The sequence below is a fragment of the Trematomus bernacchii genome, unplaced genomic scaffold, assembly GCF_902827165.1.
Source record: "Trematomus bernacchii unplaced genomic scaffold, fTreBer1.1, whole genome shotgun sequence".
NCBI classification, from domain to species: domain Eukaryota; kingdom Metazoa; phylum Chordata; class Actinopteri; order Perciformes; family Nototheniidae; genus Trematomus; species Trematomus bernacchii.
In genome coordinates, this window is record NW_022987419.1 from 751,424 (window position 1) to 822,165 (window position 70,742).

General features: G+C 39.4%; 5 protein-coding genes, 4 long non-coding RNA genes, 1 pseudogene and 1 gene segment (V, D, J or C); 5 read left to right on the plus strand and 6 right to left on the minus strand.

The window, feature by feature from the left end:
• Positions 1 to 430: 430 nt before the first annotated feature.
• LOC117490270 lies at positions 431 to 2,026 on the minus strand. Its single transcript, XM_034139933.1, has 2 exons — positions 1,186 to 2,026; positions 431 to 960 (listed from the first exon to the last, which is right to left on the minus strand). The coding sequence occupies exons 1-2, from the start codon at positions 1,759 to 1,761 to the stop codon at positions 616 to 618; spliced, it is 921 nt and encodes a 306-aa protein (XP_033995824.1). The 5' UTR covers positions 1,762 to 2,026; the 3' UTR covers positions 431 to 615.
• A 2,372-nt stretch (positions 2,027 to 4,398) lies between these two features.
• Positions 4,399 to 4,853, minus strand: LOC117490237. The gene is made up of 3 exons (XR_004556662.1): positions 4,825 to 4,853; positions 4,632 to 4,720; positions 4,399 to 4,408 (listed from the first exon to the last, which is right to left on the minus strand). It is a non-coding gene; the product is annotated as an uncharacterized LOC117490237 (long non-coding RNA).
• Positions 4,854 to 14,654: 9,801 nt separating this feature from the next.
• On the plus strand, positions 14,655 to 15,108 carry LOC117490245. Its single transcript, XR_004556663.1, has 3 exons — positions 14,655 to 14,682; positions 14,787 to 14,875; positions 15,099 to 15,108. It is a non-coding gene; the product is annotated as an uncharacterized LOC117490245 (long non-coding RNA).
• Positions 15,109 to 16,760: 1,652 nt separating this feature from the next.
• LOC117490293 lies at positions 16,761 to 17,847 on the plus strand. The gene is made up of 3 exons (XR_004556670.1): positions 16,761 to 16,779; positions 16,873 to 16,935; positions 17,402 to 17,847. It is a non-coding gene; the product is annotated as an uncharacterized LOC117490293 (long non-coding RNA).
• A 9,255-nt stretch (positions 17,848 to 27,102) lies between these two features.
• On the plus strand, positions 27,103 to 31,083 carry LOC117490141. 3 transcript variants are annotated; one of them, XM_034139740.1, is made up of 6 exons: positions 27,103 to 27,182; positions 27,340 to 27,684; positions 28,185 to 28,523; positions 29,023 to 29,139; positions 29,451 to 29,509; positions 30,788 to 31,083. In XM_034139740.1, exons 1-6 carry the CDS (start codon positions 27,140 to 27,142, stop codon positions 30,905 to 30,907), a joined length of 1,023 nt encoding a protein of 340 aa, XP_033995631.1. In that variant the 5' UTR covers positions 27,103 to 27,139; the 3' UTR covers positions 30,908 to 31,083. The 3 variants fall into 3 exon arrangements, with proteins under 3 accessions (XP_033995631.1, XP_033995647.1, XP_033995638.1); XM_034139756.1 differs by having other exon boundaries at positions 29,023 to 29,116; XM_034139747.1 differs by having other exon boundaries at positions 29,023 to 29,081.
• Positions 31,084 to 33,960: 2,877 nt separating this feature from the next.
• Positions 33,961 to 37,537, minus strand: LOC117490350. Its single transcript, XM_034140066.1, has 6 exons — positions 37,495 to 37,537; positions 37,026 to 37,355; positions 36,302 to 36,658; positions 36,101 to 36,211; positions 34,614 to 34,675; positions 33,961 to 34,338 (listed from the first exon to the last, which is right to left on the minus strand). The coding sequence occupies exons 1-6, from the start codon at positions 37,535 to 37,537 to the stop codon at positions 34,225 to 34,227; spliced, it is 1,017 nt and encodes a 338-aa protein (XP_033995957.1). The 3' UTR covers positions 33,961 to 34,224.
• A 3,515-nt stretch (positions 37,538 to 41,052) lies between these two features.
• Positions 41,053 to 43,837, minus strand: LOC117490341. The gene is made up of 6 exons (XM_034140055.1): positions 43,795 to 43,837; positions 43,354 to 43,683; positions 42,529 to 42,879; positions 42,308 to 42,433; positions 41,890 to 41,951; positions 41,053 to 41,583 (listed from the first exon to the last, which is right to left on the minus strand). Exons 1-6 carry the CDS (start codon positions 43,835 to 43,837, stop codon positions 41,461 to 41,463), a joined length of 1,035 nt encoding a protein of 344 aa, XP_033995946.1. The 3' UTR covers positions 41,053 to 41,460.
• Positions 43,838 to 47,886: 4,049 nt separating this feature from the next.
• Positions 47,887 to 49,399, minus strand: LOC117490184 (the record flags this gene model as incomplete). The annotated part of the gene is made up of 4 exons (XM_034139801.1): positions 49,342 to 49,399; positions 48,927 to 49,232; positions 48,134 to 48,439; positions 47,887 to 47,972 (listed from the first exon to the last, which is right to left on the minus strand). Coding segments are annotated over exons 1-4 (741 nt in total), but the record flags the coding sequence as incomplete, so codon positions are not given.
• An 8,480-nt stretch (positions 49,400 to 57,879) lies between these two features.
• Positions 57,880 to 60,275, minus strand: LOC117490331 (annotated as a pseudogene).
• A 4,268-nt stretch (positions 60,276 to 64,543) lies between these two features.
• Positions 64,544 to 65,412, plus strand: LOC117490193. The segment is given in 4 exon segments: positions 64,544 to 64,547; positions 64,647 to 64,699; positions 64,827 to 64,992; positions 65,072 to 65,412. Coding segments are annotated over 4 exon segments (564 nt in total).
• A 1,076-nt stretch (positions 65,413 to 66,488) lies between these two features.
• Positions 66,489 to 67,164, plus strand: LOC117490359. Its single transcript, XR_004556672.1, has 2 exons — positions 66,489 to 66,580; positions 66,875 to 67,164. It is a non-coding gene; the product is annotated as an uncharacterized LOC117490359 (long non-coding RNA).
• The last annotated feature ends 3,578 nt before the right edge of the window (positions 67,165 to 70,742 follow it).

The window sequence follows — 70,742 nt, forward strand, 5'->3', positions numbered from 1 at the left end:
TTGTGAAATGCATAATACTGATCATATTGATTCCAGAGATGAAATAGAAGGGAATGAGGCTATAATGGGTAATTTTTTTGGTATTTTGAGCAAAACACTTCATAGATATGTTTTTTATATATCTGAGACTATAATATATGCCTAACAATAGTTTGGGCTTTACCATTAAGGCCCAATGTGACATATCACAGTTCAGATATTTGACACTAGGGGGGGGTTACTTTTCATAAATGTGGTGTATTTAGTCAAAATTAGGTTTACAAGGTGAAAAGGACTTACAGCCTCCCACACACTGATATAGATATCTCACTGACTGTAATGAGGGAGAAGGAAAGAGAGTGAGGAGAGTGCTTGCGGAGTACATTGACCCTTACATGAAAGACAAGACTGTTCTTTTATTTTAATAAGGTTTTTTATTAATAACATTATTTATAAATGTGTACACAGTAAAAGGGAAAAAAATACCTTTGCTAGCTAAAAAAAAAAGGCTTAAAAAAAAAGTGATTCTCCATTTGTACAAAGTCTGGTGGAGTTAAAAATAAAAATGTTTACAGACTTCCTTTGACCAAAAAGTGCTGTGAAAAAAAAAGAAGCTCACTGCTTTACTGCTCCTCCTCATCCAGTGACCGCCTGAATGAATATGGAGGAGATTGTTGCTGTGGGGTGTGTGGTACAGAGGGGTTTCATTAGGGGTGGGTATGAGGGCACCTGGAAGTGTCCATATCCACTGTTGTTAGTATGAACTTGCATGAACTGGCTCATCAGGGAAAGGCCATTCTGTACAGTCACATTAATGTTGTCCATGGTGTTGTTCATACGATCCATGCTGGCTGCGCTGCGGCTGGTTGCTTCCTCCATTAAGTCCAACATCCGGCTTTTTAATCGCAGCTCTTCCTGCACCGCATGTTCAGCTGGAAGCTTCCTCTTCATGCGGTCACTTCTGTGGCCGTCCAGCCGTGCCTATAATAAACCAGAGAAAGTTTGAATTAATACACAATAGGACCATAGCCACCAGATAAAAGAACACAAAAGGCATGTTGTGAAATAGCTCTCAATACATTTTACAAATAAAACAGCTCTAAATACTTTCTAATTTTACCAAGCTTAAACCGGTTCAGTTTTTCAGTGGAAGGTACTGCATCATAGTATATAGCAAGCCCTTTAAGATTGAAATCATGAACATACCTGGAGCAGATCCCTGCGATGACTCACAACGGCAGCAGTTGGCAGAGTTCCGTTGGATCTACTCGACTCTGGCAAATCCGTGGAATGCTCCAAACTCGGGGATGAACTTGGTCCGGGCGACGACTCTTCCATGTCGAACAAGTCCCCCGTCTCGACGCCAGCGCTATTGGGGTGCGTAGCAGCCGATCCACCCCAGATCTGCTCACACAGCTCGAAGAACATGTAAACAACACGTCCTTGGCCACTTCGACGGCCGAGGTCCACCGCCTGCCTGTACTTAATGCGTACCTGTTTTAGTTTCGCTGTAAGCTGGCCCTGTGAAATTGTGTTCTGCTCGTGAGGGAAATCTTTTTCAGTCGGGGTCCTCGGATATTGCGCCTGAAATAAGTCGGCTATCTCCGTATATTTAGGCTTGCAGGACTCCCAGTCTACATTATCCTGTATTTTTGTCGTCTTATACTCAAGTGTTACACTTAAAAGAAGTTCCACCTCGTCGTCGGACCACGGAAATAGCTCCTTTCTTGCGCGAATAACAGCCATCTTCGTTTGTTTGTTTTGTTTGTGCCTCACACACATCCGGGGGGGATCTTATACTCGCTGCTTTTGGTGTATTTTGTGGCGGAAGTTACAGCGCCACTTACAGTCCCGCCATATGTACTACAGCTTTCGAGCGGTCTCGTGTAGAAGTACAGCGCCACTTACAGTCCCAGCATATGTACTACAGAGTTTCCAGCGGCCTCGTTTGAACAGACACGTTAAATGAAACAAATGCATGTGAACGGAAGACTTTTTGGAATACGAATACTGTGCATAAAACGCAAACGGCCTCGTGTGAGCGGGGCCTTAGACGGGGCAGTGATTTCATAAACCTGTTAATGTACGCATTCAAACACTTTTTCTTTTACCAGCTGTATTCACCTTGCAGGTGCAGCTATGTGGCTTTTTTCCTGGATAAAGTGTTTAAGTCATGGATGTTTAAAGTTTAACTTCTTCATATTTGACTAATATTAAAGTTCACTTTTCATTCAGGAAGTATGACGCTGCGCTGTCAATACGCTTGTCCGTGTTTGAGATTGGTCGAATGCTCCAAATACCACCCCTTTCATGTGAACGCGCACCTAACTAGATAGGACACGGCTGGCTTGAGCGATCCACTTGATAACCAGCGTCGTAGTACAGCTTAGCGAGAGCGCGTATGTTTTGGATTGGGCCAACCGGCTAACTCAAACATATCCAGGTTAGGTTGAACCAGCTTCGTAGTACAGGCCTCTGCAGAGAAATCGGGTAAGATCACATCCAACACAGTCATGAGGAACAAAACAAAAATCACTGTTAAACTCTTACCGACTGCTGCATTATAAAAGGGAGAGTAATAAGAAAATACAAACCTTTTAAGTTTGATGTGGAATGGTAACTGTTTTTTCCACCTTCCTTTTGTATAGTCCTTGCAGCTGAAAAGGTAGAAATAAATAAAAACAAGTTTTTGGTCATCAAGTTTGTCTTAAACATATTGTATACTAATGTTTCATAAAAGGCATATTTACTTGAATCACAAACACAGTGAAAGTGAAGTCTGTGCAAACTGCTGAATCATTTATAGGAGTTGTTTTGGACTTTGATTTCTTGGCCCAACTTCGCATTGGGGAGAAAACTCCCAAATCATCACGTTGGCCAAAGGTAAACAAAGTATTTACTGTTTGACAACATTATGCAATATAGCATTAGTCACCACACGTCCTCTGAAGTTTGACTAACTCTTTCAAACCTGCACACATGCTTCTGAAATATGAATTATTTTTGACATTTCAAGTCTTTTAAGCAAACGATTCACAAACAGTAGTGCCTCGAACAATGTCATCAATAACAATGACACAATATGAAAAGTGAAGTATTGTGTTTTTCCATTTAGTATGTTTCGCTTTACAAACAAAATAGAGAATATTGTTTACACAGTTAAAAGTGCTTTTACATTCAAATTAAACATAAGGGTTTGATAACATCTGACAGGTGTATGGGACAGAGGTCTTTCTTCCCTTTGAGGTCGATGCTTAAGAGCATTCATATGCATCATGCTGTACCTGCAAGTTAGAGATGCTGATAGTCATAAACCACATGACTCACAATAGCATGATTCACCTCCAACGTCCTGTGGAATACCACAGGTCTGTTGAGTCTGAGTGATGACGTGTAGATGTTTGGTCAGAGGGTGAGAGTATTAAAGTCACAGCTTTTATTTGTTAGTATATCAGCTGCATGTGGTTTTGCTTGTTTCCCAGACCACTGCACACATCACTTCTCAACAGTGATGCGTACACGAAAAATCTACAAAAACGTAACATTTGGAAAATTTGAATGACAATATTGGGACTCAACTACTTTTGTATGAATTAAAACATTTGCTGTATTTGACGTATTGAGCTAGTACCATTATTCATAATAGTTATTTCTAATGATATCCATAACTACTTTTGATTATTTCATGAAACTGAATTATAAAAACAGACACAAATGTAAGTGGTTAAACGGTTTATTAAGCAAGCACAGGAAAGCTTGACACACATGTATTACTTTGAAGTTCTTCACCATAGACATAACATGTGGCATTTGCTTTTGTTTCCAGAGAAACTAAGAATCACATTTTTCAGCATTGTTTTAACTTTTTTTGAAACATTCATCATAACAGGCACTATGTTTTTACAAAAGGTACGTTGTCCTTTTCAAACATGTGTCAAAAACATTGTCATGCATGCAAGAGAAGTACACATCAGCTCCATCAGTCACAGTGACCAATGTCTTTATGATAGTGCACAGGCAAGCCTTTTTCACATTTGATTATTATTTTCTTGTTCTCGAGTTGTCTACCATTGTAAGAACAGTTGGTAGGAGGGGTTGTTATTTGATCCCATTCACAGACAACAATGTCAAAACCTTTAAGACTTTTAGTCAGGCTATCAGGAAAAGGCTCTCCCTGATCCAAACAGATGGCTTCCACAGCTTCAGCATCGGATAGGATGAAGGTATTGGTCGTCTTACAGCTTTTTTGTTTGATACAATTGATTTTTCTAACTTGCATTACTTTATTACACCCACAAGGAGACATTTCTTTATCGATATGCTGTTTTTTGAATTTCTTATAACGGTTTGGGTTTTTTTTATCCAGAGAGAGCACGGCAGCCGAGAGCAGCACCAGCAGCAAACAGACAACCTGGATCCTCATTGTTGCCTGAAGAAGAAAAGCCAGGAGAAATACAACATTTAGGGAAATGGTGGTAACTGGTTGCTTGGCTTTATGCATTGCATCACTACTTTTGGTCCAGATTAAAACTGAAATAAGTAAACCTGTGTTCACAAATAATACTGAGTCTTAAGTTAACCAAAGTAAAAGTTGCACCAACAAAACAATAAACAACCACAACAGAAGACACAAGCTCTGTGTGAATACTTACTGAGACTTCGATACTGAAGAGTGTGTGAAAATAGAGGAATACTTTTCACAAGTAGGAAAGTGATGACTTCCTTTTCTTCTTTACTAGATCTTTCCGCAACAAAAGAGAATCATAAATGTTATGTATTTGTATTGCAACTTACTTAACTTAATAAATAAAACCATAAAAAAAGGATAACAAAAAGTGTATTTACCTGTATCGCAGACACTGCTCAAAGACAAGGAAATATCTTGAAACGATTGACTCTTTTATAGGTAGTGTGTTTCCTTAGTGTGTGAATACCCCTCCCCGACTAACCACGTTAACCTATGTCACAGACCAGACCCAGCCTGTCTGCATACACTCATGCTGAGCATCCTTACACCCACATCACTACCTGTTAATGCAAGTTTGAACTCCCCTCCCCTGCTGCTTCATCTAAATATAGATGAATTATGATAATGACATTTGTTTTATCTTAGGTTCAGCAAGTGGTGAAATTGTTTCTTAAAAGTGAACAAGTAAATCCACATTTGATAATGTTTTTGTTGAGCTCCATTATAAGAACATTTGGAAGGAATAGTTTAGTTTTTTCCCGTTTACAGACAACAATGTAAAGCGTTGGCGGCATTTGATCAGGTTACCAGAAGTTAAGCTTAAATCCTCAAAAAAGATCTCAATCATAAACAGGTCCATACTAAATACAAGCAAAGCGAAAGCTATTATAATCAGGTAAACTAGTGTTGTAGCACTTTGTTGCATCTCAATGTCTTACATAATTGAGACATTTAGCCCTAAATGACCTTTAGCTTTCAGATGTCTGCTAAGCTGCTGCATTTTGCTTTGGTGGTTATTTCGCTGGAAAATAAAGATAGAATGATGCAAACTTGAGTGGGGGTGGCGGGGGCACCATAGCAGGGCCCAGCAGGTGAACTGCAACCTTTCCAAGTACCAGTCCACACTAGTCTGTTCGGGGACTTGAACCGGCAATCCTACGGCTCACAGTCCAAGCCCCTACTGACTGAGCCACTGGTGGTTAGTTCCAAGGCAAATAAAGATAGAATGATGCAAACTTTCAGATGTATTGTGTTTTTCCATTTAGTATGTTTCCCTCTACAAAACAAAATAGATAATATTGCTTACACAGTTAAATGTGCTTTTTACATTCAAATTAAACATGAGGGTTTGCTAACATCTGACAGGTGTATAGGACAGAGGTCTTTCTTCCCTTTGAAGTCGATGCTTAAGAGCATTCATATACATCATGCTGGACCTGCAAGTTAGAGATGCTGATAGTTATAAACCACATGACGCACAATAGCATGATGAGAACTTAGTTACATTTTGCACGACTCACCTCTAACGTCCTGTGGAATACCACAGGTCTGTTCTGAGTGATGACGTGTAGGTGTTTGGTCAGAGGGTGAGAGTATTAAATTCACAGCTTTTATTTGTTATTATAGCAGCTGCATGTGGTTTTGCTTGTTTCCCAGCCCACTCACACATCACTTCTCAACAGTGATGCGTACATGAGGAATTGACACAATATTAAATTATAAAACATATTATGATGCATAAAAATATGGGACATAAGTACTTTTGTGTGAATTAAGATATTTGCTGTATTTGATATAAACTTAACACAAAAAGTAAGGAAATCTGTGTTTGGTAGATGATTTATTTGCAGTAACAATGCTTCTTGTCAATAAATGTTTACCGTTGGAAAACCTGTTTATTTACCTTTCAAATGGTGCCACATTTGTGAGGAACATGCATCTGTGGGATGAGCAGCAGAGCTGAGTATGTGGGTTGCGCCCAGGAAAAATGTGACAAATCTCTGCTGCCAATGCAATAATTAAAAACGTTGCACGTTCAGTTGATTAAAGCATCACAACACTTGTGCTACCTTCTGCTACAAAGGATAGAAAATAGACTCATGTCTCTTGACACAGCTTCCATCTTTTGGTATCACCTAGTTGGTTTAGTAGATTGACAAATAAATGAGGAAGTCCCCAGTGGAAACTATAACCAAATATCTGTTCTAAGATCGTCTTAAACAACCCTACGCAGCCATATCTGGAATCTATTCTTATTCTATTATAAAAAAATATTAGTAACATCTTTATCTGTAACTGTGCAGAAGTACTGGGTTTTAACTTGTTAGAAGTAAAGGCCTCTGGTCATGCAACAAAACCCAAATAGGTTTTTCAAACTTCTTGAAGAGCTTTTGAAGAAATACCGTTTTTGTTTAAAGCTTAACATGTTAGGTCAATGTATGTTCACCTTTTACTTGACATTAAAACACAAAGGTTATTTAAAACACAAGCTAAAGTTAAACAGACATCAAACAAATGTTGTTCAGTTAACCTGTTACAACAACACACTCTCACTGTCACGGTTTTGGATCGTTTTCATTTTCCACCTTTTATTTTGAAATGTTTTCCTTCTTGTGTCTTGTCTGATCCTTCTTCCTGTGTTTGCCTTCCTGTCGTTAGTTTCCCTGGTGTGTCTGATTGTCTGATTGTGTTCACCTGTTGCCCTTGTGTTTCTGCCTCCCTTACCCCAGCTGTGTCTTGTCTTGTGATTACCCCTCTCTGTATTTAGTCTTGTCTTCCCCTGTGTGCCTTGTCGGTTCATTGTCTCTCCTGTCTCCCTCCATGTTGGTCACGGTCAGTTTTTGTGCTACCTATGTGTTTCATGCCATGTTTTTGTTCAGCTTTTAAAATAAAGCTCGCTTTTGTTTCTAGACCTTTTTACCTTTTTTTGTAGTCTGCATTTGGGTCCTACCCTTTCCACACATCCTAACAGAATGAACCGACCATCTTTGGACTCAGCAGACTCTGATCGTTTTGCTCTACAGGCAGAATGTCTTGGGTACTCTCTGGAGTACATTTTTTATACTTGGAATGGCGCCTCTTCTAGACGTGGTAGAGCGGCTGCGTTGAAGGAGGCACGTCAGGAGGTTGCTCGCCAGCCCTGGCTTAGGAGCATGTTGCCTGAGTGGCTACAACTTTTCACAAGTAGTCCTGAGGACTTGTCCGAAGCCTCTAACCCTTTCCTGGGGTATGACCAGGCCTTGGGAGGCCCACAGATCCTCCAAAGAATCTCTAGGAGACGCAAGACCAAGATTCCAGCCCGTGCTCCAGTGGTTCCAGCTCCAGATCTGGCCCCAGCAGCCATTGTTCCAGCTCCAGATCTGGCCCCAGCAGCCATGGTTCCGGCCCCAGCAGCCATGGTTCCGGCTTCAGTTTCGGCTCCAGTACTGGCTCCCCGGCCGACGCCAGCCCCCCGTGTTTTGTCAGTGGTTCGGCCCACTCCAGCCCCTCGTGTCCTGTCGGTGGTCCGGCCGACTCCAGCACCTCGTCTCCTGTTGGCTCTCCGGCCGACGCCAGCCCCCCGTATCCTGTTGACTCTACGGCCGACGCCTACCCCATGTCCTGTACCGTTGGAGCCAGCCCCCCGTGTTTTGTTAGTGGTTCGGCCCACTCCAGCCCCTCGTGTCCTGTCGGTGGTCCGGCCGACTCCAGCACCTCGTCTCCTGTTGGCTCTCCGGCCGACGCCAGCCCCCCGTATCCTGTTGGCTCTACGGCCGACGCCTACCCCATGTCCTGTACCGTTGGAGGTCCCGCCGACTACTCTTCTGCCGGGGGTCCTGCCAACCCTATGTCCTGTGCCGTTGAAGGTCCCGCCGACTACTCTTCTGCCGGGGGTCCTGCCAACCCTATGTCTTGTGCCGTTGGAGGTCCCGCCGACTACTCTTCTGCCGGGGGTCTTGCCAACCCTATGTCCTGTCCTGTTGGGGGTCCCGCCGACTGCTCTTCTGCCGGGGGTCCTGCCAGCCCTGTGTCCTGTGCCGTTGGAGGTCCCGCCGACTACTCTCCTGCCGGCGGTCTTGCCAACTCCATGTCCTGTCCCATTGGGGGTCCCGCCGACTACTCTTCTGCCGGGGGTCCTGCCAACCCTATGTCCTGTGCCGTTGGAGGTCCCGCCGACTACTCTTCTGCCGGGGGTCCTGCCAACCCTATGTCTTGTGCCGTTGGAGGTCCCGCCGACTACTCTTCTGCCGGGGGTCTTGCCAACCCTATGTCCTGTCCTGTTGGGGGTCCCGCCGACTGCTCTTCTGCCGGGGGTCCTGCCAGCCCTGTGTCCTGTGCCGTTGAAGGTCCCGCCGACTACTCTTCTGCCGGGGGTCCTGCCAACCCTATGTCTTGTGCCGTTGGAGGTCCCGCCGACTACTCTTCTGCCGGGGGTCTTGCCAACCCTATGTCCTGTCCTGTTGGGGGTCCCGCCGACTGCTCTTCTGCCGGGGGTCCTGCCAGCCCTGTGTCCTGTGCCGTTGGAGGTCCCGCCGACTACTCTCCTGCCGGCGGTCTTGCCAACTCCATGTCCTGTCCCATTGGGGGTCCCGCCGACTACTCTTCTGCCGGGGGTCCTGCCAACCCTATGTCCTGTGCCGTTGGAGGTCCCGCCGACTGCTCTTCTGCCGGGGGTCTTGCCAATCCTATGTCCTGTGCCGTTGGGGGTTCCACTGAGGGTCCTGCCAACTCCACGTCCAGTATCGTTGGGGGTCCTGCCGACCCCATGTCCTGTCCCGTTGGGGGTCCCGCCGACTGCTGCTCCGCCGGGTTTCCTGCCAACACCAGATCCTGTCCTGTTGGGGGTCCCGCCGACACCTGCTCCGCCGGATTTCCTGCCAACACCAGATACTGTCCTGTTGGGGGTCCTGCCGACACCTGCTCCGCCGGGTTTCCTGCCTACACCCTACCCTGTCCTGTTGGGGGTCCCGCGGACACCTGTCCCGCCGGGGGTCCCGCCGACACCTGTCCCGCCGGGGGTCCTGCCAACTCTGTGTCCTGTCCTGTTGGAGGTCCCGCCGACACCTGTTCCACCGGGGGTCCTGCCAACTCTGTGTCCTGTTCCGTTGGGGGTCCAGTCGACACCAGCCCTTGCTCCATCCGGGATCCCATTGACACCAGCCCATGTCATGTTCAGGATCCCATCTACGCCTGTCCCGTCGGCTCCGGTTCCTGTCCGGCCGATACTGGGTCCTGCCCGGCCTCCGGAGCTGTCCCGTCGGCGCCTTCCTGCCCGGCCTCCGGAGCTGTCCCGTTGGCGCCTTCCTGCCCGGCCTCCGGAGCTGTCCCGTTGGCGCCTTCCTGCCCGGCCTCCGGAGCTGTCCTGTCGGCGCCTTCCTGCTCGTTCTTCGGGGTTGTCCCGTCGCCGCCTTCTTGTTCGCCCTCGAGCCCGGCCCCCTGAGTGCCGCGGTCTTCACCCTCGAGCCCGGCCCCCTGAGTTCCCCAGCCACGGTCTTCGCCCTCGGCCCCCTGACTCTTCCAGCCGCTGCCTTCGCCCTCCAGCCCGGCCCCCTGAGTGCCGCGGCCTTCGCCCTCGAGCCCGGCCTCCTGACTCTTTCAGCCGCTGCCTTTGCTCTCATGCCCGGCCCCCTGAGTTCGCCCGCTGTGGTCTTCGCCCCTTTTTTAACTCTGCCTTTCCCCCGGGCCGTCCGCCCGAGACGCCCTCCTTGATCTCTGCCTTTCCCCTGGGCCGTCCGCCCGAGACCCCTTCCGGGTCCTCCGCTGTGCCTCTGGGCTGTCGATCCAGACCCGTCCTCCGGACCCCCCTCCACCCACCCTTTTGGAAATGTTGGACTCTGTTTTGAGGGTGGGGGGGGGTGTTGTTCTGTCACGGTTTTGGATTGTTTTCATTTTCCACCTTTTATTTTGCAATGTTTTCCTCCTTGTGTCTTGTCTGATCCTTCTTCCTGTGTTTGCCTTCCTGTCGTTAGTTTCCCTGGTGTGCCTGATTGTGTTCACCTGTTGCCCTTGTGTTTCTGCCTCCCTTACCCCAGCTGTGTCTTGTCTTGTGATTACCCCTCTCTGTATTTAGTCTTGTCTTCCTCTGTGTGCCTTGTCGGTTCATTGTCTCTCCTGTCTCCCTCCATGTTGGTCACGGTCAGTTTTTGTGCTACCTATGTGTTTCATGCCATGTTTTTGTTCAGCTTTTAAAATAAAGCTCGCTTTTGTTTCTAGACCTTTTTACCTTTTTTTTTTTTGTAGTCTGCATTTGGGTCCTACCCTTTCCACGCATCCTAACACTCACTCCCTAAGCGTCCAGGAGCGACGCTTGGTCAGGGTCCCTTGGCGTCCAGTTGTGACGCGCCGAGGCTCCTTCAGCTTCATAAACGGACGCAAAGAGCTTTCAACTGATTGCAATGTATTCCCATCGGCGGCGGTATTTGACGCTCAGGGAAGCACGGCATTCGTTTGTGTCGGAGGCTGTTAAAGGCAATGTGAGCGTCCATTCCCATTGGATAACGGAGAATTGTACACCCGGAAGTAAGTATTCCCCTTACTGTCGATTGATTTGACAGTGATATCTCCACTACTCAACTCAAAAACGCCAGATTACTGTATCCTTGTTAATTAAACGACGGTTTTAGTGTGTGTACAATGCTTTTGTCACGTTTTCCCCTTCAATTCTGAGAAACAAGTCGTTTTCTGAGTTTTGGATGGCCGAAGACATGACATTACCCACAATCCTCTGTCGCAACCATAGACTGTATAAAACAATTAAATAATACATTATTCCGAGTGTGCTTGTTTTTCTCTGCTGTAATCACAGTATGATCAGACAACAAACTAATGATGTAATTGGCTGATTCACAGTCCAAAGTATGGGCTACAGGAAAAAGGGCAAAAATATAGGACATATGCACTTACACAGAGGATCAAGTAGCCTATACTGTACAATGTCCATTTTTACACAATTAATACTCATTAAATGTCTTTGGTAAAGAGTCTAGCCTTTTCAGTCAGCATTACAGTTATTTAGGGCTGCATATTAATCTAATAGGCATCACAGTTGCAATAGGAGCCTGTGCGATTATATAACCAAAAGGCTATGATTTAGTTGAAAATGAAAAGTGTGTGTGTGAATGTGACAGCGTATTCACTGTTTGTGCAATCTGATCAATATGTACCCACATGATGCATAGCCGACTCATCAGTCTGTGTTTGTCATGCTGCGTTTGGTCACCTTACTGTGCAGAGAAGAGCGGGAGACTTTGTTTTTCAAAGTGTGGTCTTATTGTAGCCAAGCTTAAATTCAAAGTATCATTATACAACAGAGGTCGTGTTTTATTTGGCCAACAGTTCAGTGTCCTTCTGATTAGCGTTAGCATCCATTTCCACAAGTCTCCCGCTCTTCTCTGCACAGTAAGGTGACCAAACGCAGCATGACAAACAGACTGATGAGTCGGCTATGCATCATGTGGGTACATATTGATCAGATTGCACAAACAGTGAATACGCTGTCACATTCACACACACACTATTCCTTGATCCTCTGTGTAAGTGCATATGTCCTATATTTTTGCCCTTTTTCCTGTAGCCCATACTTTGGACTGTGAATCAGCCAATATTATTTAATTGTTTTATACAGTCTATGGTTGCTACAGAGGATTGTGGGTAATTGTGGGTCTTCGGCCATCCAAAACTCATAGAAAACGACTTGTTTCTCAGAATTGAAGGGGAAAACGTGACAAAAGCATTGTACACTCACTAAAACCGTCGTTTAATTAACAAGGATACAGTAATCTGGCGTTTTTGAGTTGAGTAGTGGAGATATCACTGTCAAATCAATCGACAGTAAGGGGAATACTTACTTCCGGGTGTACAATTCTCCGTTATCCAATGGGAATGGACGCTCACATTGCCTTTAACAGCCTCCGACACAAACGAATGCCGTGCTTCCATGAGCGTCAAATACCGCCGCCGATGGGAATACATTGCAATCAGTTGAAAGCTCTTTGCGTCCGTTTATGAAGCTGAAGGAGCCTAGGAGCGTCCCAACTGCACGCCTCGGGACCCTGACCAAGCGTCGCTCCTGGACGCTTAGGGAGTGAGAGTGTGTTGTAACAGGTTAACTGAACAACATTTGTTTGATGTCTGTTTAACTTTAGCTTGTGTTTTAAATAACCTTTGTGTTTTAATGTCAAGTAAAAGGTGAACATACATTGACCTAACATGTTAAGCTTTAAAAAAAAACTGTATTTCTTCAAAAGCTCTTCAAGAAGTTTGAAAAACCTATTTGGGTTTTGTTGCATGACCAGAGGCCTTTACTTCTAACAAGTTAAAACCCAATACTTCTGCACAGTAACAGATAAAGATGCTACTAACATTTTTTTATAATAGAATAAGAATAGATTCCAGATATGGCTGCGTAGGGTTGTTTAAGACGATCTTAGAACATATATTTGGTTATAGTTTCCACTGGGGACTTCCTCATTTATTTGTCAATCTACTAAACCAACTAGGTGCTACCAAAAGATGTTAGCTGTGTCAAGAGACATGAGTCTATTTTCTATCCTTTGTAGCAGAAGGTAGCACAAGTGTTGTGATGCTTTAATTAACTGAACGTGCAACGTTTTTAATTATTGCATTGGCAGCAGAGATTTGTCACATTTTTCATGGGCGCAACCCACATACTCAGCTCTGCTGCTCATCCCACAGATGCATGTTCCTCACAAATGTGGCACCATTTGAAAGGTAAATAAACAGGTTTTCCAATACATGTATTGACAAGAAGCATTGTTACTGCAAATAAATCATCTACCAAACACAGATTTCCTTACTTTTTGTGTTAAGTTTATATCAAATACAGCAAATATCTTAATTCACACAAAAGTACTTATGTCCCATATTTTTATGCATCATAATATGTTTTATAATTTAATATTGTGTCAATTCCTCATGTACGCATCACTGTTGAGAAGTGATGTGTGAGTGGGCTGGGAAACAAGCAAAACCACATGCAGCTGCTCTAATAACAAATAAAAGCTGTGAATTTAATACTCTCACCCTCTGACCAAACACCTACACGTCATCACTCAGAACAGACCTGTGGTATTCCACAGGACGTTAGAGGTGAGTCGTGCAAAATGTAACTAAGTTCTCATCATGCTATTGTGCGTCATGTGGTTTATAACTATCAGCATCTCTAACTTGCAGGTCCAGCATGATGCATATGAATGCTCTTAAGCATCAACTTCAAAGGGAAGAAAGACCTCTGTCCTATAATGTACACCTGTCAGATGTTAGCAAACCCTCATGTTTAATTTGAATGTGAAAAGCACATTTAACTGTGTAAGCAATATTATCTATTTTGTTTTGTAGAGGGAAACATACTAAATGGAAAAACACAATACATCTGAAAGTTTGCATCATTCTATCTTTATTTGCCTTGGAACTAACCACCAGTGGCTCAGTCAGTAGGGGCTTGGACTGAGAGCTGTAGGGTTGCCAGTTCAAGTCCCCGAACAGACTAGTGTGGACTGGTACTTGGAAAGGTTGCAGTTCACCTCCTGGGCCCTGCTATGGTGCCCCCGCCACCCCCACTCAAGTTTGCATCATTCTATCTTTATTTTCCAGCGAAATAACCACCAAAGCAAAATGCAGCAGCTTAGCAGACATCTGAAAGCTAAAGGTCATTTAGGGCTAAATGTCTCAATTATGTAAGACATTGAGATGCAACAAAGTGCTACAACACTAGTTTACCTGATTATAATAGCTTTCGCTTTGCTTGTATTTAGTATGGACCTGTTTATGATTGAGATCTTTTTTGAGGATTTAAGCTTAACTTCTGGTAACCTGATCAAATGCCGCCAACGCTTTACATTGTTGTCTGTAAACGGGAAAAAACTAAACTATTCCTTCCAAATGTTCTTATAATGGAGCTCAACAAAAACATTATCAAATGTGGATTTACTTGTTCACTTTTAAGAAACAATTTCACCACTTGCTGAACCTAAGATAAAACAAATGTCATTATCATAATTCATCTATATTTAGATGAAGCAGCAGGGGAGGGGAGTTCAAACTTGCATTAACAGGTAGTGATGTGGGTGTAAGGATGCTCAGCATGAGTGTATGCAGACAGGCTGGGTCTGGTCTGTGACATAGGTTAACGTGGTTAGTCGGGGAGGGGTATTCACACACTAAGGAAACACACTACCTATAAAAGAGTCAATCGTTTCAAGATATTTCTTTGTCTTTGAGCAGTGTCTGCGATACAGGTAAATACACTTTTTGTTATCCTTTTTTTATGGTTTTATTTATTAAGTTAAGTAAGTTGCAATACAAATACATAACATTTATGATTCTCTTTTGTTGCGGAAAGATCTAGTAAAGAAGAAAAGGAAGTCATCACTTTCCTACCTGTGAAAAGTATTCCTCTATTTTCACACCCTCTTCAGTATCGAAGTCTCAGTAAGTATTCACACAGAGCTTGTGTCTTCTGTTGTGGTTGTTTATTGTTTTGTTGGTGCAACTTTTACTTTGGTTAACTTAAGACTCAGTATTATTTGTGAACACAGGTTTACTTATTTCAGTTTTAATCTGGATCAAAAGTAGTGATGCAATGCATAAAGCCAAGCAACCAGTTACCACCATTTCCCTAAATGTTGTATTTCTCCTGGCTTTTCTTCTTCAGGCAACAATGAGGATCCAGGTTGTCTGTTTGCTGCTGGTGCTGCTCTCGGCTGCCGTGCTCTCTCTGGATAAAAAAAACCCAAACCGTTATAAGAAATTCAAAAAACAGCATATCGATAAAGAAATGTCTCCTTGTGGGTGTAATAAAGTAATGCAAGTTAGAAAAATCAATTGTATCAAACAAAAAAGCTGTAAGACGACCAATACCTTCATCCTATCCGATGCTGAAGCTGTGGAAGCCATCTGTTTGGATCAGGGAGAGCCTTTTCCTGATAGCCTGACTAAAAGTCTTAAAGGTTTTGACATTGTTGTCTGTGAATGGGATCAAATAACAACCCCTCCTACCAACTGTTCTTACAATGGTAGACAACTCGAGAACAAGAAAATAATAATTAAATGTGAAAAAGGCTTGCCTGTGCACTATGATAAAGACATTGGTCACTGTGACTGATGGAGCTGATGTGTACTTCTCTTGCATGCATGACAATGTTTTTGACACATGTTTGAAAAGGGCAACGTACCTTTTGTAAAAACATAGTGCCTGTTATGATGAATGTTTCAAAAAAAGTTAAAACAATGCTGAAAAATGTGATTCTTAGTTTCTCTGGAAACAAAAGCAAATGCCACATGTTATGTCTATGGTGAAGAACTTCAAAGTAATACATGTGTGTCAAGCTTTCCTGTGCTTGCTTAATAAACCGTTTAACCACTTACATTTGTGTCTGTTTTTATAATTCAGTTTCATGAAATAATCAAAAGTAGTTATGGATATCATTAGAAATAACTATTATGAATAATGGTACTAGCTCAATACGTCAAATACAGCAAATGTTTTAATTCATACAAAAGTAGTTGAGTCCCAATATTGTCATTCAAATTTTCCAAATGTTACGTTTTTGTAGATTTTTCGTGTGCGCATCACTGTTGAGAAGTGATGTGTGCAGTGGTCTGGGAAACAAGCAAAACCACATGCAGCTGATATACTAACAAATAAAAGCTTTGACTTTAATACTCTCACCCTCTGACCAAACATCTACACGTCATCACTCAGACTCAACAGACCTGTGGTATTCCACAGGACGTTGGAGGTGAATCATGCTATTGTGAGTCATGTGGTTTATGACTATCAGCATCTCTAACTTGCAGGTACAGCATGATGCATATGAATTATCTTAAGCATCGACCTCAAAGGGAAGAAAGACATATGTCCTATACACCTGTCAGATCTGTTATCAAACCCTTTTGTTTAATTTGAATGTAAAAGCACTTTTAACTGTGTAAACAATATTCTCTATTTTGTTTGTAAAGCGAAACATACTTAATGGAAAAACACAATACTTCACTTTTCATATTGTGTCATTGTTATTGATGACATTGTTCGAGGCACTACTGTTTGTGAATCATTTGCTTAAAAGACTTGAAATGTCAAAAATGATTCATATTTCAGAAGCATGTGTGCAGGTTTGAAAGAGTTAGTCAAACTTCAGAGGACGTGTGGTGACTAATGCTATATTGCATAATGTTGTCAAACAGTAAATACTTTGTTTACCTTTGGCCAACGTGATGATTTGGGAGTTTTCTCCCCAATGCGAAGTTGGGCCAAGAAATCAAAGTCCAAAACAACTCTTATAAATGATTCAGCAGTTTGCAGAGACTTCACTTTCACTGTGTTTGTGATTCAGGTAAATATGCCTTTTATGAAACATTAGTATACAATATGTTTATGACAAACTTGATGACCAAAAACTTGTTTTCATTTATTTCTACCTTTTCAGCTGCAAGGACTATACAAAAGGAAGGTGGAAAAAACAGTTACCATTCCACATTAAACTTAAAAGGTTTGTATTTTCTTATTACTCTCCCTTTTATAATGCAGCAGTCGGTAAGAGTTTAACAGTGATTTTTGTTTTGTTCCTCATGACTGTGTTGGATGTGATCTTACCTGATTTCTCTGCAGGTCTGTAACACTTAAAAGATAAATACAGAAAAAGTATTTTTAGCAACACTCTTACTTAAGATAAGACACCTTTAATCTCAACAAACAATATGTCCAACAAATATTTTAAATATAGGACAATATAAAAAGAAAAACAACCATAAAATGCATTTGAATATAATTAAATGAGTCCATTGATTTCATCGTGTTGAGTACTTGAAACAAGTATAATTTGATAACAGTGGTGATGCTACAACACCACGTCTCATAAAATGTTATTGCTCATGGGAAATATTAATTATAATAAGTACTCATGTATGCTGGCATTCATTCTCTAACAAAAGTTTTTCCCTCTTTTTCTTCACCAGGGAATCATGAGGATCTCATTTGCTTGTTTGCTGTTGCTTTCTGCTACAGTGAGCTCTCAGAATGAGCCTTTCATAAAGTTTAAAAATCAGCACATCATCGGGAGCATGGATGTAAACAGTTGTGACCAGGTGATAGAGGAGAGAGGGATCGCCAAAGCTGACAGTAACAGGTGTAAAGATGACCATATCTTCGTACTAGCAAACACCGACCGAGTCAATAATGTATGTCGGCTTGCAGGAGAGCCATATGGTGTTTATACCGAAAGCCTCCAACCCTTCGACATTGTCATCTGCAGTCTGAAGAACCAAGGGGCCCGTAGACCCCACTGTCAGTACCAAGGTCAAAGCCTCACCAGGAAAATTGCATTCAGATGTGAAGAAGGCTTCCCAGTTTACTACGGCAGAGACAATGTTGCGTACTTTCCCAACTAACTACTCACTTCACCTTATTCGCAATATAATAAAATACATTTAAAAGCTTACGATTGTCTTTTTCATTTTTAATGCATCAAGGTGTAAAATAATTACAAAAACAGAAAGGCTGCACGTAAAAGTTATATTGGGATTATTGTGGACAACATTGCGATTTGGGACTGCAATATTATAATAAAAATGCTTTCATGGGTATACTTGCTTAGCTATCGAAAGGAAAATGCTAAAACATTTTAAAAGGTATATTTCTCGTAACATAAGTTAAAAAACTAGAAAATGTGTAAAGCAGTGTTTTCAAAATAACAATTAAATAATATTTAAGAAAATGTAATGGTTAACAACAAATATATCCTCTTTCAAACTAATGGCATTTAAACTACTTTGGGCAGATTTCTCAACAGTAGAACAATGAATATCACCACTGTTTCTTTTCAATTTAAAAATGGAAAGGTAATTTAAATGACCAAAAAACTGGATCATCTAGTGATTTAACTTTACCGCTTTAACAATGTTAGTGTTGTTGTGTGTTGTGATTGCGACAGACGCTCCTCACACAGGTCCCATGAGCCAATCTTTTCCCTATACCTCTGTAAAAACCTGTCATGTAGTGCAGCGCCTGCCATTACGACAGTTATATTTCTCTATCTTTATAAATCTGAACTTTAGTTGTAACGCATTCTTCTTACTTTTCACTGTTTAAGGGGCTGGTACACATGTGTTGTGTTGCGGTGTACTGTAGGCAGAGGCGGTTTTAGACCAATTTGACTTGGGGGGGCAGGCTGGGGCACAATAAATGCAGGACGAAAAAGACAAAGACAGTATGAAGTAATTGCGCATAAGAAAACAATGCAATACAGTAATTGGTATTTGTTTCAGTACACATATTTATTTCAGATACTTTTAGTTACAGTTTTTACGCTCTAATGGGTCCGACTAAAATGACAAATAACGTTAGTTCCGCCTATTCCGTCAGCCAATAAATCGTTTAATCAAAAACCTCCTCCCCTAGAACCGCCCCTGATCTGTAGCAACATTTGTTTTTCAAAGTTTGGTCTTATTGTAGTCGAGCTTAAAGCCAAAGTATCATTATACAACAGAGGACATGTTTTATTTGGCCAACAGTTCAGTGTCATTCTGATTAGCGTTAGCATCCATTTCCACAAGTCTCCCGCTCTTCTCTGCACAGTAAGGTGACCAAACGCAGCATGACAAACACAGACTGATGAGTCGGCTATGCATCATGTGGGTACATATTGATCAGAATGCACAAACAGTGAATACGCTGTCACATTCACACACACACTTTTCATTTTCAACAAAATCATAGCCTTTTGGTTATATAATCGCACAGGCTCCTATTGCAACTGTGATGCCTATTAGATTAATATGCAGGCCTAAATAACTGTAATGCTAACTGAAAAGGCTAGACTCTTTACCAAAGACATTTAATGAGTATTAATTGTGTAAAAATGGACATTGTACAGTATAGGCTACTTGATCCTCTGTGTAAGTGCATATGTCCTATATTTTTGCCCTTTTTCCTGTAGCCCATACTTTGAACTGTGAAACAGCCAATTGCATCATTAGTTTGTTGTCTGATCATACTGTGATTACACCAATGTTCATTTCACTGGGTTCAAGGCTTTACCGGAATAAACTTGAACTGTGATCAGCAAACATTTAAATAAACGTTCTGCCTTTGCTCCAAACGTAACAGGTTTGATAACGATATAGCCCGTACAAGTCTGAATAGGTCGGCCTCCTCAGTGAAACCATACAGTATGCAACTTGCTAAAAATGTTGGAGCAAAGCAGTCTTATGCACCTGTACCAGAAGATGGCAGCAGAGTGAAGAGAGACAGAGATATACTGATATCCAAGTTGAGTCAGCATTGGAAATACAAGTGGTACATACAGAGCTATATTGGGAACGTTAGAAACACAAAATTATAAAATGAAGCAAAAGAAGTTGCTTTAATCAGAAGTAAGTCTTTAACATGAAGATCATCACATCGGACCCTGTAGGAATTAAACTGCAGATTTGTAGGTTTGCCATGAGTGTTTATTATTATACATTTAGTCCTCTTTGCTTTTGGCCTCACACAGTTACTACTTTATGTGGGGACCAGTTCTTACTCCAAACAACACATTCAAATTGACAATGTTTCAAACACTATCTATACAATTTCAGGTTGGACTTTGACTTTGTTTGACCTTCAGCTCACAACACAAAAATATAACTATTTGTCATGATGCATAAAAAAAGAATTATACCTCATACCTCATTATCTGGGTTTCACAATGTGTTCCCAGCAGCACGTTCTACCTGGATGAGCAACAGAGTTTCAGTTTTCTTGCTTTTTAACTGAAACTCATAAATAACCTCTACAGCCTGATAACGGCAGATAAGGTGAGTTTTTATATATACACATGTTTTCTCTTATCTGCCCTTTTTTCCCTGATGGGTCAGTATTTATTTTTGCTGTTTTTGTTGATAAAACTCTTTGCTGTGTTGTTGTTGTTGTTGTTGATGCTACAGGAGTTCAGAGTGCACTTGCTGTTTGTGTGGTTATTTATGAATAAGTGGGTTTAGGCCTGCCGCTGCATGTTTGAGATGATGTATTCCTTCCTGTTTTGGCGCTCTGCAGTCTGCTCTAGTGCTTTTTTTTTCTTATGCATATTGATAAAAAAAAGGTGCACTGATAATGTTTGATGTGACCGAATAGCTATGAAAATGTGTGATGTCATATTTATGAGATTTGCATTGTTTCTTTTTTATGTGAACATAAGTATATCTAAAAGTTCATTACTTTATTAAAAGAGTGAAAAATGTCTGTCCCAGTCTTTCAAAAGCCAAAGGGGATGACTTTAAATGTCTTATCAGTCCAACACCCAAGGATATTCAGTTAAATATGGTATAAAAACTGAAAAGAACATTCCCACGTGGGGGAAGAAATTCTCCCATTTTGGCATGAACAATTAATTATCAAAACATAATAATTATTTAATTAGAATATCAGACATACAACATGTTTGTCATAAAAATAGAAAAGAATGTTGTGCAAAGTTATCTGTTTTGAGGGTATCAACCATGTGCCCTTCAACAGCTAAAAATCTACAAGCATCCATTTACCTCAACTGTATTGTTCCTATGCTGCATTTACATGATAAACACTACCTCCTGCACACTGGTAGGAGACAGGCCTTTGGACACTACATAATGCTAATACACTGTACTGGCTAGAACACAGTTTATCATACAGTGTGGTGTCCCGGGCCGTTCAAGATCCCAGAGACACAGTCTGCAGACCGGTCTGCAAAGGCGTTCGGTTAAGTAGTTAAACTTCCCGCTGCCCCAGAACTGAAGGAGAAGGAGCAATTCTTCCAGCAGCTGGCCAAAGCCCCGTCTTTTGAGAGGTGTGTGGGTGACGGGTGTCATATATTTGTCAAGATGCCATTTGGACCCAGGACTACATCAACAGTAAGCTCGTCCCATTCATCTGTGCCCAATTGTGTAGGGTTTTGTATAATTTGTCCCACTCACTTAGCTATTTGTTATTTAATATACAGCATTAGTACTTGTATTATGTATTTTCATTTGTCTGATTCTGATTGAAAGGTACAAACGCATCTTCGGTATATAAGTTTCACTATTCAGTTGGCAGTTACACCTGGAGTAAAGCTTATGAAGACCAGCCAAATTACTAGTTGTATTCTTTTTGTCTTCCCTAAATAAGAAAGTGCACCATGAAAGGCACAAAGGTTATTTAAAACACAAGCTAAAGTTAAACAGACATCAAACAAATGTTGTTCAGTTAACCTGTTACAACTAAAGGACCAAAAAGCATGTTCTACCTTCAGGGCGTCAACAACAGGCACCTCCATTGTACTTCCATCATGCCAAAGGCCGCTTTATTTAGCAGGGGCTTCAGCAGAGTGCTGTTGGCTGTCGGCTCTGCACCTTCCCATGCAGTGGCTCCTGATGGAAGGTCAAGATGGCTGTTCAATGCAAGGATAGCCACCGTCCCACATGAAATGAGAAAAGAGAAGGTAACAAAAAAAAAGAGAGTACAGAGCCATACTATTCCAATACAAATACAATTGGAATGTTTATTAAAAGTATTATTTCTATCCATCAAAAGTTACTTATTCTTAGATTTACAATTCTTACAACTTATATTTTAATAGAAAACAATGAATGAACCCAAACCTTACAACAAAGTAAATGACTCCAATCTAAAATTGCTATTTCTTTAACTTTTCTAACTACAAATATCATGCATTTTGTTTGAAATACAGTTCATGTTTTTTGTATGTTTGTTTTAGCTTAAATGAGCACTTTTCACAAGCCCATTCAAAGCTAATCTTTTGACAAAAAAAATATTCCAATAAAATCAGATTTCTGGCACCCTTTGGACTGACATGCCTGTTTTCATTCAGGCGCTGCTACCTTGCAAATGCCTCTAGAAGCACTGGGGGGAGGCAGAGGAACATAATTATATTCATCAGGTGATCTATCTCATGCATGACTTTCAGGATATAGTGATCGTTTCAGCAAATGTGATACCAAGTTAATTTTAGATAGATGTACTAGCTGCAGCTTCCACAGAAGTTATCACTCCAGTCATATATTAATTGTATTATTCACAAAAATTGCTTTGTATGAATGTAGGCCCCCTCCCCCTCAAACAGCCTCTATGACTAATTTGTCGTTAACGTTTAAACAACATTAGCTCCTGTTGATAAGTAAATTGCTAAGGACACTTATACTTAAACAAAATATTAATATTGTTTAGTTAAAAAATAAACAACTTTAAAGAAATGAATGGGCGTAGAAACGTGACACAAGCTTGGCTGATACTTAAAGCATCACATCCACACTCTTGGACTTCCTGTCTCTCTGTAATGGATGTTAAAGAGAAAGAAAGGAATTTAACATATATTACAAAATCATATATCTATTGTTTACTGATCTGTACAGTTTTTGTCACGGTTAAAATACATTTACAAGAGAGTCTTTGGTTGATGCTTACACACATACAAAAAAAAGAAAAGATGATAGATGGAAACTTCAGAAATGTTTGGTCAGAATGGGTTTGAAACCACAGAGGCTATCTTTGTCTTTAGTTTCAGAGGAGTCAACACACGCACACACGCACACACGTGCACACAATGTGGTTTCAAATCTTCGTGCTAACTACTGATCTTAGTTTTCACACCTGTAGCTTGAAGTCTTCCAGAGAAATATACTTATTTCTTGCAGAGTTCAACGTAAAGACTGATATCAGCCTCAGGTGCGTGCTGCTAATATGAAGCTACAGTCAGCAGCTTAGCTTAGCACAATGAGTGGAAACAGGGGGAAACAGCTATCTCCACTCAGGGAAGTACTGGACTCTAAATCTAGTCATGAAAGGGGGGATATCTTACGTTTCTTATGATGACCTGGATTAAAGGTTGGGCTACACAACTCACACACGTTTACTTGTGACAATCGTCATAGTCTTACATTGGTCAGTCAAACCTAATGTCTGGTTTGTTTGGTTTGTAGATGAGTTTTTTAGGGCCCTTCATCCACCACTAGCGGTGAGCAAACCTGATGCCGAGTACGATAGTGAATATCATCGTTTGAACGGTAACAGAAATCGAATTGATTTATTTTGAATAGTAACCACAACATAACTTTATCATTTATAACAAAGGATGTAATTAAAACTCAACAATTGTGCTTGCATGGGATTGAGTTGTGTTGTTTACTAGACATTGATTGAACTAAATGAGTGCACATCCAAGAAGGCAAAACCAAAATCTATCACATTAACTGCTTTTGCTAAATTTAGCCTGCGGAGGCTTCTTGTACGCTAGTGACATATCCTGTTGATGCCCAAAGTCATGAGCATTCTGAGTAAACATGCTTTGCGGTCTGTCAAAGCAGAGAAATGGCCAGCCACAGCCTACATCTCACAGATCCGCTCCTGCATGTGGCTTTGCTTGTTGTTTCTCATACATGCAAACACCTCAGTGCAGTGAAATTAAAAGAACCAAACTATGTTTTTAGAAATAACACATAAAATATCTATTGTTAGCATTTCAGAAACTATTTCGGAAGCTCTATTTTCCTGTCCAAAAATAGATTCTCTCTGCAGTACTTATACGCACCTATAGGAAGCCACTTATCTATCTTGAGCAATAACAATGAATAAGTCACATTTTAGACACAATTACAAACAAGGAAGAACAGGATGAAATGAGCTAAGTTTTACATTTGTACTATTACATTACTATTATTATTATTATTTTTTTTTTTTTGTAAATGTAAATATCTTTCAAATGTACTGTTTTGCTATTTGGTTTGACTTGTGGAAGGTTTCTAATATATCTCTCTAGCAGAAATGCTTTGGTACAACTGGATGACATTAATCTAGGCCTAGGTAAGCATTTCATGGATTAGTAAAAAATCCCTCCATTATTATTGATCCAGCTAGTCTCATTATTACAGGGTTGTTGAAAATATCAGATAAAACGTTAAATTGTGTTGTATTTGTATCTTAAGAGCAAAGTCAGATTCAACTCGGTTTCTTCAGCCTGGCTGTAGTTATGTCACATGCAGGCAGTGTCTTTCATCTAGTTCCTGAGATGAGAAGATGATCTGCTCTGAAGTGGTAAAGCCCATCAACAGACACATAAACAGTGAGCGCTATCATCAAAGCACAATGTTCCCTACCTGATGTGCTTTTAGGTGTGAGGAGAAACTTGTGTCCTTGTTCCTTTCAAAAGGAAGCTTTATCAGAAACATGATTTACTGACTGGGGGAATGTGATTGAGACTTTTAAGGTTATATATATATATATATAGATTTGATTTAACCCAGTGCAGCAGCATTTGAGGTCATATTAGTAACATACTACCTAACACAGAAGATATTCTACCAACAGGCATCAAGATAATGGCATACTGTAAGCTAAAAAACCTATTGAGGTTGCTCAGACCGTGAGAGAAAAAAGCAATTTCCCACTAAAACAGTGACTGATTTCTGCTGGTAGTGCATGACATTAAGACATTTTTGTGGGTGGGAAGACAGTGAGGGGTTATGTTTTTGTCATTGCAGCTTTAAAGTTGGTAAAAGCAGGCCTGCATGGAGGTCCAAATGATATCCTTTTAGAGATGTGACGGATTATGTAGTTAATAGAAAGACAAAGAATGTGTTACAGTGGTGGTTTGAGCTAAAGGCTATTATACTCACAGTGGCCATGATGACATGCTGATGTTTGGGAAGTATCATTTTACCCATTTTGGTTTGGAATTCAAGCATTTGAAAACAAACCTGTTATCAAAAACACAAAATGACATGTAAGCAATCGGGATTCTCATTATTTCAACCTAATGGTGGCACTAATGTGAATTCATCAAATCCCCCAAATGATTACAAGCTGAGAAGGACTTGAATGTCTGCATCAGTTTTCAATGATATTTCATTCAGAGCAAAACAGTTTAACCACATGGTTGGTGCTAGAGAAAGACAGGAGGTATCCCAAATAATTAGGATTCGGAACTCTGGGAACCTTGAATGTCCATACAAAGTTCACTCGACAATGTATCCAGTAAATGTTGAGATATTTCCTTTAGGTGAAAACTTGGACATGCAGGTGGTGCGAGAGGAAAAATCCCAAAATTACCAAATTTGGAAGGGTTCATCCTGCTGGGACCATCAATGTCTGTCCAAAATGTCATAACAATCTGTCAAAAAGTTAATAATAATAATGCCATCCCCAGAGTCTATCCAAGCTAGAAAAGACCTGCCTGTTACCCTTCTGAATAAAAACTTTTATTTCAGATAATTTTGACAAATGTTACAAAAATGAATCCTGCCACTGCCACAGTTGTTAACTGTACATTGAGATATTGAGGACACTTTTTACATGATCTGTAGACTATGAAAAATGACAGCTGTATTTGAGGCAATGAAGGAGTTGACATGAATTGCACACTTTTCAATGTCCGTGGCAGTATGAATCAGCCATGCTCGACACTGCTACGGTAAGTTGCACAATGCTCATGTCTGCAGCTGAAAGCCTCTTTTAAGAAAATCTCTGCATTTGTTGCCTATTTTTTCTCCCCTTCTACTGACATTTCTCACCTTTCAAAAAGTTGCTTGTGGCTTCTGATTGATGAAAGGTACAGTAAATAAAGTAAATAATCTTAAACAGAACTAGGACTGTTGCACAGACTTTTTGTAAATCTAACTAATAAGGTGTTTTTAAATCGTGTTGGCTTTAGAGATCAGTGTTTCAGATTTCTGCGAAGTTCAAAGAAGGGTGGCGGAAGTTCAAGGTTGCTCAATTTTCCTTGAACAAAGGCTTGAATGTCGTTTGACTTATGTGAGCGCCGTCACCTTTACTGGTAGATGGTGGGTGAGAAAACAACAAAAAGACTCCTTCTTCTTCTACATATAAGCAGTGTGAGAGATTTAGTATTACATCATTGGCGAATTCACAGTAGTTTGCTTTTAGAAGTAGTGAAAGATGCATTATCATTAAATGTTAAAGCACTACAAATAAAATAAATACTCCGTTACAAGTAAAAGGTTGTGTTATACCTATTGGAACAATATTATAGATAATTAACATGAAAACCTATCATGGGTCACTGAGAAGGATTTCATTTGAACTGCTTCATAACATTATTGATAGTTAAATATAAATCAGTTCACCAGCATTTTTTTGTCATGTAGTCGGATAAATGTATTGGAGTAAAGGTACAACATAATTTAATGATCTCAAAAATAAGTACAGTACTTGAATACATGCACTACTATAGCCTTTAGTACTTCCATGATCCTGCATTTCCCAATGATTTAGTGCCATTTGGAGGAAGAGCATAGTGTTTCTCTTATTATCAAACATGCACTCAAAAACACTCAAAGCTAAACTTTAACATTTGAAGAATGTGCAGATGTTCCCAAATTATTATTTAGTATAACAATCACTATAAATAACCTTTCGTCGACTTTAAATGTACTGTACATTTAAAGTCGACGAAAGGTTATTTATAGTGATTGTTTTTCACTGTATCAAAGCAAAGGCAGCTAAGGTGTACATTATGTACTGCCTTTGCTTTGATACAGTGAAAAAAGCATTCGTTACTATATTTACCAAAAATGGGTCATCGGTTTGCAAAATGTTACAGGAAGTACATTATGTCTCAGCCAATCGGTTTGATTTCCACCTTGTAAGCCTTGAAAACCATGACACAAAATCTTCCATTTGAGTTTGAAGACATCAGTGGTGCACGAGCAGGGCTCTGTGTCACAATGATTGGAGGACTGGCTGCTTTGATTTTTCTAAGTGCATTGTGTGAGTGCAACTTCCCTTTTCTACTTTAAGATGAATACAACTGTAATATATAGTTTTGTATAAATATAACACAAAACATGTCAGGAATTATTGTATCTAACTGTCTTCTGTTGAGCTTGTAACAGTTTTTGAGACTGTATTTATCTCTTTTCTTCAGCCCTGATTCAAACTGCAGAGGATTCTCACCAGATCTCTTTGACTGTGGTGGAACTTGGCGATGATTTGGGTTTGACATGTTCAACTGTTAAAAATGAAGCCGGGTTATTTTACTGGTATAAGCTGAAGTTTGGATATATGGTCGAAACAGTTGCAGCAGGAACTTTGGCGAACATAACACTTCAAGGAGAATTTAAAAACTCAAGACTAACTGTTAAAAAACGGAATGCTCAGTTTGTTCTGAACATCAGAAATGTAACTAAAGAAGATGAAGCAACGTACTTCTGTCAAGCAGGAACAGCATACACCATGGAATTGGTTAATAGCACACTTTTGGTTGTTAATGGTAAAGTATGTTCATTTATTGTTTGCTGCTTTGTCAATTACTCTCTCCGCTCCCTCCCCTCCCTCCCCTGCCCCGAATGGACTATAACTCCCCACACACACTCAGACACTCAAAGAGAACAAGACATTTACGCTGCTATGGACAATCTGCAATAAATGCACATTCTATGGACAATCTTGCACCAAAGATATTGATATTGAAGTGACTGTTATTTTGTATGTATTATTTAGTATATATTGATTGTTGTGTTTTTTATCTTAATGTGTGCATATGTGTAAATGTGTCTGTTGATTGTGTATATAGGATATACATATTTTATACATATCTTTATACATATCTGTATATTTTATAATTGTATATTCAGGATTGTTGGAAACGTCATTTCGATCTCTCTGTCTGTAAACACAAACTGAGTAAGATTCACATTAAAGTTGACTTTTGACTTCTCTAACTAACTTACTATCCATTAGTTAAATCCTGCCTTTTTGTCCATCACACAGATCATAAAAACCTGAAGAAATCTATCTACGTGAAACAAAGTCCGAAGACCAAGTCAGTCCAACCCGGCGACTCAGTGACTCTCCAGTGTTCACTCCTCTCCAAACACAAAGAAGACGCGGATCAGTGTCCAGGCGAACACAATGTGTACTGGTTCAGGTCTGGATCAGGAGAATCCCATCCAAGCATCATTTACACTCACAGTGAGGAACAAAAGGAAAGCAGTTGTGTCTTCAGTCTGTCCAAAACTATACACAACTCCTCTGATACCGGGACGTATTACTGTGCTGTGGCTACATGTGGACAGATCCTGTTTGGAGAAGGAACTACAGTAGAGACAAGTACGTTATGTCTTATTTAATTCACAATGCATCTATGTTGATTATTCGCTTTCTTCCTTAATACAGTAGGCTTTCGTGCTAGCTGCCTCCGCTACACTTTCCCTATCTGTTTTTTCAGTGTGTGTGTTTCCTACATTTCCTGCGGTACTCTTTTGTACATCAAGGCTTCTTTTGCTGTTCATGTACTTGTGCAGCTTATAATATATGGCTCTAAAATTGCACATTAGAGCAATACTACAAAAAGCGTTTTTAAAGTACAAGTCACTGCTGCTGTGAAACAATTAATTTGTTTTCCTTTCAGTTGTTACTGTTATGGAAGGCCAACAAGCCCTCCTATCTGACACACGAAATATGTACAGTAGTGGATCATCACTCAAAATTCAGAGCTTTTAGTGATTATACAACTATAATTAATTATAATTATTTACTAATGTAAAAGCAATTAAATTACATTTGAGCTAATAGTTAATTTTCTCTGTAATTGTTTTTCTCATTACAGGACAACAACTGGACCGATTTGTCCCTGTGCTCGGGACGCTGCTGGCCTGCTGTTTGATTGTGATTGCTGTTCTTATAATCTTCAGAAATCAAAAGTCAGTTTGTGAACATTGCAAAGGTAGATTCATGGAGTTTGTGTAAAGTCTTTGATACATTAACCAAGTTAGGATTCAGCAGTTCAGCATATCTTTACCTAGGTTTTGCAGTAATTGTAATGGTTTGATAATGGTTATCATAACGTCTGTATTGGTACATTAATAGCTTCAGCTTTCAGCTCTTCTACGTGCACTAATGTAAATGAAATGCCAGTAAAGATTCAAATGTGGGGTTGTGCCAGCAGTAAAGTAATTATTCCTGGATCACAAACTTTGATGTGAAATGACAACAATAGCTTCATTGTTTGCCTTTCATTTTTCTTTTTTTTTACAGGAGAATCTTCCAACCATGCTCTTGATGAAAGATTGGCTGAGGATGAATCAATTCATGTGGTAAAGATCATTTAAATATCATCTTATGCATGACTGCAGTAACTGCAGTTACAAGTGGGTTAGAAAAAGACCCAGAAATCTTTGGGTCCTTAACTGCACATTTGACATATAATTTTGATGTTTAATTTGAAATTCACTTGGTTGTGGTTTAAATGCTCTAAAAGGTCACCTATTATGCAAAATCCACTTCTTCACGTCTTTTCTACATAAACATGTGTCCCCTCTGTGTAAAGAGATTCTGAAAGTTTCAGGAAAAAAGATTCGCTCACTTTTTGTCCTGATCCATATATATAAAAACCTGTCTGAAAATGAGCTGATCAGATTTTTGCCACTTTATTATGTCATAACGATGTTTTGGCTTGTGTAACCATTAGCCAATAACTAACCAAGGTAACCCCCCCCCCCCCCACCTTATCACCTGAATCTCCTCCTAGAGCACCATTGTGTTCATTTTAACCAAATATCTCTCAGAGGGGCGTTGGGAGTGGCTCCTTATTTTCCATCTAAAGCAGGGGTGTCAAACTCAAGGCCCGGGGGCCAAATCCGGCCCGTGACTTCATTTTCTGTGGCCCCACAAGACCTTGCAAAGAATATAATATGTTTATTATACGGTTACATGATGATTTACAGAAGCACGTTGCCCATAAACTACATGTCCCACAATGCATCTCAAATTAGACTTTTTTCTCAGAATTTGACTTTTTTTCTTCTAAATATGTCTTTTTTCTTAGAATGTGCCCTTTTCTCAGAATTTGACTCTTTTTTTTAAATGTCACTTCCTTTTTTTTAAATGTCACTTCCGATTTTGACTTTTTTTCCAGCTTTTCTTTTTAAATCATTTTGGGACATTCTCACTGAAGAGACTTGCAATTATTTGCCCCAGACTTCTGCTTTCAGACATAGTTAATTATGAAGTTATTACCCTATCAGATACATTAATCCAATGCAGAGGCAATAATGTAATATGATACATTATTTTATATATATATTTATATATAAGTTACAACTGGCCCTTTGAGTGCAGCCATAATGCTGATGTGGCCCGCGATTCAATTGAGTTTGACACCCCTGATCTAAAGTAACAGACAGAGAATCAGCACTTTTGAAACAGGGCTGAAACAGAGGGGATTATGGGATGCTACAATGATCTGTTTGGTATTTGGAGCCAAACACTTCAGAGACATGTTTTGTATATAACTGGGAACTATAATATATTGATGAAAAACAGTATAATAGGGGACCTTTACAGCTCACAATCCTATTTATTTTCTTTTGCAGGGCGGTGGAACAGCACTGAACTATGTAGCGCTGGATTTCCCCTCAAGAAAAGCCAAAAGATGGAAAAACAGTGAGTTACCGCAGGACTGTCTATACTCTGGCATGACAGATCATCAGTGAACTACACGACAAAATAAGGTCTATTGTGTTTCATGTTAGATTGATCTTGAATAAACACTGAATAATTGACTGATTCATTACTGAAGACTTCTGCCAGAAAATCCATCTTTGTTATTTTTATTCAGAAAATGTTGTGACATGTTTTGTTTGATAAAGTCACCTGTTGTACAATTCTATTTAATTGTTGTTGTTTTAATTAATGTTTGGCTTGAACTTTGAAACACATTTGAGTTTTTATCTAAACACAAGACTGTTTAGGCTTTATGTTGGGTTAATATGCAAAGACAGTATATTCAGAACAGGCTACAATACAGGAATAGTGAGTGCACAATGAGTCCAGTTTTTACGTGTGATAGGTAATATTAAACACAAAGTAAAGTATCTTATAAAAAGACAAAACTAAATTGGTACCAGCATGGCAAAATAATTACACTTCCTGGAAAATGATATGTATATTCGTATGAGTGATAGAGATCTATTAGTAATGTAACATTTACTATGTTTCTGCCACTGTTCATCACTTCTTAAACCCAAAAATGATCATTTTTGTTTTTGAAACAATGTTTTCCTCTCACACTCACTTTCACATTGTTTCTGTACTCAAAGCGCCAGATGAAGACAACTTTTACAACAACCCCAAAAGGACCAAGCAGATAATTATCATATCACATAATAATTATATTTCCACCCCCATTGAAATAAATACAGAAGGTGAAAAAGGACTTTTCAATTATGATGGGTCATTATGATTGATCAGATACTGGTGACCACTGCATTAATACATGATTTATAAGAATCTAATTATTTATTATATTAGCGTAACATTATTTGTTGGTGTTAGCTCTTTTACTTAAGTACAGATGTGATATTTCCTTTTACAAAAAAGTTGTAAAGTTATATGTTTTATGGCCCTAAATACATCTTAAAGCTCCCATGTCATGCTTTTCCGGTTATTACCCGTCCCCTTGTGTGTTATGAAGGTTTTTATGCATGTAAACAGTGTGCAGAGTCAAAACCCTCAAAGTACACCATGTAGCGGGTAAAACTCTAACACAGAAAATACCTCCCCAAAACGCCTCGTTGGAGATACGTCACTGCCCATTTGATTCTTCCGGGTACCGCCTGATGTCATGCGGTACCCGGAACGAAATGGACCAATCCCGAAGAGCTATGGCCACACCAGCAGCGGCGTGTTCCTCCTCCAGAGGTTCGAAGAACCGGCATTTCACAGACGAAAGCTTCCAAAACATTGCCCAGTTTGAGGCCGGATATGCACAGCTTGTTTGGACTGTTTGGAGCAGGGGAAGATCTGGGTATACAACCTGTAAGTTTGCATTGTTATTTGTGTATTTATCAAACAAGACTGTTTAAATGTGTAAACTGTGTTGGACTGCTAAGCCATTGACACAGTGCTAACTGTGCTAACTAAGTTGCTAGAGTTTCCATATATCAACTCTAATATCAGCAGATGGCCTTGCATACATGTATCTCATAGCAGGAGAATGTCTGCATTCACACACAAAATACCTATTGACAGTATACTCCGGGTGATTTGCCGGTCAGTCGCGAAACGTAATTACATTATAGCTGGCGTAGCGATCTAACACACGGAGCTAGAGCTAGTTTTGGTCGGAAAAACATTTTTGTGATGCTACGTTGCTAGCGTTTAAATATATCAACTACAATGTCAGCAGATGGCCTTACATGTTTGTCATGGCAGGAGAATGTCTGCAGTCACACACACGGAATACTCATACAGTATACTGTACTGTGATTTACCGTACATTGTGACCGTACATATACTGCATGTAGCTAACGAGGCTAGCTGTATGCTAGCGCAAAACAATGTATTCATGCAAGTTACATTGTATGGTAGCAGAATACCCGTATACGATTGCAATTATAAACACGTTATTGCTAGCCTAATATGAACCACTAGCTTTTGTTCATAGTAGTTTTATTACACTGCATTATAGTTGCCTTTCCTCCAAGCTAACGTTCATATCGTGTTAGCTACCAAGGTAAACAAAGCTAGGTTAGCATATTAGCAGGCAAGCTGTTCATTACACAACTACTACTAACGAATCTAAAACAACTAAGTTTCTCTAATATTTTGTGATTTGCATTTGATTTCGTCCAGCCAGATCCTGGCGGACAATCCATGACGGGGAAGGGACTTCGACTACTACTGAGGCGTCGTGCTAAAAGGCACCGCACCGACTGTGCGCAGGCAAGATGCGAGGAGGAGGAATGAATGATATACCGTGTGTATATATGTATATTTATGTTCATTTTGTACATTTCTAAAAATAAAGTTTAATGGAAATACTTAGTAGGCCTATCCTTTCTTCCCTGAATTCATATATAGCAAACCATGATTTGATTTCTCATCAAACAGTAGTAGTTTATAACGGGTAAAAATAACTTACTCTTTGTTATGAGAGTGGCTCGTAGGCCACAACGGAAAAACAAGGAGACATACACGAGTTTACAAAACCACGGCACATTTATTGTGGTAAATGCAGAGATAGGTGGTTGAGAGGATCGCAGAGTTAGTCTTCCTGCAGCCGCTTTGGAGAGAGACTGGGTCCGGAGGTGTCCGTGATCGTGCTGATTAGCCTCTTCAGCTCCACCCCATCGTAAGACAAAGGCCCTGGGGCCGTCACACTCTTTTATAACAACAGTTAAAAATATATATGTATATAAAATATACCGCTGTACCGACGCCATGATAAGACTGATGTTACGCTGAGAGCAGCCGGGAAAAGCACTGACATGGGCGCAGCCTCTCTGGTGGTGGACTAATCAGAACGAGTGGCCGAGCTGACCAATCGGAGCACACTAGGCTCACAGGGAGGGGGGGGGCAAGAGCTCCAACGAGTCGTTTAGTGGAGAAAGTGAATACTGCTGAATACACATGCTTGACAGAGATGCTGTATGCGAAACCAATGTGAGTTTGGAAAATTGCACAGTATAAATCTATTTTAGTATACCTCAACAATGTAATTATGATCAGTGGAAATGGCCATGACATGGGCCCTTTAAGAAAAACCTTTTTTTCAATTATTTGTTTTAATGTGTTTAATATAACCAATTAGGGTTAGTATTTCTAAGATAAAATGACAACACATTCAAACACAGAATGAGCAGATCAAATAATGGACAAACAAGGAATATAACAAGCATCTGTATGATATGATTTCAGATTTTAGCATGGAAATATTTTCTCCAAACAAAATGGAAGCAAACATGTACATTATAAGTCATTGTCAGAGGTCAGTATGATCAACCAACCGACACACATTCACAATTAGCTTTTAACATGAGTACACACTTTCTTCAGTCGTCAAATCACTCCTATTTCTTCCTCTTGTAGCCTTCCTTCCAGAGAAATTAAGGGCAGCATAGTTCAGATCATTTCCCCCTTCAATCTGTACAGCAAATAAAAAGCTCATTATACATTTACTTTTTGGTTGATGTATTTGGTAAGTAGTCATGTAATTAGAAGGACATCGTACAGCTAGTCGGTCATTCTGGACAAAATGAATCCACCAGAGGATTTAAGATTCCTGCTCACCCTGTCAGGGCTCACATCGCACTAATGACCAGCCTGATGTACATCCTCCCTTACATGTTTACTGTTAGTGGTGCTGTTTGATTTCATGTTATTAAAAAAGATGACAACAAATATTGTGTCATTACTTACCATATCATGCACTGGTTGGCTTGAGTTGTCATATCTTGCTTGCCCAGTGTGGTTTTCTATTCCTAAAAATGAAATCGAAAAACCCAAATGTTATTGGTTTACCTGTGAAGCCCCAAGCCTGTTTTTCAGGTCTCGAAAATGACATTTCCAGAACAAATGACCATAACTACACTTCTAAAAGGGGAAAACTAATAATCTTTTTTCTCAAAGTAATGATAAACCTTTGAGTTGGATGTAGAAAAGTCAGAATCAATATAGATGTTTTTTATTTTAAAGAAAATTCAGATTGATCATAGTAAAAAACTGTAAATTATAGTGTCCGTCCAAAAATTATTTTTTACTTATAGTGAAAACTACCCTTGGATGATGGGTTAGTAGACTAAAAGCTTTAGGAATCCAAAGTACAACATATAATAAGTACCCTGTATCAAGATTGATGCAAAACAAGTGACATTTGACCTTTTTAGAGAGGTTTAGCAAAAAAATCTCCACCTCTGGGGTCATTTGGGTGGAAATGGGCGTTTTTGCCATTTCTCTGGAACCCATGGGTCGATTTTGAACCGTTAGAGCCAATAGAATCGAAGGGGGATTTCCACATACACACCAACGTTACCATTGTGAAGTGGGGGCTATGCGCACGCAGTTTGCCAAAAGCGAAACCGATCTTACGCTCTGAAATCTGAAAACTTAAAACTAGGTTTATTGCTGATGGATTATCAGAAATCATTTCAAAGTGACACAGACACATTGGATTAACCTATGGATTAACCTTCAGCAGCGTTTTTATCGTTTTAATGCCATTGAAGACAACTTTTGATCAGACAACAACAAAGGTAAGACATATTGCGGTTTTGGCTACCTAGCGCCACGTGTTGTGATGTCTGTTTTTGTTTCTAATGTCGCAAGTTCAGATCATGGAGTGATGATATAGATACCTATCGATTCTGTGTATTCTCACGATGCTAATCGATATGTTGGATGTGCAGTTACGATCAGTAATAAGGGTGTTATACCGTGAGTTCTGTGCTAACGGCGTTAGCATTTTTTCGCTCAGGGCTAATTCAGAGGCTCAGCGTTAGCCTTGTGTTTTTTTTTGCTAAAAAAAAAAAATCATCAGTTAGCTGAGTTTCTTCCCGTTACATGGATATTAAACATTCATAGTTTATTAAATCTTAAGAAGCCCTCAGACACTGTTGCTTGCAGATGTTATGGTTTCGGCCTCATTTTATATAAGGATCGTAACCTCAATTCATTACTTTTTTTCTTAGTAGCTTAATAAGACAGACATTTGACCTAACAGAAAATTGGACACATTGCTGCCAGTGTTTGCTCATACATTTATTTTATGTAATATCTTAAATAAAATATTTCTGTTAAGACCCAACTCCTGCTGTTATTTATTATTTTATCTTAAAGCATGAGGTTGAGGTTCATCCTGTCCTTTATGATGTTACATGTCTTGCACAATATGTAATAAAATCACTTACCTTTACATTTTGAAGTTCGGTAACAGAAGAAAACAATGTTTCCAATCACAGAAATGACCAAGCAGACGATCGCTATCACCAGCGCAACAACTTCAGGACTTGCAGTTTTCTCTGGACAGCAAAGAAAAAACACAAAGCAATCATAATGTTACGAAAATGTTTCGAATATCACCTCTAATATTCAACATTATAAAACCATACCTAATTGCGGATGTGTAACGTCTCCAAATAATATCTCTCCACATGTGGCCACAGCACAGTAGTAAGTCCCGGCATCAGATGAGCTGAAGTTCTTTGAGAAGCGATAAACACAGCTTTTCTGAGTGTCCGGTAACTTCTCACATTCCTCTTGTCTTCTTCCATCAGTGTACATTATGTTTGGACGAAATGTATCTGATCCAGCTCCAAACCAGAACACACTGATGTCTCCTTGACATGTTTTATTCTCCGATTTAGAGAGGACCGAACATTGAAGGGTCATCGAGTTTTCTTGAGGAGCCGGATCAGATAATGTCGGGCACTGAACAACAGAATAGTTTGAAGTCCTCTGAGTGTTTCCTAGAAAATAAAAAAGTGTTAAAAACCACATTCGACAGCCTAAAATGTGTTTACATCTATCTTAAATGTGGTACATTTTTTATCAAAGAAAAAATACATTGTTAAACATTGATTAGTGCTTCATCAAAAAACCCAAGACCGGATAATGTAGTTAATTTGTGGTTTTAACTTAATTTTAAGATTCAGGGCATGGTGAAATTAGATTTTTTTTTAACAAGAACCCAAATCATCACAAATATTTGGAAATAAATTCTTCAAACCATTTTGTAGATGTTCAAATCAGGGTTCGGATACTTAAAGCTATTTTGAAGCTTTAGATCAGATCTAAAACATGTGAAAATCTTAATAAAAAGTAGATCACGTTTACCTTTTAGTAACAAATATGTCCCACTCCATCCCGGATTCCTAAGCCAATCCTCGATTAAGCAGTGATACATTCCTTCATCTTCTGGGATCGTCCTCCGAATGGTCAGGGTGCTTAAATTGTTTCCAGTATTTACCTCCAATCTTGAGTGAGAAAACCCTGATGCAAACTTAGGTTTGGAGGATTCGGGCAGTGTCACAATTAATGTCAGAGTCTCTCCAGCACTTTGCTTGTACCAGTGGAGGTCTTTGCGTTTTAACCCAGTATCAGGCAGAGCACAGGTGAAAGTCGCAGATTCACCAAGTTGAACTGTAGTCACTGGAGCCAGCGTATCTGAAATAAATGACAGAATACAATACGTGAAACAGTAAAAAAATATTAGTGTACAAAATGAGTATTCATCATGCAAAAACAAGGTATCGGAACCTTCATATATCTAAATGTAAATATTTAACTTAATACTTGCACCTACATCCTTGATGAAGAAGAAGCAGTGTTACCGATAGCAGTAACATCTTGACAATGTCTCTTGTTTTTTGTATTCAATGTGTACAAAAGGTCTCATGGCCGCCCATATGCGTGTCACTCTGCATCTGATTGGTTTTCACAGAATAAAGATTTAAAAAAGTGCACTTCCTGTGTCAGTGGTCCCATTCTGATCTTTTTGAAGCATATCACTTCATTCTTCTCAAGTTATTTAAGCAAATCTTCAAATAAAGGTCCCTTTTTTTTTACTTAATAAAAAAAGTGAAACTGTTAAGACAGCTTTGGACGACAAAATCAATGACAGTGAGTATGAATGAGTATATTACGAGGCTTAGTTACCAGTCTTAGTTATAAGGAAACTGGATTCACAAAAGCCTAGACTGTAAAATTAGCTACACTGTGTTTCCAGTGAAGTTACCAGACACAAGTATCACCAGTAAAATATGTTATAAGAGTCATTAAATACTAATCTCATAATGACGCACTCAAGTAAGAAAAGTTTACTGATAATTTTGTTTACTTGAAATGTTGTTTATCCACAAGACATCTAGTTGCAATAATGGCTAGCTTAGTCCAGATGGGAATCTGGAGCATCCTGGGGCGGAGCAGCCTTTTTTTTTTCTCCCAGAGAGAACCATACGTGGCTATAGCAGCTCTTTTCATCTGTCATTCCTCATCATAAATGTAAAAGGTTTGTGGAGTAATAAATAAATGCAAATGTAAAGAGAAGCTAGGGCGGCAAAGGGCGATATATTGCAAACGTTTAAGTGGTATCGATCCTTACGAATTAGAAGGGCTTCTAGCTAACATTATGCTAACTAAATGCTAACAAATCATTGGCTCACCATGCAAAACTACTCGTTATTGAAAAATGAACACTAAGTATGAACCTTTTTTGTGTCTCAATGTTAACTCGAGATAGGCTTACATTTTAAACGGTGTATTCACTATTCACAGTTTTTTTCTGATAATTCAGCAATTATTTTTAACACTTACAGTAAACAGCCAGCGGATGTCACTCTTACACGTATTCCCATTACCTGTAAAGGTGTACTTGGATGATAATGCTTGAACTGAGGTATTTGGAGAGTAGGCTACAAAATAGAATAGAATAGAACCGGAGGGATGAAACCCTCTTTAATGGTCACACATGCAGAGCACACAGCACACACAGTGAAATGTGTTCTCTGCTTTTAACCCATCCTAGTACCAGGAGTCTAGTACTAGGAGCAGTGGGCAGCTATTGTACAGGGCCCGGGGAGCAATGGGAGTGAGGGGGGAAGGGGGATGCCCGGTGCCTTGCTCAAGTGCACCATGGCAGGGCCCAGGAGGTGGACTGGGACCTCTCCAAGTAACAGTCCACACTCCATATTTAGGTCTGGTCGGGGACTTGAACCGGCGACCCTACGGCTCCCAGTCCGACTGACTGAGCCACTGCCGGACGTAGCAAAAAAGTTGCCTGTTAATAGAGTGATCCATGGATGATGTGTCTTTGACGGTCAAACCTTGAAGTTAGCATTGTAGTAGTTACATGGGATTTTGGATTGTAGCAGAAAAAACATCTTTGTGGCAAACAGCAGAAGTAAGACGCTAACATGAGGCCATACATAGGGTGGCTCAGGATTGTCCACCAATCAGATGATGGTGGTTATAAGCCCAGTGGTAAACATGTCAACGTGTCAACATGTCTTTAGTCGAGACACTTAGGCGTTGTGCACACAGGAACGTTTGCGTTTATGCACAGTATGCGCTTTCAAATAAGTCTTCCGTTCACATGCATTCGTTTCATTTAACGTGTCTGTTCAAACGAGACCGCTGGAAACGCTGTAGTACATATGCCAGGACTGTAAGTGGCGCTGTAACTTCCGCCAAAATACACCAAAAGCAGCGAAGAAGACCCCGGAGCAGCCCCGCAGCAATGTTGCCATGGCTACCCTTCTGTTTATGCCCCGCGGTGGATTTAGCAACATGTAGTAGTTAATGTAATTCTCCATGTCCACTTGTTGCTGATGGTTGTGGTAGAGGAGCTGTAGATTTTGCACTAACATCTGTAGCATGGTCAGTAGCAGTAGCACTAGCAGTAGCTACTGACAGTAGCTACTGGCCATGCTACAGCAGTGAGCAGGAGAGGTGGGGCTATCGTTATTTTGTGTGTGGCGATTGCTGGTATTCAGCGGGATATAGTAATTTCCTCAGCATGTAAATATATGGATAAATGCAACGGGGAAGTTAACTGAAAGAAACCGAATCTGTGGATATTGCATCGACCGACCAAGAAGCACGTCTCCGTGGAGAGGACGCGCTCAGAAAGAGAGATATTCTCTACAAACACCGGGTGAGATCACTCCTCTGGGACACGCCGGTCCTGTGTTTCCTTTTTTTGTGTGGATTATAGCCTGAATAGGCCTACAAACATTTCTCTTTTTGCCGCCGACGGGCGCAGGAGCAATGAACAATAATGGCCTGGATTAGGCAGTAAAGACAATTTTGGTGTATCGCAGAGCGGACTGTTTAATTTTGTTTGTGTTGTTTGGCTGGAAAATTGTCAATATAATGGATCAATGCATGAAATCTGACTCTGTTTATTTTGTTTAAGGAGTATATTGGGCGTCAACAATTCTGGTTTGCCTTTTATAATATTATTTCATTCAAGAACCCCTTGTGCGTTTAATGAACACAGCTATTTTTGATAGTTGCTACAGCAGTGAGCAGCAGAGGTGGGGAGAGGTGGGGCTATCATTATTTTTTCAGGAAATATTCGTATAGAGGCGATTACACGGACTCTATACGACCCCCCAGAGAGTTTCGTTTGCAAATCTATCCACCTTGGGACCCGTTATCGTTTGTGGGGTCCGTTTCTATCGGCCTCGTGTAAATAATAGGGCTATACGCACGCGAAACTATGCAGATACAAGCCGTTTTGTCCTCGTGTAAACGGCGCCTTAGCTAGCTAGCAACATTTTCCTTTGTTGTTGCAAATCATTCGACTGCTCAAATAACCCAATAATTATTAACCCCCCTCTAGTATTTGTGTCTCCCCCCTTACTTTGGTGTTCCTGATTACATTTTATCGGTCTGTTTTAACTCTACTTACATTAACACTAAAATAAACAACCATCACCAAATGTTATTAAACACCCTTTTAAGCTGTAAACAATATATCAGACTGCTGGATTACATGAATAAGTGCAGTGAATATGTAAAGAATATAGAAACTGAAAATGTTTTCCAAAATTAACATGGTTGTCGATTTGTGTGTACTATCTGATGGATGAACATAATCTAGGTCAGGGGTGTCAAACTCAATTTCATCTTGGGCCACATCAGCATTATGGTTGCACTCAAAGGACCGGTTGTAACTTTAAGACTATATAAATATACATATATAAATATATAAGTTATATATTCCATAATGTATTATATTACATTATTGGCTCTGCATTGGATTATTGTCAGGTTAAATATGCCAAAAGAAAGACAAAGACTGATTAGGTTTCTTCAGCTTAGTATTATAAAAAAATCATTTAAAAGAGGAAGCAATACATTAACACAACTCCCAATTGCGGTTAGATGTTTTTACAGAGCATTGACCGAGACAGTAAGTAGATGACGGTCATGGAAGAAGTAAACAGATTTGAACATTCATAATGTATACAAAAGGGCAGAGGAGAAAGTCTTGAAACAGTTATGTCTGATGGCCCTAAATAAATCCTAACAAAATCATTCCCCCCATGATTTGTTACATTTTCTTTAATGAAAAACACACTTTGGTTAGTATTTTAAGATGAAAGACGACACATACAGACACATGTAATCAAATATTGGTGAAACATCGAATAAAAGAGAATATCTGTTTGCTGCTATTTTGGATTTTAGCTTTAATCCTAATTTAGTGTAAATCTTTGTCAGAGGTCAGTATTATCAACCAATTTACATAGACTCACATTCACATTCAGCATTTAACTTGAGAGTACACACTTTCTTCAGTCTCCATCTCTCTCTTCTTCCCTCCTCTTGTTGCCTTCCTTCCAGAGAAATGCACCGCAGCATAGTTCAGATCATGTCCACCTTCAGTCTGGGCAGCAAATACAATCTCCATTATTAAGAGATAGCTTTGTTGATAATGATTGTTTGATTACAGAATTATAATGGTCTATTATTTATTTGTAGCGGACTGCTGCTAAGAGTAACAATCTGTTGCCATAGACACAGACCTGATATCCAAACACAGCAAGCTGACTAGCTTTTTAAAATGATGTTAAACCAATATTAATTGTCAAAGGATTGACCTCTTTAGTAAGAAGCTATGTAATTAACTGGATGATGAGAATTATGTTAATCAAAATAGCCAAACAAGAAAGAATTTCGTATGATTACTTACAATATCATGCACAGGTTGGCTTGAGTTGTCATGTCTCGAATGCAAAGCGACGTTTTCATTTCCTAAATATGAAAAGAAAACATTAATATTATGAATTTAAACTGAGTTTTCAATACAGATCCCCATCAAATGGCATAACTTCATATTATCTACATTGCATTATGGGGGTTAAGCATATTTAACATAAATGGAACAACCAATATGGAGAATCGTGCTGCAGATGTTTGCTGATAAATTCATATAATAATATTCAGAATAACAGATTTCCATGTATAAAAAAGCAGATTTGTTAAGTATAATAGTATCCAAGAACATGAGATTAAGGTTAATCGTGTCTCTCATGATGTCATGCTTATAAAACTATTTAAAGTAAAATAATCGGCGTATTAAACTTTTTGACTAAATCAACAAAACGTACCTTTACATCGTGAACAACCTGCTCTTGAAGTCCGGCGGCAGAATAAAGTAATGTTTCCAATGATAGAAACGGCCAAGCAGAGTATTGCTATCGCCAGCGCTATAACTTCAGAGCTTGCATTTCGCTCTAGACAGCAAAGACATTAAACACATTAATGATGTGGTTCATTGGTTCGTAGACATTAACCTCCATATTAAACAAAATACATCGGTATAACATACCAATTTTCAGTTTTGTTACATCTCCAAATAATATCTCTCCACATGAGGCCACAGCACAGTACATCCCGGCATCAGAGGAGCTGAAGTTCTTTGAGAAGTGATAAACACAACTCTTCTGAGTGTCTGGTAACTTCTCACATTCCTCGTGTCTTCTTGCATCAGTGTAGATGATGCTAGGACGAGATTTATCTGAACCAGCTCTGAACCAGAACACACTGAGGTCTCCTGGACATGTTTTATTCTCAGATTTAGAGAGGACCGCACACTGAAGAGTCATCGAGTTTCCTGGAGGACCTGGATCAGATAATGTCGGCCACTGAACAGAATAGTTGGAAGTCCTCCGAGTGTTTCCTACAAAATACAAAACTGTTTTAAAAATGTATCCCATTTTATCTGACTTTTGTAAAAGTATTAACATGAATCTGCTGATATTTAGCAAATGTAGAGCTGCTTTATTAGTACAGATTCCCTCAAAGTGAAATTAGATATTTAAATATCGATTAGAGCTTCAATAAAGATAAAGCAGAGCATAGAACGTAATTACCAAGTTTTAACCATATATTTAAAGATATAGTGCATGGCAGAATTGGCAACACTTTTAGTGTTGAGTGGTTAACACTGTAATGTTCTCAAATATATACAACATAGCTGTTGGTAAATAAATCAACATCATAAGTAAATACAAATATCTGAAAACAAATAGAATAATTTAATCTTAATTGTATTTTAGCTAATGATACTTTACTTAAACATTACCAAAGTGTAGCTTTGGATCCGACCTGAAGCATTTACAAAACTAATTCTAATGAACTAGATCACATTTACCTTTTAGTAACAAATATGTCCCACTCCATACAGGATGTCCATAACGTTCTGTGATTAAGCAGTGATACATTCCTTCATCTTCTGGGTTTGTACTCCGAATCGTCAGGGTGCTTAAATTGTTATCGCATTTTACCTCCAATCTTGAGTCATTAAACTTTGTTGCAGACTCAGGTTTTGTAGATTGGAGCAGTTTCACAATTAATGTCAGAGTCTCTCCAGCATTTTGCTTGAACCAGTAGAGCTCTTTACTGCCATACTCAATATTAGAAAGAGCACACGTGAAGGTCACAGATTCACCAAGAGGAACTGCAGTCACTGGAACCAGCGTATCTGAAATAAATGACAGAATACAACACGTGAAACAGTACATACATCATGCAAGAACACAAAAGTTAACCCCTATAGTAGGCATGCACATTTTTACTGAATACTTGCTCTTACATCCTTGATGAAGAAAAAGCAGTGTTATCCATAACAGCAACATCTTGATATTGTCTCTTGTTAGGAAACTTTTGGGTATTTCAGTGAGTACAAATGTTGAAGTCACATGATCATGATTGTGTGTGTCAGAGTGTACCATGCATCTGATTGGCTCTCATAGAATCAAGATTCAAAAGTGCACTTCCTGTCTCACTTGTTGTGAACTTTATATATACAGTCTATGGTTGTGAAGCATATCATCTCATTCTTCTCAATTTACCAAAGTCATTTTAGCACATTTTCCAAACCAGGTTAGCTGTTAACAGGGTGAGATTGTGCTGCCAGAGTCAACGTATATCCAGTAAAAGAACATTATGTTCTCAGAGTAAGAAAAACGAAATAATTATTGTAGGATATATGTGTGTACACAACAGTACAAATAATAAAGAGTAAAATAGATAAGGTAATTCAAAGTGTCTCTTGAGTGTTGTTTTAGCAAGAGATAGCTTGCTACTATTATTGCTAGCGTGTTTAGCAACAAACTGTAAATCTCACTTTTGTAATTGTCACGATCTGTCTGTGTTGTGTTTTGTCTTGTCTTTTTCTGTCTTTGGTTTCCTGTTTTGTTTTGAAAAGTGTTCACCCCGTCTTGCCTGTTGCTTCCTGTCTCTGTGTTCCCTCCTGCCTGATTGCCCGATTGTGTTCACCTGGTGCCCCTGTGTTTTCTCCTCCCTCCTCACCTGTGTCTTGTTTGTGTGATTGGTCTTGTGTGTATTTTAGTTCTGGTTTTTCTGTCTGTCATTGTTGGTTCCTTGTTTGTATTTGACTGTGTGTCACAGGGTAGTGTTCTATTGTCTACTTTGTACCTTGGGTTAAAGGATTATTCTTGGAAATCTGCATTTGGGTTCTGCCTGCTTCACTCAACCCTGACAGTAATAGGACATGGAATTCTCTTAGCTACTTCGCTTTGGTAGCTTTTCTTTTGTCACTGTTTTTTAATCTAAATGTATAAAGGATGTGTAAAGAGACATTTTAGATAGATGCAAATTAGGCAATATATAGAAATATAACTTAGGTAAGACATTGATCCTTACAAATTACAGGGGCTTTTTGCTAATGTTAAGGTAACTGAATGTTAACATTTTATGTTTTCTAAGCATGCATAATTAATCTACCTGTGTCTTGAATAATGAAAAATATACAGTAACATTAACCTCCATATAGGCTTACTACATTTAAAAAATATGTTTTTATTAACTGTGAAGAATGTTGTTGTTACTCAGCAGTTTCTTTGGTCACTTTAATTAAACAGCCAGTGGATGTCACTCTAACCCGTAGCCTCCAAAATGGCAGATTTGTTGTTGATGACACATTTATATTACCTGTCAAGGAGTAAGTAGAGATACTGCTCCCACTAAGGTACTGGTGAGTACATAAAAGTTACCCAGCAATTGAATGATTCAGATATGTGTCTTTGTACGCTGGAAGATAGCAATAGTTGCCTCTACCAAAATCAAATGGGATTTTGAACTATGGCAGAAAAAAAGGATGAAACTTAAACATTTTGTTCAGCAAGAAAATCTTCACAAAGGATCACAACTTTAAAAATGTTTAAGTATACATATAATTGTCAGCAGTTAAGCGCTAACGTTAGGCTATAAAAGAGGCGGCTGTGGCTCAGGAGGTAGAGTGGTCGTCCTCTGATCAGAGTTTGGTGGTTTTCCTGCCCAGCAGTCAACATGTCTAGAAAGACTAGAAAACCACTATTTACATCTTTAAACAAAATACACCAAGCTCATCTAACTGCTAAAGGCAGACTTCAGCATGCTGCAGTTTAATGAGTCTCAGTTAGCGCTTTGTTAGCGACTACCTTTTTTAAGATACGTAACTTCTTAACTTGGGATCCTCAGCCTTTTTTGAAGTATTCTAATTTTACAGAGCAATGATGTTGCTTCTAACAAGTGAAATCATATGCTTTGTACCGTCTACTTTTTTTCTTTGTGTGCACAGCACTGCCTGCATTTGGCAAGCTGACAGAAACAGATTGACATGCATTCACAGTCACTACTGACAGACAAATGATGCATGGAAACTTAGGGACTGTTGTGGTTTGGCTTCAAACTGAGGTGTCAACAGAGAGGGGCACTTCTGCCTTTCTCACTCTCTGTTTTAGCCTCAGGAAACTCGGCATGCACTGCTGATTTTAAAAGTGAAAGTGGAATAATAAAACATTTCAGTAAAGGGTAAAGTCATGACATGACCGTCTTTTTGTCAAGTGCAGGACTTAAGTTTGCCAGATAATCAACAAAAATCTGTCTGAAAGCTTTACAACAATCTGCTCCACTGCGCAATACATGCTGCACTTATAGCAGAGTAGTTTGGTAGATGCATAAGAGTAGATGGTTGCCTCTTTCTCTTGGTACTTTTACTGAGCACATTGAAAACTAATTAGCAGTTTCTTGCAACTTCCCCCTCACTACATATCGTTTTGAACCCAATAGTCAGGTGTGTTCTGAGAAAACAGCGTTGGGCCTGTCTGTCAGTGTAGCTGTTGCATGTGGCTTTGCTTGTTCTCACACCAGACATGAAAGGGCTTTACAAAGTGATGAGAGGCTAGAAGGACGGAGGTTTTCAGTTGCCCCCCGCCATTTTTCATGCTGTACATTTTTTTAGACATGTTTTATAAAGTTGTGGTGGCTAAAACACGGACATGAAATGGGTCAGTTGCAGTTCATGTGTAGTATATTAGCAGCTGAGCCACTGCCCTGCCATGTATTTATTTTGTCACTATTTGTTATGTACCAAATTTCACTGCAATCCCTAGTGTAGTGATTTCACACAACACAAACATCTTCGACGTACCGATGCACTAGATAAACATTGGGGTATCAAAAAAACTGACTAGGATACATCCTATGGAAACATTTGTCCAGATATTTCACTCTGGATCAATGTGTGGTCTGACCGGCAGACCCTTGCCCCAATTGTGGCTGAAATACACGTTTCATATATACATAACTAACAGCATGGGTTAATGTTGATGGTCAAATTAGTGACGTGTATTTTAAGAATTATTTGTGAATAGCTTTACCGTATTTATGCCTCAGACTTTGCGCAACATCTAATCCAACAGTTACACACATATTTAGGTGTAGAATATCTCCATTAAAGCTATAACAATTTGCGTCATGTAACCAATGTACTTTTATTAATAAAAAAAAGGTTATACAAGCAGATTGGACATCATTTCAAAATGATATATATATTTTTTTCCAGGTTATAACATTTCTCCAATTTCTGAAAGGGAAGCAACATATTTACAACATTGTAAGTGTGATGGAAACTTCTGAAGCAATGGAGACGAAACTCAGAGAGACACTGGGTGAGCTGGAACTTTGATGGCAAACACTGATGGTTTATTATGGAGTTACGGTCGGAGAACTGACAAGACATGTGCTGCCGCCATGAGGTGACACAGCGGTTGCCAAACCAATTCTGAAGATCTCTACCCCAGACCCATGTATTTAGCTGGTTCTGAGAGAATAATCAATATTGTGCATAACAAGATAAAACAGGCAAAGCACTAATACACCTCTAGCAGCAACGCCAACAGGCAGGAATAGGGAGACAACACACTGAGAGCACAGCAGCCCAAGGTTGCAGGCCTGTGCTCAGTGAGGGCAGTACAAACTGACTGGGTCAAAGGTATCGGCCTACAGTAGGAACATATTTCCCCAACAGTAAGCTTTAATCAGAAAGTCCAGTATATTGTTAGTCCATCACTGAATACATGACATCGGTGGAGATCATCTCTCCCTCTTCTGATTTTTTATTCTTCCTGTCTGGTCTGCCAGTTTTCCTCTTGGTGAAGGTTGGTGCAGAATACATTCTTGAGTCCTCCTCTCTCTGCACAAACGTATGGAAACATTTTTGAGGTGGCAAAAGTTATGATTTACATGTAGAAAATAAAAAAAATTGCAGCTTTTTTCAGTCACATCTTCTCTTTTTGACCGTACCTGCTGCCTCTGCTGATCACCGCTGGCTGGTACGGGATTTGTTTGCAGAAAAACAGAAGCTGTATTATGAAATAAAATACATTTGATGACATATGATGTAGGCGATAACAATCACACATATAGCCAAAGCAGCACCTAACAGAGAGATGATGGTATTGTTCTGCTGCTGATTCAACATGAAGTCTGATGACACAATGTGGGGAAAAAAGAAGATAATGAACATTAACATTTGGCATGTGTGAAATTAAGAGGAATTTCTAAGTGATTATGTTATGGACCATTACTTGACCTTAATCAATCTCATATGCTACATTACTAATTCAAGTTAAATATGATACAGTTACCTGTAGTGTTGAGTTCTGATCCATTTCCAGAAATGATGTCCTCACATGTGGCCACATCGCAGTCACATGTCTTGTAGAAGCTGTAGACACATTTCTTTTTTGAGGGTCCACCTGGTTCCTTTTCATGTACTTCAACACCGTTTCCTCGAGTATTATTAAAACTTTGATTAAAAGCCTTGAAACAGCACAGATGTTGTTCCTCTGGTCGTGTTTTGTTCTCGAAGTCGGAGAGAATTGAACACTGCAGAGTCACAGAGTCTCCAGGACGGACTGGATCAGTTGGAGAAACTGCAGTGATTTCAGGTTCTGGGAAAATTTCATTTAGATAGAAATACGATCATTTTTAAAACAAAGCTGCAATCAGTATTAGGTAAATAAATTGGCATTCAAGTATATGTATTATTACTTCATAATTATACTGTCTCAAATAAAAGTTCCTTGAGTGAGATTACAAGTATCTCATTAAAGATACTTCCTTAGTTGCAATTTATTGTTTCACTGGCTCTCTTATGTCTTGCTGTCATTCAATCAGTGTCGTCAATTTGAGCTCGAGTTAACATAAAGATTAATTATAGTTAAATAAGTAATAGTAGTTCAAAAAGTGTGTACCAATGTTGCAGAATAGAAGTGCATACATTTCTTTGCAAATCTACTTAAGAGTAAAAATGATACTGACAATAAACCATTTTTACATTCTTGTTGTTTATATGGAAAAAGAAACTCAAGTACATGAAACAGGAATTGTAATGCGTTACTAACTAACTGGCTGTAATGAAATAAGACGTGTATTTACCTTTAACTCTTAGGTCAGTTTGTGTCAGGAATCTGATGTTCTGTTGGCTTATTTGAATACAGTAGTAGACCGCAGCATCACTTAGCTTTGCTTCTTTAATATGTAGAACAAATAGTTCACGCTCTTCTGTAGCTGTGATGCGATCATTACTCTTAAGGCTAAATGTCTTTCTTAAGACTTCAGGAAAGTCTCCAGAATCAATCCTGATCCAAAACAAGCTTCCCGAAGACTTGCGGGGACATGTCAGCTCCACAGAAACTCCAACACCAACAGTCTTTGTCTCAAAGTTTGGTTTTTTTGTGCATCCTGAAAATACATTTTACATTAAGACAGAGAAAAAATGAGCTCTCTCAATTATTGTAAAAACATGGACACACACATCTGAAAATCAATAGGACATTTTACATGTACTTACGTCCCACTCCTAGCATCAGCAGTAAATAAAATACGATCCTCATTTTATGTTTATTCCACTTGAGACTGGTGCAATTTTGACACGCATTAAAAATGATTCACTATAGTTTGTATTTGTTGCGTGGCCTTATCACCAGAAATCCTCAACTAGATAGCAAGCAGTAATATGTTTATGATTCATGGGCTGTAACATTTTTTAATGCGATATTTTAAGATTTTGCAAATGTTTCCACACTCAAATCGAAAAATGTGCATAATAAACAGGTTGACTGAAAGGCACATAGTCCTCAGATACACAGCTGATATTAAAAATGGAATCATAACAATAGGACTTAAATTGATCAGTTTGATTAATCTACATTTAGAAAGTATTTGTTACACTATTACACCAAAAATAGAGAAGCTGTCTTATGCAGAATATAATGGACTCCTAGTGATAACCTGCCCACTCTGCCTTTCAGTCACCTGTTGCAAACATAGCAGACAGAGGAGATCTCTTACCTTATTGCAAGGGTGCCGGAAGCGGGGGTACCAGGGGGCCATTGGCCCCCCCACTTTTCAGCCCTGCCCCACATTTTCGCAGCGGCGGATGCCGTGGAACACTGTACAAATCCCGTTTCAATAATTCCCCTCTACTCTAAAGTCGCATCTAAAACGCGATCTGATATAGCTGTGTATATTTTGTTATGTTTGATTGTTATATTCAATCTCATTAGCTACAGGCATTTTTTAAGCTTGTAAAGCTCTCACTCGCCACTCTGCTGTTCCACAGTGCCGCTTCCCCTCCCTCTGCTGAAATTATGAATGTAAGGCGTATAGTAATCATAGATAACACGGCAGGGTCCGTTACAGTTTGTTTTTATCTGATTTCAAATAAACAAAGTCTTGGCTTTCAGAATATTAAACTTGTTTTGGCAAATTCAGATGATAAATACAACTTTGAAGCTTGTAACGGCATAATTACAAGCAACGGAGTAACTTTACGTCACTGCAGGCATAACAGCAGCCGGTGTTTCTCGTGAGTGTTTTCCCCGGGAAACAAACACAATACACACAAACGCAAAAATACACAAACACACACGTATATACACACACACACTCGCGGGCTTCCCCTATCTTCCCTTCGTACTATTTTGATCATTTGCTCCGCTAATAATCAATCAGATCGATCCAGAGAAGAGGAAACTTTAAAGGCCTTTTTCTCAAAATGATGACTCTGTAACAGTCATTATATAATGTGACATATTTTGCTTAATATTTGAAGTAGCCTACAACAACAATCCTGATATCATTAGAAAGCTATGAATCTCCTCTTTCCAACAGTGTATACAACTCAAAATGTGTCTTCGGGTCAATGCGACTGATTTCGATGGAGCAGGTCACTTTGCATTAGGTAAAATAAAGCAGGCAGACATAACAGGAAGACTATGTACATTTTAACCCAATCAAATAGGACATTGTCACACCATTCAAATGTTGTAAATTACAACCAATAAAAAAGCTTAGATTTGTTTATTCGTTACGTTGTTTACTTTATTTGTCACGTTGTTCTGTGTGTGTCAGCCGTTAACCTAGATAGAAAAAATATATACACTTGCAAACACGTCAGAAGAACCAGCGCAGAAGAAAACTATACAGTCAATCTAAACTTAAATTAACAACTGGAAGGTCACATCCCTGACATCCACGTCACCGGAGCCTGGACCTTCATCAATCATAGAACCAGCGAAGCCAGATAAACCCAAAAGCAGCAGCTCTGCGGCCGCAGAGACTGTCAAAACCGCCGCCACCGCCGTCGTTGAACCGAAACAGGCTGGTTCCGACTGCATGGAGGTTTGTTGTCGGGACATTGAGACGGGTAAAGCTGCAGCTAACTGACCGCTAGATTATTTGGGCAAAGAGAAAGGTACTTCAACGCAGAATGGTACAAAAACAGAGAGTGGTTAATTCTTTGCAAAACCACTAAACGGGCCTTCTGTGAAATATGCAGATTTGCTGCTGTCAAACGGCTTGTAACTTTCTCAAAATGTGGAAATGATAGCTTTGTTAATATCGGAGTTAATAACTGGAAAAAGTGCCCAAGCCTCCTGGACAGCCACGAAAAGTCTCATTTCCACAGAGAGTGTATTAAAAAAAAGTGCGCTTTCTTCAGTCAAACACCAGTCAACATACAGCTTGTCAAACAACAGCGTATTGAGCAGGAAAAAAGAAGAGATGGAATGATGGAGCAACTGCGCAATTTCCAAAAGAACTCGTAGCTGAGAAAAACCCCACTCTGAAGAGCTTCATGCTCACCGGGAAATATGCATCATGAGACAATTAATGAACTTATAAATCTAATGTATCGGGAGTCTCTCACCACTATATTAACTGAAATTTAAAAGCAATGCAAAACATGCAGTTATTGTGCTTCCAGCAAACATCCACTGATAAACTGCAATGTTAACAACCTCATGATAACCTCATATGTTTTTAACTTAGGGTCTACCATGTGTTTAGTCTAGAAAAAGGTAAATGTGTGCATTTTATTATAAAGTTGTGTATATTTACAGACTGTTGCAAAAACTAAGAAACTTATAAACATCAGGTTTAAAACTAAAAGAGCTTTACAAAAAAGTAACACAATTAGAGATGTTTGGAGTTTTATTTTAGTTATTAATTTACATTTTTTGTCAAAGAGATGCTGATTTGATACCGTTGATACAGTTACGGCATTTCCTGTTTCTGCCGGAGAGAGGGGAGTTTGTCCCAAAGCTTGCCGCTGTATCTACTCCCTCCATCTGACAGGAGGGAGCCTCATATGTCACTCCACGGAGTTCACTCCGTCACGGAGGGGGAGCGTGTAGGGGTAGGGTGTAGGGCGTGGTTTGGGATTGGGCCATACACACGCACTTTTTTGGCCCCCCCACTTCTAAAATGAATCCGGCGCGCCTGCCTCATTGTATCTGGCATTGGCATTAAAAGTATTACTAAAACTGAGACCCCCATCATCCCAGCCACAAACTGTTCTATCTGCAGCCGTCTGGCAGGCGGTGACGCAGCATCAGGACAGTTTCATCCCACAGGCCATAAGACTGCATAATGCCTGAGCTCTGTTAAGTGCCTCCATAACCTTGCCATATCTGATTTACTGTGTGGAGATTTGGGGAAACACGTACAAAACCAACCTACAGCCGTTATGCACATTACAAAAAAGGGCTATAAGAGTTATCAATAATGTTGGATATCTTGAACACACTAATGTATTATTTTTGAAGTCACACATATTGAAGTTCACTGATCTGGTTAAATTTAAAACGGCACAAATCATGTACAGAGCAAGACATAATCTACTTCCTAGGAAATTAAAAACATTGTTCATAGACCGAGAGGGTGGGTATCATTTGAGAGGAAATCTACATTTTAAACAACTCAAGGTCAGAACAACTCTGAGAAGTATGAGTATAACAATCTGTGGGGTGATTTTATGGAATGGTTTGGAGCAGGAGTTAAAACAAAGCACAAGCATAATTCAGTTTAAAAGGATGTACAGAAACACTTTTTTGGAAAATTATGAGAATGAAGAGAGTTGATTGAAGATGAGAAATTATTGTATATGTATGTATAAATGGAAATGTAAGTAGGAATAACTTGCACAATGACTTAAAGGACAATCATTGATCAAGTAAGGGGTGGGAATTAATAAGCATTTGCTTCCTCCTACTCCCTTTCGGACACATATGATTTATTTTTATTTTTTTATTATTATTATTTTTAATTATTATTATTATTAATATGAAGATTTTTTTTGTTGAATATATAAATATTATCGTGAATGTGGATAAATACTGTATTTTAACAATACGGTATTCTGTTTTTTCATATTTGTTATTTTTTATTTGTTGTTTTTTAATCTGTTCGAAATAAAGATTGAAATAGAAATTAAAACCTAAAGCATGCATCTCTCTGCATCTTACAATTGATTTATCTTAAAGGAGAGGTGTCATGGCCATTTCCACTGATCATAATTCCATTGTTGAGTATACTAAAATAGATTTATACTGTGCATTTTTCCAAACTCACATTGGTTTCTCATACAGCATATTGCGGCAGTAATCTTTCAAACAAAGTGCCGCGAGGGACTAAACAAGAGAAAAACATTGTGGACGCGCAAAAACTCAGTCTTTCCAACAGTATGCGTTTGACCTTTTATTTTCAAAGCAAAAGTTCAATAGTCCAGATCCATATGTATATTCTTTTATGCGTGCATGCGTGCGTGTGTGCGTGCGGTCAACAAAAATTGTCCTTCTCCAGCTCACTCCCACTCCATCTATCACCAAGTGTGCAGGTAAAAGCAACCGGATATAACCGCAAACGTCACCACACAAATCCTTTGACACGCCCACCACCTATAGTGACTCAAAAACATGTACCGTAATAAACACAGAAACTACTACTTCAAATGTGGCTCCTACTGTTGATAAATCGTGATCTTCTCGCTCCCAGGAAAGAAACTTAAAATAATGAGACTAATGGAGTCTCTGAAAAGGTTCAAATGGGTACTTTAATTAAGTAACGTGGTTAAAGAACAAGCATAGGTAAATGAAGAGACAAATCCGGAGATGTCCCTGGGGATGGCTGCAGCGTAGGAAAAGAGGCCGGGCTGTACTTTTCGATCTCCTTTATACTTTTCTTGTCCTCTCCCGCTGTGCAGATAGTGGGACCGCCCTTCTCCTCTGCTTGGTTTGACATCGCGTGAAGAAGATGATTTCGACATTCTGTATTCCCTGCCTACTTCCTTAAGCCTTTTCTCCTCCTTATCTCTGTCATGACTTTCTATTTAATACCTTATAAACAGCTGTAATAGTTAGTTTAGAAATCCTAGAAACACCTCTACGGCACAGTTCTCATTTACTGTAACTCCCTCTGACGTCATACCTACTCACGTATGTGGAAACACTCTACGATCAACTGTACCTTCATTTAATATTCAGCAGTAATAATATCTCGACGTCTATAGATGTAGTGTTAAAGTCCGTACGTTTTGGTGTGCAACACTCCATGTCATTTTCACTTTACATTCAGAAAACACATTGTTAGCTACATTCTACATACTGTCCGGATATGAAGGATTTTCAGAATAAAAGCTTGGCATTGAGATTTCCTGAGAACTTCCGGATTTTTCCACAATAAAACAGCTTTTAAACTGACGATATGTTTTAGACTGAATTATGCTATTAAACATTGATTTTAATTTCTAACACTACACAGCATCTCTGTAAACTACGTGTATTCACTGAATTTCACTCTCTGCCTTTAACGGCTCGTTGTAGCTCCAATAGCTCCAGCCCCCACCCTCCCTGTGAGCACAGTGTGCTCTGATTGGTCGGGACGTTGTGAATCACGCTGAGCTCCGTGGAGGTGTTGTTTCCTTGTTTAGGATACATAGCGAAACACAGCCAAACTCATCCTGAGCACACACAAGCTCACAGCCGAATTAAAAACAATAAGTGTGGCTTGATATTGAGTAAGAAAAAGGTTGATAAACGCTGTGAGAATGGGTCTGCAGAGAGAATTTCGCCGCGATCCCAACTGTCTGTTATCAGCCTGCAGCCAGGGAGGAGAAATCAGCAGAGCTGCCTGTGTGTGAGGAAGTCCGTGGATTGGTCAATTTGGACCAATCAGCGGGGGCTTAACGTAACGGCTCCGCCGACGTAACGTAACGGCTCCACGGATTGGACGTATCTCCTCCTGTGTTAGAGTTTTACTCGCTACAGGGTGTACTTTGAGGGTTTTGACTCTGCACACCGTTTACATGCATAAAAACCTTCATAACACACAAGGGGACGGGTAATAACCGGAAAAGCATGACACCTCTCCTTTAATGTTAATCACAATAAACAGTATTTTATTTTTTCACTATTTAATTGTACATGTTTATAGACTCCTGCATTTACTTGGTCACTTACAACATTCTCTGCACTAGTTTATTGTTTTATTTATTTCTGACATGTATATAGTTTACGTCATAAGCATTACTTGCCCATTGGTCTTAACATAATCTGCACTATTCTACTGTTTCTTCTTGCACTTAATTAGTTTTTATCGTTTTATGTTCTATATATATATATATATATATATATATATATATTATGTTGCATTGTTGGATGAGCTTGGGATTTAACTGTTTCATTGCCATATCTACACTGGAGCATTGTAGGCTTAGAAGAAGCCTCAAAGCATACCTTAACTTGGGATCCTCAGCCTTTTTTGAAATATTCAAATTTTACAGAACAATGATGTTGCTTCTAACAAGTGAAATCATATGCTTTGTACCATCTACTTTTTTCTTTGTGTGCACAGCACTGCCTGCATTTGGCAAGCTGACAGAAACAGATTGACATGCATTCACAGTCACTACTGACAGACAAATGCATGGAAACTTAGGGACTGTTGTGGTTTGGCTTCAAACTACGCGTCAACAGAGAGGGGTTCAAGGTTCAAGGTTCAAGGTTCTTTATTGTCAATCTGACATAGCTACAGAGTAATTATGTAGTTGAAAATCTTATGTCACAGGCTTCTCCAACAATGCAACATAATAACATAATAACAATAAGAGCAAGAGCAATACAAAAAGAATAATAGTTATAAAATAAAGTGATGATGTGGAATAGTGCAGTACGAGTCTATATACAAGTTATTGGAATGATATATATATATTAGGTATTAGATACATAATACTGAGTAGCAGATGAATGTTTGAAGTTGTTTCAACAGTTCAATTTTTTAACAGTCTCACTGCCCGCGGGAAGAAACTGTCTCCGAATCTTCTTGTCCTTGCCAGGATGCTGCGGTAACGTCTGCCTGACGGCAACAGAAAGAACAGTTTGTGGCTGGGGTGATGGGGGTCTTTGATAATCCGTAGTGATTTCTTCCTGAGCCGCTGGGAGTAAAGGTCCTCCATGGATGGCAGCTCCGTCCTGGTGATGTGCTGTGCAGTTTTCACCACCCTCTGTAAAGCCTTACGATCGAGGTCGGTGCAGCTGCCGTACCAGGCCGTCATGCTGCCAGTGAGGATACTCTCTATCGTGCACCTGTAGAAGTTGCAGAGTATCCTGGAATCCATTTTGAACCTCCTCAACCTGCGGAGGAAGAAGAGCCGCTGTCGAGCTTTCTTGGTGATGGTGGTGGTGTGAAGAGACCATGTCAGGTCCTCAGTGATGTGGACCCCAAGGAACCTGAAGCTTTTGACTCTCTCCACCGTAGTCCCATTGATGGCGATGGGTGCGTGTCCCTCTCCCTGCTGCTTCCTGTAATCCACAATCAGCTCCTTTGTTTTGCTGATGTTGAGATGGAGGTTGTTATCCTGGCACCAAGATGTCAGGTTTTTGACCTCCTCTCTGTACGCCGTCTCGTCATCGTCTGTGATCTGGCCGATGACAGTCGTATCATCAGCTTCTGCCTTTCTCACTCTCTGTTTTAGCCTCAGGAAACTCGGCATGCACTGCTGATTTTAAAAGTGAAACTGGAATAATAAAACATTTTAGTAAACGGTAAAGTCATGACATGACCGTCTTTTTGACCGACTTAAGTTTGCCGGATAATCAACAAAAATCTGTCTGAAAGCTTTACAAAAATCTGCTCCACTGCGCAATTAATGCAGCACTTATAGCAGAGTACTCAGATGCATAAGAGTAGATGGTAGCCTCTTTCTCTTGGTACTTTTACTGAGCACATTGAAAACTAATTAGCAGTTTCTTTCAACTTCCCCCTCACTACATATCGCTTTGAACCCAATAGTCAGGTCAGGTGTGTTCTGAGTAAACAGCGATGGGCCTGTCTGTCAGTGTAGCTGTTGCATGTGGCTTTGCTTGTTCTCACACCAGACATGAAAGGGCTTTACAAAGTGATGAGAGGCTAGAAGGACGGATGTTTTCAGTTGGCCCCCACCATTTCTTCATGCTGTACATTTTTAGACATGTTTTATGAAGTTGTGGTGGCTAAAACACAGACATGAAATGGCTAAGTTGCAGTTCCTGTTCAGTATATTAGCAGTTGAGCCACTGCCCCTGCCATATATTTCTTTTGTCACCATTTCCTATATATGTAACACATTTCACTGCAATCCCTCGTGTAGTGATTTCACACAACACAAACATCTTCAACGTACCGATGCACTAGATAAACATTGGGGTATCAAAAAGACTGACTAGGATACATCCTATGGAAACATTTGTCCAGATATTTCACTCTGGATCAATGTGTGGTCTGACCAGCAGACCCTTGCCTCTATTGTGGCTGAAATACACGTTTCATATATACATAACTAACAGCATGGGTTAATGTTGATGGTCAAATGAGTGACATGTTGTGTATTTTAGGAATGATTTGCGAATAGCTTTACCATATTTATGCCTCAGAGTTTGCGCAAAATCTAATCCAACAGTTACACACATATTTAGGTGTAGAATATCACCATTAAAGCTATAACAATTTGCTTCATGTAACCAATGTATTTTTATTTATAAAAAAAAAAGGTTATACAATGATTTTAAGCAGATTGGACATAATTTCAAAATGATATATATTTTTTGTTTCCAGGTTATAACATTTCTCCAATTTCTGAAAGTGAAGCAACATATTTACAACATTGTAAGTGTGATGGAAACTTCTGAAGCAATGGAGACGAAACTCAGAGAGACACTGGGTGAGCTGGAACTTTGATGGCAAACACTGATGGTTTATTATGGAGTTACGGCCGGAGAACTGACAAGACGTGCTGCCGCCACGAGGTGACACAGCGGTTGCCAAACCAACTCTGAAGATCTCTACCCCAGACCAATGTATTTAGCTGGTTCTGAGAGAGTAATCAATATTGTGCATAACAAGATAAAACAGGCAAAGCACTAAAACACCTCTCAGCTGACGCCAACAGGCAGGAATAGGGAGACAAAACACTGAGATCACAGCAGCCCAAGGTTGCAGGCCTGTGCTCAGTGAGGGCAGTACAAACTGACTGGGTGAAAGGTATGGGCCTAGGAACATATTTCCCCAACAGTAAGCTTTAATCAGAAAGTCCAGTATATTGTTAGTCCATCACTAAAGACCTGACATCGGTGTAGATCGTCTCTCCCTCTGCTGATTTTTTATTCTTCCTGTCTGCTCTGCCAGTTTTCCTCTTGGTGAAGGTTGGTGCAGAATAAGTTATTGAGTCCTCATCTATCTGCAAAAATATATGGAAACATTTTTGAGATGGCAATGTGATTTACATGTAGAAAATAAAATGAGTCAATTAATTTTTTCAGTCACATCTTCTCTTTTTGACCGTACCTGCTGCCTCTGCTGATCACCGCTGGCTGGTACGGGGTTTGTTTGCAGAGAAACAGAAGCTGTATTATGAAATAAAATACATTTGATGACACATGATGTAGGTACAATTACACACATTTGTAATGTAAATCTAAAGTTAAAAAGTGAGCTTTTCCCAATAACTGTCTGATAGATTGAGGTATGAGAAACATTATTTACCGTTGCAACTATCACAAGTTTTCATCTTGATAGTATAAATCAGAAAGGCGATAACAATCAAACTTATAGCCAAAGCAGCAGCTAACAGAAGCAGAACTACGATGGCCTTCTGCTGATCCCCCATCTTAGGTGCTAAAATCATGGAGAAAGGGAGCAAAAGTGAAAAATCTAACATTTTAGATGCATGTAAATTGGGTTTTGGTTTATAAGGGTATCTACCAGATAAAAAATGAATGATTATTAAAGATGTGTAAACGCTCTGCAGTTACCTTCAATGTCCAGTTTTGTTCCATGTCCAAATAATATCTCCCCACATGTGGCCACAGCACAGTAATAAGTCCCAGCATCAGAGGAGCTGATGTTTTTAGAGAAGTTGTAGATACATTTCCGTGGAGAGCTAGCCTCAGGACTATTCTCACAATCATCTCCACTGTTTTCTATGGCTGTAAATGACACTGGGATGAGATTCATCTGATCCGGCTCTGAACCAGTACACTCTGGTTTCTCCTGGACAAGTTTTGCTCTGAGATTCAGAGAGGACTGTACACTGCAGAGTCACCGAGTCTCCTGGAAGGACCGGAACAGACTGATGTCCTTGAATAATGGCAGTGATATCTGGTTCAGGGCCTGGAAATATAAATATATAGATAAAAGATACGTTTTTAAAGAAAGGTGAAATTTACGTTTGCTGTATTTCATTTCAGAAATCAGAAATCATTCACGCATTTCCCTCTGAGGTAATTTATAATGTGTGGGTAGATATAAAAGACAAACATAGTAAGCTACCATATTAAACACAAGGGGTTTAGTACATTTCAAATTAAGAAAGTAGTAAAATACAATGATGTTATGTAGCAGACAGTACTAACAAAAATAAACAGTATACATGATTTACCTTTAACTCTCAGAAATGTCGCATTCAGAAATGTCATGGCAAGGCGGTTTACTGTTAGGCAGTAGTAAACTCCAGTATCGCTTGGCTCTGTTTTACTTATTTGCAGAAGAAAGGTTCCAGGCCCTTGTTTTGCTGTAATGCGAGGAGTCTTGTCAACACCATTATAATCAAAAGAAAATGTTCCTCCCAAGACTTCAGGGAAGTTTCCAGGTCCATGCCTGATCCAGTGTGTAGTCAAGGATTGCTGGCGTGAACAAGTCAAAGTCACATCTTTCCCAACACCAACAGTCTTTGTCTCCAAGATCTGATCGTGTGTGCATCCTGAAAAATATAATAAACACAGATGATTGATTTGTGATACATTAAGAATAATTAGCACCCTGCTGAATCATTATCAGAACATGACAATTCATATAATGTATCTCAAGTCTAGATACTTACGCCCCACTCCAAGCATCAGCAGTAAATAAACTATGATCAGCATTTTCTGGTCAATCCACTTGTGGCTGCCGGTAAATTAAATCGTATTTGAGTAGATTTGCCTTAATGTAATCATATGAAGTGGGAGGTTACAATTTTAGAGTACCCTGATTGGCCTTTCCTTATTTCATTGTACCACCACAGTGGAAATGATATCAACCTTTGTTTCAACCTAAACACATGAAACAAGAGCAAAAGCAAGCTTCTGTTTTTATGTTTCATGTTTGTTTTCCTTTAACTGCACAGAGCGTAAACACACACAGCATATGAATCGAAAAACAATCTTGATTTTCTTTTCATGTCCAGATGGACTTTTTTGATGGGGTGCAATATTGCCACTGTCCAGTATGATATACACAAGAGTGGCAAACATAGGCTGTCTGAGGAGCTAAGCAAACAAATACCTTTTGAAGCTGATTAAATGTGTTTGACCTATACCATAGTTTTTACTTTTGACCATCGAGCAATTGTGTTACAGGATTAATTTAAGAAGAGAACAACATTAACATAATTATAATAATATGTGCATAATTCCGCCAATTGTAAAAAAGAAAGCTGTTTAAAATATGATCAGCGTTTTCTGGTTCATTACATTACATTATTACATGTCACGCTTTTACCCAAAGCGACTTACATACACTCAATACTGTGGGCAATCCCCATTACACATTACAGCACCAGCAGTTAGGTTTTGACATGATTCATTGCTAAAAAGAACACGCTTAAAGCAAATTTCCTGGTCACAGAAATGTGGAAGCAATGATTTGTATGCTGGCTAATAAAGGAAGATACATTTGCAGGTAAAGGTTGCTCCATTCTTTTGTATTATAGTACCAAACAGTTTGGGGAGTTCCAGATTTTTTAAAAGGATGTTCAAAGTTTAAGCAACTTTGAAAAACACTCCTACATCTCCTACTACGCAACATTTTTTAAATAAGTTTCCTGATATAATATGCCTAGGTATTTTAAACTTGATCCCTCCAGTTTGTAATGGTTGCTCCTGTAACAAATGTGTTTGATGGATGTAGTGAAACAATGCAGAAAAGTCCATTATGAATGTATCCAAAGTAGACCAGTTTAAGAACTGCCACTTATTTGATAAATGTGTAAGCATACACACTAAAGGAATTGAAACTTCCTGTGATCCTGCGCTCTGTAACAAATGATTAACTCTTACACTTTCAGAATTGGGATTAGAAGATTCCAAGGACGTAGCAACATGTTTAAAGTGTGTCTGGATTCCTGAAAGGGATTCTTGGAAGTGATCAAAACCGTTCTCATTTGCTAACTGCCATATTTTAGTGATAGTAAAATGATTAATCAAAAACATATATTTTTTTAGAATAGCTGAATACTCATTATAAAAAAAGGTACTAATACCATTAACATTTCAATATAAATGCATAATTTGTAATGCATCCAAAAATGTATAGGCCTGTGTCTCTAGGACCACATTGTTGTTGCCATTCATTTAAACTTGCATTTATCTTTTTGATTTGTGTAGACATAGAAAATATAAGCTGCCGTTTGCCACATTGATAAGGACAGAGGAACCATCTTAAATACTGTGCATACCAGCCAATTGGATGCTCCACGTCATAAATGATGAACACCCCCTCTGCCTGTCAGTCACTTCAGCAGGAAGAGCACAGCACAGAGATGGGCTGTTAAAACATCCGTCCTCAACAATACACTTCCTTTCAGAGAGCTTTAGAGAGCAAGAAGCAGAGCGACACTCTCAGAGTATCAAAGGAACACATTTGTCCTGAGACGATTTAAAGTTTCTCTCCTGTATATTTTTTCCCCGGGAAGAGAAGACCAATGTAAACCAAGGAAACAAAACAGATAAATTAAACCGACTATTTACAAGGCGCTTAACATAAAACAATCCTGTACCGCTATAGTGTCTGTGCACTCTTACACTACTGACACTTATTAAAGGAACACCTATCAAGATAATGCAGTCCAGTAAAACTCCCCACACATCATTTTTACAAAAAATAAAGATTTAGGGTTTCTTGACAACTCAAAAGGTGTATAGAGTATATAATTAGAAATATAAATAGCTTATCTATCTATATGGCCAACATTTCCAGAACATTTGTCAGAGCAGCAGGTTGTGGTTTGTGACTTTCTTCAGGGTCAACAGTTGTTGACATTGACAACAAGCCATAACATGCCTTGTACTTTCACACAAACAGTCAGATATAAATGCATTCACACTGACAACCAGATGACGCATGGAAACTTCAGCGCGGCTGTGGTTGGGCTTCACACTGAGGTTGAATACAAAGGGGCGCTTGTACCTTTCTCTTTCTATAAACATCAGGAAGCTGGGCTTGCACTGCTGATTTACTTATTTTTGTTTCAAATGGCAAGTGGAATACCACTAGTCACACTCTGTGATGATCCTTTTTAATTTAACCTTAGTGCAAGTTATTGCCTTTTATCTGTAGTTGCAGTTAGTCAGGGGAGGTGCCCATCATTTCCTGGTCCAACCGCCGTCTTTCAGTCAGAGCAGGAATTTGAACCGTGATCTAACATGGTGATATAATTGCAGCCTGTCTAATTGAATGTTTAATGAAACAATACAGTTAGATTGTAAATTAGATAGATGCTTTAGAAATAATCTTGAGATAGACATGTTTTTACTTTAAATGAGCATGTGTAAAACTAAAACAATGATGAAGCCTGCTGAAGTCTCATGTAGCTCTCACTTCACTTCACATCCTGTTGAAGCCCATAGTTCTGAGTAACAGCCTTGATGCTTGGTCAAAGGGCGGAGAGATGGCCCACCACAACGCATGACTCTCAGTGTAGCTGTTGCATGTGGCTTTGCTCCTTGTTCTGAAGCACAAGGTCTTTACAAAGGGATGTGAGATCTGAAAGATGGAGTGCTCAATTCTATTAAGTAGTTGACTTCTGACTTTCTATTTTGTATTTAGAACAACAATCATTGTCTTTTGCAAATAAATATCAATTGTGTGTGAATCACAAAATATTCCCATGTGTTTTGTCAGCCATGCTTCGGTCTCTCCCTCTTAAAAGCACTTTGCAAAAATGAAAGATAACATGTATGCTGTGTAAAATATTATACACCACTTATTTCTCAGTGGAAATGTTCCACAGGTGTAACGATAACATGGTTATTTGCAATAAAAAATGGCATGGCCTAGTCCCTTATGTTACTGGTTTTACTTTTGCTTTTCCTGCTATAATGCATTGACATGTCTCTTGTTAAAAAGTAATTGTTAGGGTTAAAACCTGATCTATTTGGGAATGTTAGAGAATCACAAATGGTCAAGACTGGTTGTAGGACTATAAAGTTCACAGAAATACAGGATGAACAAAATCATGTTATGGCAAATAAGGAAAAACGTTCAGTACTCAAATCTAAAATACATGAAGGCATGCTTTGGAGTTCACTGCCAATAAAGCAAGGGAGTTTTTGGTGTTTAAAAACAAAACATCTGTGATACTCTACAATATTGTTCAACTTGAAAAAAGGACAATGCTCTACCTTACAGAGAGCACTATCTCAACACATACTTTAACCTTTAAGTTCTTCACATCTCTTGGTGTAGGTGATATTTCCTCTCACCTCTCCCCTACAGCTTTCTACCACCTACACTGTGCCTATTGTAATGTTATGGAACAAAACAGCTAGCCTACATAGAGTGAACAATACAGCATTGAGCAACTCCAACAATGTCTTTGGTGTGTGGAGCCATCCAACTCACTGCTGTTGCTCAGTAAGTATATCCAGTATGTAAACCAAACATCTTATTAAACTACAAAATTAGTTTTCTGTGACCATATGGAATCTGCAATGTACTTGATAAAAACAGATGTATTTGCTAGCTAGCAGTCGTCATGTTCCCACATTGCTTTCCTGGTGTGTTAAACTAATAACCACAGCCATTGGTCTGTTGAATAGAGTGACACTGAAATAACGTCTCTGTGTGTGTTTTTTGGTTCTCATGATGGTATGATTAAAACCACATTCGTAAAATGTGTCAACAGGGTTTTGCTTTTTAAATAGGTCCTGTACTTCTTAGCCAAGCACCAAAAACGGAAACAATATTTTATTGTCTAAATAAAGGGGCTTCTTTGAAAAAAGAAAATCTCAGAACATAGAGATTTCTGATCGAAAGAAAATGGTCCACAGGTTTTAAATGTAGGGGGGAGGTCATTTTATACATTTCAGCCAATCACAACAATTGTTACTTTGTAGACGTTGATCTTCTTGTGAACAAACCTTCATTTGGTTGGAAAGACATCAGTCGTGTGAGACGATTCTGCTTTGATTCTTCTTTGTACGATGTGTAAGTGCAATTCTTTACTCCTGTATGAAAGACAATACCATTTGATGATCTAAAAGATGATCTCCTCCAATAAACCTTTTCTTTGTATTTTTTCTTTAGCTCTGATTGAATCGGCAGAGGATCCTCACCTGATCTCTTTGGCTGTGGTAGAAGTTGGTGGAAATTTTACTTTTCAATGTCCAGTTCTTGTCCAGGCAGGCAAACTACTTTCTCTGTACAAGCAGTCTCTTGGACAAATGGCCCAGCCAGTATTTAACTTGATTCTTGGCAAACTAACAGTTACTGAACCTTTTTATAGACACACGGTTCAAAGCAACAAAAGAGGATACTCATTATCTTTTCACAATCAGAAATGTCAGAAAAGAGGACGAAGCAACATATTTCTGTCTCACTGGATCAACGTATTCACAGAGTTTTGGCATTGGCATCTTCTTAGCTGTGAAAGGTAAATATCTATTACTTTCAGTTTTTGTGTCAAGCCTCATGTCATTAAATGTTATGTTTTCTTTTACTGAATCACGCAGATCAGCGGAAATCTGTCTACGTGAAGCAAAGTCCAAAGACCAAGTCAGTCCAGCCCGGCGACACAGTGACTCTGGAGTGTTCACTTATCTCCAAAAACAACGAAAGCGCAGATCAGTGTCCAGGTGAACACAATGTTTCCTGGTTCAGATCTGGATCAGGAGAATCTCATCCAAGCATAATTTACACTCACAGTGAGGAACAAAAGGAACGCAGTTGTGTCTTCAGTCTGTCCAAAATTATACACAACTCCTCTGATAACGGGACGTATTACTGTGCTGTGGCTACATGTGGACAGATCCTGTTTGGAGAAGGAACTACAGTGGAGACAAGTATGTTTTAAAGTCTATTTAAATTACATTTTAATTTTGTATTTATATGTATATAAATATTAAGTGGATAAGTTAGAGTGGATAAAGTCATTAACAACAACTACACTTAGCAATTATTTTATTGAGACATGAATTATAACTGATGAATGAACCTCCTTTGAAACTCATCCCTTCGTAAGAATTACTTTTCTCAGATTTCAAATTAAAAATATACTGATATTTTGTTGCGGTGTACGTCTAAAAAGTAAGACTTTATTGGTTTCCTTATTTAGGAGATTCAGAAGTTGTCCCAGTTGTCCTTGTGCTTGGAGTGCTGTTGGCCTGCTGTGTGACTGTGATTGCCTTTCTTATTTCCTATGGATACCGAAGGAAGTCTTGCAAAAATTGCAAAGGTAGGCTCAGCATATTATACTTTAGTTTCAGTTATACTTTTTTAGGTGGAACCATAACGATCTAATAATCTTGAAAAAATTGCTTGGCTGTGAAAACAGACAATGATTGTAAGGATGGGAGTTTTCACAAGACGTTAAATTGGCTCTAATAAATGATGAAATTATGGAAAATCCATCAATATCCAATTTTTGGCTCAACATAGTGTACATGTGTGTTTCTATTCAATAAATGAGATGACGGTTCTAATAGTGAAATACCTTTACTTGTGTAAAACCACCATGGCCACTACTACTGAGTCAATAATATACACTCCAGAGCTCTTTGTTGTTTTTTTGTGTCATAGTGTTACATAATTGTAAACCTGAGGTCACTTCATCTATTGTGTTGAATGCAAAAGGATATATTATTATATTTTATTGTGTGTAATACAGAATATACTATTGCAACATGAATTATTGAACATCTGATCCCAGAAGTACATATTATCCAGGTAGCCTCGAACAAATAACTTTATCCCTTACTGCTTAAATATCTGAAGGAGTTAATCAGATTAATCACAACAACACTGACGGTTAATTGAGCACATTATAAAAAGTCAATGTGCATAACTATAGAGGAAACAACTGAAAATATGAATATGTTTGTTCCTCAGTTTCCTCCAATGTGAGGGTGACAATAATCATGTGTGTATACTCTGAAACCCTGTTTTACATTCAAACAAGAGCAGTGAGCGCTTCCCATCATCTTGGACCGGACATGTCAACTGGGGGTCAATCAAATGACATGGTAAATATGTGGTGGTGTGCTTTTTATTTGATCAAGACACAGATTATAATCAAAACAACAGTATAATAAACCAACTGATAAGTAGCTAAATGTAATGTAGCCTGATAAAGAGTGACAAAGTTAGGTATAAGGTATAAGGTATAAATATAATTAATGATGGCTGAAAATTAGACAAAAGAAAGTGTGTAAAGATCACTGGAAAGCAGTCTATACTCTAGATATGGTCTATATGTTAATGTCACCTAATCGACAAAAGGTTTGTCATTGACGCACATTTTGTTTTTAATTTTGCAGGATGAAGAAGCGAAGGCAGTGACTTATGCATCAGTGGATTTCTCAACAAGGAAAGTGAAAAGAGGAAGGAGAAAGGAGAGAGAAATGCCAAAAGATTGTATGTACTCTGTTGTTAGATCAGATCACTACAACCAGCCACACCCCTCTCTATAGTCAGAGATTCGTGTTGCTTTCTGAATGTGTTGATACAGGAAGTGTGCCAGCATTACTGTAAGGTGTCATCTAGGTCGACATGTCTGTGGAACTGTTTGCTTCTGTTTTTTTGTTGACATAATAAAACTTGATATTTATAGTGTCCCCTAATATTGATTGACTGTATCTTCACTCAACTACTACAACATACACAGTATGCCTGTGAATTACGGGTTAGCCACCTTAGATAAACAATGCATGGATTTTGTGCTTCATCCAAGTCTGCGGTGAGGGACTCAGGGCAACAAATCTGTCATCCAGTTGAAGGATAGTTATCTTTTAACTGATGATTGATATATATTTATGGTTAGAATACAAATAAAGATTTGTGTTAAAATCATAACGTGGCAATATAACATAACAGCCAAAACAACGTAATTCGCGCAACTAGCATTAATCAACAGCAACAGCCCGTAGCGGACTTCCTTTTGTAACATTCATAAAGTGAATGTTGGGTTTTGGTTTCACTTAGGAAACAAAAAGAGGTCTCCTACGTCAAAGTCCTGTGCTTATTTTGAGCGATCCAACAACCGTCCCACCCTTATTGGACTTTCTCGTTTGATGTATTTTATATTAAACCACGTAACTTTCAGTAACGATTGCAAGAGACAATCTGCTCTGCGCTTCGTTCATAGCAGGGTTTCCGCTAGGATTTTTTCTCGCCGGTCAAATGTCCGGACAGAATTTATTTTGAATTTGAAACTTACCGGTCATGTTTCAATAATAATAATAAGAATTGTGTAGCAGAGTTTCCGTTAGCAGGTAATTACCAGACTATGACCGGATATGCTGATGTTTAAAACTCAGTTAATGGGATTCATTTTTATATTGCTTCAGTTTATAATCTTAACCAGTGGCGTCGCCTGGCCTGGGCATCCGGGGCTTTCGCCCCGAATGTTTTTTCTGTAGCCCCGGACAATTCTCCCTCAATAATATAATACATTAACCGTGCTTTACGTGAACCTCATCATGACACGAGAGGACGGCAGCACTGTAATTTCCCGTGTTCAGTGAATGCAACCGAGGCATGACACCAGACCAATCAGAGAGTTGCATGGAAATAAACGTGTGCTTGTGTCATTCAAGCTCGGCTCTGTGTGTGTGTGGCAATAGCGCATTTAGTGTGATAGAGAGAGAGAGAGGGAGGGAGGGACCGGTGCCAGCAGGGACCGTGTTGTTAGCATCTGGTTAGCTAGCTGCACTAACGGACATAAGGAGCTGTTTGTTCCACAACAAGCTGGAGGAGAGTCCTCTCCTCTCAGACTGAGAGACTCAGGTGAGCTAAAGGACTCTCTGAGTGTTTAGATAGTTAACTTTAGTCTAAGTTATCTCAGTGGGTCTCAAACGGTTTGGTCACAAATTATTCAAAAGATTATTTCCGCGGCACACCTTCATATGATCATTATAGTTATAAAACAAATAAGAGAATAAAGGAAAAACAGTTATGAAATACTATATGGCAGTAAAACAAGAATAGAGTTTAAAAGGGGAGTGATTAGTAAAATATCCATAAAGAAAAAGTACATCTGTTTACAGTTCCGCTTCATATGGGTGTTGAGAGAGGTATCCATAGATCTCTTAATTTTGCTCTCAAAGTGCACCAGATTGATGCATTTAACTTCAATATTAAAAAAAAATCTTCCCGGGGGAGCATCCCCCCGGACCCCCCTAGAGGAGGTGAGGTCCGCCCCCCACTCATAAAAAAACCACTTTACCCCTGCCTATATGCCGTGAGCTGATTATCGAGCCTTCATTGTAACAGTCGCGGGTGTATTGTGTGTGTGCGTGTGGGGAGTGTTGCAGTAAAAAATGCCACTGTAGTGCCGCCGCCACTGTGGGCTAAGCCCCGAATGTTTTCAGGTCCAGGCGACGCCCCTGATCTTAACAGATCGAAAAATTCATTTTTCAATAAATGATTCCACAAACAACAAACAACATCATTATTACATTCAAACAAACTACTGTAGTAGATGAAGTACATTATTCAAAAGTTACATTCACTTTTAATAATAACACGGGAGAAACGGATCCTCTCTTTTCCTCTCTCCCTCTCTCTCCTGACACGCTAAACAGTGGGCGGGGCTTCAGGTGATTATGCAGCAGCTGATCTGATCTCTCTCTCGCGTCCGGTTACACTTCACTCGCGTTTATGTCCATATCGATCAGATCCAGCTCTCCTGATCGGCCTTTATAGAGAGCACAGATCAAACTATTAAGAGTGAATATCGGCCGATAATGATCGGCGGCCAATCGATAGGAGCATCCCTAATTATTACCGGACATTTTGACCGGCAGGTTTTGAATTTACCGGTTTTTATTACATTTTACCAGCTAAAAACCGGTAATTACCGGCTAACAGAAACCCTGGTTCATAGTACTAAGTCTCTTACGAGAACATTGAAATTCAATGTTTCCATTGATTACAGACACATACTGTACAATTCAAGTTCTAAATGGCCTTTGATACTGTTAATAACCAAGACAAAGTCATAACAGAAGAGGTTTTCTTCTCCTTTTCATTCACAGACATTTGTTTAAGTCATTAGACCAAAAACCTTTTGTCCGCTGCTTTCCCTACTGCTGCACGGGAGTAGTTTCTTACTCCGTGATAAGAGCAGGTCAAATACATTACAAGTTGCATGAGACATGATCTGGTCCTATACATTCATTGAGTGCTGTTGTGGTTCAAATTCTTTAGTTTTATGAAGTTACTACCCTTAAGTGGCCCTTGTGTGTTTGTTTATAGTCTTTCACATGTACTTTATGTCGATGCCTTTTAGCAATGGACCAAACAACTTTAACGTCTGCCTTTTGGGAAAAAAACATTAACCTGATAAAAAGGCTTTCTGAATGGAGGAGAAAGTCAAAACTCCACAAATGATGAAACTTTGGACTTCATGTTGTAAGGCAACATGTTATTTAATATAAGACTATTGCAAAAGCTTTTAGATGTAGGGTTGGCAAAAAAATACATGTCTGACATTGGATATATATGATATGTATTCCAGAGTCGAATATGAGCACTTCAAACTACTGTACTGTTAAATATGCCGGAGGTGAACATGGGGAAACACATTTCTGTTAAAGGTCCCATGTCATGCTTTTCCGGTTATTACCCGTTCCCCGTAGATTTTTATGCATGTAAACGGTCTGCAAAGCACACACCCTCAAAGTACACCCTGTAGTGAGTAAAACTCTAACACAGAAAAGACGTGTCTATGCTGCCCCAGAACGCCTCGTTGGAGATTTTCTTTTTCCATTTTTTTCTTCCGGGAACCAATTGACGTAACGACGATCCAAATGGACCAATTGGTCCGCGGAGCTCCTCACACACACACACTCAGCCAGCCTTATTTTTCTCAGCTGCAGCTCTGCGGATTTCTCAGCCTGGACTCAGCCTGAGATAGCGGGACACGGCGAGGCCCGACACGGCGAGGCCCGACCCGGGCCCGATCCGAGCACACACACAGACCCACAGCCAGGCTGCGGGTGTGTGTGTGTGCTCCGGCCGAGCTCGAACAATTCAACCCCATCTAACATTATTTAACTTTTTCTGCAGTAGCAACGTGTACCATCCGTAATCCTAAAACCAACGAGGTGGCAGTGGATGAATCAACTGACCTGGTAAATATGTTTGTAACTTTGAAAATAAGCACCGAATATGGAGGCAAAAAGC

What these genes read in the sequence shown, in the direction of transcription:
- LOC117490270 (XM_034139933.1), bottom strand. Translation starts at nt 1,761, where the DNA reads ATGTGTGTGAGGCACAAACAAAACAAACAAACGAAGATGGCTGTTATT. An exon ending in ATCGCAGGGATCTGCTCCAG is followed by an intron (nt 961 to 1,185) that starts GTATGTTCATGA and finishes GGTTTATTATAG; the next exon opens with GCACGGCTGGACGGCCACAG.
- LOC117490141 (XM_034139740.1), top strand. Translation starts at nt 27,140, where the DNA reads ATGATTGGAGGACTGGCTGCTTTGATTTTTCTAAGTGCATTGT. An exon ending in CACACTTTTGGTTGTTAATG is followed by an intron (nt 27,685 to 28,184) that starts GTAAAGTATGTT and finishes TCCATCACACAG; the next exon opens with ATCATAAAAACCTGAAGAAA. An exon ending in AGGATGAATCAATTCATGTG is followed by an intron (nt 29,510 to 30,787) that starts GTAAAGATCATT and finishes TTTCTTTTGCAG; the next exon opens with GGCGGTGGAACAGCACTGAA.
- LOC117490350 (XM_034140066.1), bottom strand. Translation starts at nt 37,537, where the DNA reads ATGTTACTGCTATCGGTAACACTGCTTCTTCTTCATCAAGGAT. An exon ending in GCTTCTTCTTCATCAAGGAT is followed by an intron (nt 37,356 to 37,494) that starts GTAGGTGCAAGT and finishes CATTTATTTCAG; the next exon opens with ATACGCTGGCTCCAGTGACT. An exon ending in CCGAACTTCAAAATGTAAAG is followed by an intron (nt 34,676 to 36,100) that starts GTAAGTGATTTT and finishes TTTCATTTTTAG; the next exon opens with GAATAGAAAACCACACTGGG.
- LOC117490341 (XM_034140055.1), bottom strand. Translation starts at nt 43,837, where the DNA reads ATGTTGCTGTTATGGATAACACTGCTTTTTCTTCATCAAGGAT. An exon ending in GCTTTTTCTTCATCAAGGAT is followed by an intron (nt 43,684 to 43,794) that starts GTAAGAGCAAGT and finishes CATTTATTTCAG; the next exon opens with ATACGCTGGTTCCAGTGACT. An exon ending in GCCAACCTGTGCATGATATT is followed by an intron (nt 41,584 to 41,889) that starts GTAAGTAATCAT and finishes TTTGCTGCCCAG; the next exon opens with ACTGAAGGTGGACATGATCT.